The sequence below is a fragment of the Peromyscus maniculatus genome, chromosome 2 (genome assembly GCF_049852395.1).
Source record: "Peromyscus maniculatus bairdii isolate BWxNUB_F1_BW_parent chromosome 2, HU_Pman_BW_mat_3.1, whole genome shotgun sequence".
NCBI lineage: Eukaryota > Metazoa > Chordata > Mammalia > Rodentia > Cricetidae > Peromyscus > Peromyscus maniculatus.
In genome coordinates, this window is record NC_134853.1 from 31,733,848 (window position 1) to 31,805,936 (window position 72,089).

A 72,089-nucleotide genomic window follows, 5' to 3' on the forward strand; every position below is an offset into this window, starting at 1 on the left:
CTGTCATTTCTGGGAGCTTGAAACTGGCCTGGGCCTATCTATATTAAGATATCTTTGTCTAAGCCTCCCTCCTTCTTTGTCTTAGAGAATAGAGTGAGGGTCTCACAATACAAGCAATAAATATATCAACAATGTCTAGTCCATTATGGTGATGTATTGAGTCCCCAAATATACTGTGTCTCCCAATAAAATTTACCTGAGGATCAGAGGAAAAAGCCAATCACTATAGTAAACAAAAGTCATGCAGTGTTAGCACAGACCTTTAATCCTATTACTTGGGAGGCAGGGATTTGTCTGGATCTATGTGAGTTCAAGGCCACACTGGGAACAGAGCCAAGCATGGTGGCACATGCCTTAAATTCCAACACTAGTTAACCATGAAGGTCTGGAGATCTGTGCAGAAAGATAGGAAGTGGCAGAGCTGGGCAGTAAGAGGAAGTGATGTAGCTGGACAGAGAGCAAATCAGATGACAGAACAGAAAGGCATATAGGTGTGGGTAGACAGGAAGTATCTTGCTTTTGGAAGCTGTGGAATTCGTGAGGTGAAGTTAGCGTGTGGTTGTTCCTATTCCTCTGTTCTCTCTCAGGTTTTCACCCCTATATCTGGCTCTGAGTTCTTTATTTAATAAGACAGTTTAGAAATTCATATACATACAAGGGAAACATCTGAGAAACATTTTAAACACTGAAATGTGCTGTGGAACAATTCCTTTATACACTGTGAAGATTTGTCACTGTGATTGGTTTAATAAAGAAATTGACTAGTCAGTAGCTTAACAGGATAAGGTTAGGCAGAAGAGCCAAACTGAGGATGCTAGAAAGAAAGAGTCTGAGGAGATGTCAGCAGATGTAGAGGAAGCAGGATGTGAAGAAAATGAGGTAACAAGCCATGAGCCACCTCAGAAATAATGCTGCCAGGCAAAGAGATGAAATTTCACTGACAGCAACAATGACAACATCGCAGCAAATGGGGAAGTTTAAACACAGAGAGTACTTAAGGCAGCGTTGAATGTGCAAAGATGGGGAAATCCTTCTTATAAAGGAGAATCCATCAACTCTCTAAACTTGTCCTTGCTTAACAACAAAAATACAGTTTTGAAACACTCAAAGATAATGCTAAGTTGATAGTATTGCAGAATATGAGTAACTAAACAAGATAACAAGATACTACACTGGTACCTTCCATACCGTTCTCTAAATTACACAGAATTCTAAAATTTTCTTATGTTCATAATAAAATGCCAAAGCAGTTTTCCACTTAAATGTGACATTCCTGGGAACCTGCCTTGACTTCTCAACAGGGTTTCCATCTTGTGGCCATGTTTTACCCAGAGTCCCCCAAAGACCACCAAGAGACTGAATCCCATGCAAAAGCAAAGAGTCTTTGTATTGTTACAAGTTAACTCAGGACTCTCCATCCATCTGACGCAGCAGCAGAGCCAGGAGAAACCCCCAAGTAGTGATGGGGCAGGGTTTTTAAAGCAGATGGGTCTTAGGGGTCTACAGACTTCATAGGAACAGACTCAGGATTGGTTTATGCGAGTGACAATCATGTTAATAACTTTTAATTGGCTAGGCTTAGTTGGGGGTTACAGTTATCATTTTGGGGCAGGTCTGGACAAGTCCCAGGCTTTGTCCTTGAGCTGCCATGGGGGCTGGCTGGCCTAGCACGTACTGACAGTGGGGGCTGACTCAGTGGCCCAGGCTCTGTCCTTGACCTGCCATGGAGGCTGGCTGGCCTTGCACATTCACATTGACCCATGCACATAGCTCTAAGTTGGTGAGGGGTCCCAGAGAGTAAACAATTGGCTGAACCTTGAGCAGTCAGAGTACATGCAGAAAGGGAGCTACTACAAGGACTAAGTCTTTTGTTCACTGCCCTCCCAGAAACTGCTTGCTCAAGTCTCAGGAAACTGAAATTGAGGCCTGATCTCTGAGAGAAGGCTGAGCAGCCTGTTATAGCATCTGCTTTGTTCTTTCAGCCATTGAGTCAAAAATTCTGTTTCCACAATCTGGAACAGTATGAGCTACCTTTGGGATGTAGTTTGAGTGTTTGGTCCTAAATTGGCCACTTTGAGCTAAGAACTGCAAGAAGTAACTGGTCTGTAGTATTTGTTCAAACCCCACAGATCTAAGTTCTCTATGAAAACAGATTGTATCCATTATCTTCTTGTTGCTATTATGAAATATTAAAGGCAGGCTGATGCCTAGGGCCTGACATCGTGATAACATTTCTGGATGAGTCCATTGACACATAGCACAGAATCATACGACAGGAGACAGCCCACATATATTTGTCTGTCACTCTGATTTCTCACACTCTTTGAATAAATCCACCAAGATTTAATCGTGGAGGCTCTATGTAATGATTTTATTTAAACCTGATCACTTCACCAGGGCCCTGTATTTCAAAATGACCTTAACATTTACATGAGCCTTGAGGTCTCTCTCTCTCTCTCTCTCTCTCTCTCTCTCTCTCTCTCTCTCTCTCTCTCTCTCTCTCTCTCACACACACACACACACACACACACACACACACACATCCAGAGAGAGGAGGAGGAAGAGAGGAAGAGAAAGGAAGGAAGCGAGGGGGAGGGAGAATCCAACTAATCCAACAATGGTTGGCTATGAAAGGACAGTCCAAGAATCCAATAGTTGCTCAGTGCATAAGGCTGGATGTCTCATCTGGTCTTCTGTATATGCTGGTGTCCCAAAGAAGCAGGCTCTAATCCCAGCAAAGGAACACACTTGCTAGCAAGGTAAGAGCATGCAGGCAAAGAGCAAAAGCTTCCTTCTTCCATGTTCTTATTTAGGCATTCAGCAGAGGGCATGGTTCAGATTAGGTCTGGATTAAAGGTCTGGATTAAAAGTGTGTCTTCCTACCTCAAAAATCTGGATTAGAGGTAGATGTTCCTACTTCACAGTAAGCAGAAATCCCTCACAGGTGTGCCCTCCATTTTGGGGTTTTAGTTAACTCCAGATTCAGTCAAGTTGACTACCAAAAATAGCCATCACATCGCCCAAAAGCAAATTTTTCTTAAGGTAAAATTTTGGATGGTTGAGTCACTACTGATATGAAGAATCTAATAAATTCAAAGACCCCAGAGCATCCAAACCAAAAGAAAATGACGAAGACAGGCCGTTAGTATCCCAGTAAGTGCCAGACAGCCACAGGGTAGCCCTATGTTCTGAACACAGTAATGAGATTCTTAACTGAACAGGACTGTTTTGGAGCAATATAGTTAAGCAACCTAATAAGGCCATGTTTGTTTATACGGGGGCAGTAGGAGACTCGGGCTAGGAAACAGAAGCCTCTCTTCAGCCATCACAATGAAGCATTGTTCTCTTGAATGAAGAGAAAGTGGGAGACTCTTCTACAAGAACTCTGCAGTCAGTGAGTTTGGAATCTTTCCCATACCCCTTCAGGCAATCAGGCTCTCCAGGATAACAGACACCTTCTTATCCTATTATGGCACTGCTGAAGCATTGCCCTTCAGGAACTTAAGTTGACAAGGGAAGAAATAAGGCACTGCTTAATGTCTGCCAAATTTACATTTAGTGTCTCGTTGTTAACCAGACACAGATGGCTTTATAGAACTCTGAAATGCTCACAGTGCATGCTGTAATGTTAAATGTTGGGCCCTCTCTTACCGTTACCTGAACTGGTAAACACTGCATAACATTACAGTGCTTTCTCCCACATCCCAAATGCCCTGAATCCAGAAGCTGAGACATGAAAAGAGAATGTGCAATATCAACCAGTTGATCTAATTGAAAGTTCCTAAAACACTTGCCTTGTGTCCCAGAGGCTCTGAGCTCGGCTTTCAGAGATTATAGCTCTCATTCTGCTGACCTCACTCAGTGTTGGGGGATTTTTGAAAGGTTAAAAACTCTTGCTTTCCCATGAATATGCAGTTTAGATGAGGCTTAGTGGGGATAGCATCAGACTAAGAGGCCCAAAGAACAACTGTGGAAACCGCTTTCAGGCTCCCTCATTCATGTCTGAAATCCTGACTGAAGACTCAAGCCAGGATCCTGACGGGCTCTCTGTTGACTCTGAACAAGCCCGCTGCTACCTGGTAATGTCTTTAGATTCGTCAGCTATGGCCAACGTACATGTGGTAGGCCACATGCATCCCAGCATAGCTATGAATGCAACTGAGATGATGTCATGCTGCAATGTCACATGATTAGACACACCCGCTGAGTGACTTGTTGTAAAAAGGATGTAAAACTAACACTTTCCCCTGCTATGGACAGCATCAGCACCCAAAAGAAAACTAACACTTTCCCCTGCTAGGGACAGCATCAGCACCCAAAAGGAGGGCTCGTTCTTGATAAGTAAAATGAGTTTACTGGGCATAGATGACTACATAGAGCTTCATTTTCCTAAAGTAAGAAGCCCTCTGTGGAGCATACATGCGCTGCAAAGATGGTGTGGAGAGGAGATGACGTCAGTGCATAAACAGCTTGTAAACAAGGAAATGAATATAGGGTGACCTTTGAAATGATTGGTTGGCTCCTTCCACCCCCTCCTAGGGTTCTGAGGATTTTTGCTATACAAGAGGCTTACTGCCTAACAACAAGCGAGTTCTTGCTTGACTTGACTCCACATTGCATCTGATTGTCTCCAGGTTAGGAAATGGGAGCACTCAGTTCCACGCCACCTCTTCAGAGGTGACCTAAGTTCCCAGTGGGGCAAGACCCACAGCCCTCCACACACACTTGCAAGCTCCTGTTTCACATGGCTCTGAGTCTGCCATGGGATCCACGCAAACCTGGGTTTAGAGTGCTACACAGTAGGAAAGCCTTAAATGTGTCCATTGCTCAGGCACTAAGACAGACAAATCAAGCCAAACCTTAGGAAAGGTTTGTATGCACTCCATCCTTGGCCTTTGCTGATTTTGTTGGTCTTGGAAAACATCATCACACCATGGAAAAGATGGCTTTTTGTCCTGCAGTTGGATACATGGGCCAACTAAAGTGTGGCTTGCTGAACATGGAGTTGCCTTAGTGAGTGTTCAGAGAACTAGTCTCACTATGCACACTTAATTGTATAGACCTATCTTACTCCATTAGGTGAGGTATACTCCATAGGATGAATATATAAAGATAGGTCATACATTTTTCATTGGCAAATGTGAGGTCAGTGGGGATCACTGATCGGCTTCTGCCTACTCACAACCCAGCCTCCAGTCCCACCAGCATCTCAAATCATCTGGTGAACCTTCCACTGTGGGATTCTGGGAGAGAATGCAGTCACTTTCCATGTGAAAGCCGAGCTGAAAACCTTTATCTCTGAAGTCTAGCAAATTGTATCCCATGGGTATAACTTAAGTGGCTGAGGGAAGGAGCAGTGGTTGGGAATCTAATCCAGTAAATGTATGCAGTAGACTGGAGAGTGTACCCTTCATCCCTCTGTAGCTCCCTGGTGCTTGGTCCATGACATCACTATCAGCCCAACCCTTTGATACCTAATAATACCTTCAGATTTTAAGCTTATAAAACTCAGAGATCATGTTTCACATTTGCAGCAAAGAGCACTCACTAATGCACAAGCCCCTCTTTTAGAGTAGGAATATATTACATTTAAACTCAAATGATATCAAAATGTTCATATTTGTTTTTATTGTGTATTTTTTCTATTAACTATTTTTTCCAGCCCAATCATGTTTTCTCCTCCCTCCCTGCTTTCTCCCAGTCCCTGCCCCTGACTCCTTCCCATCCACTCCTCCTCTTTCTCTTCAGAAATGGGAAGGCTTCCCATGTATATCAACCAGTCATGGTACATCAAGTTGTAATAAGACTAGGCACCTCCTCTCCTGTTAAGGCTGGGCGAGGCAACCTAGCAGAAAGAAAGGGTCCCAGAAGCAGATGACAGAGTCAGAGACAGACCCTGCTCCCACTGTTAGGAGTCCCACAAGAAGACCAAGCTACACAACTGTCACATATATGTAGCAGGCCTAAGTCAGTCTCATGCAGGCTCCCTGATTGTCAGTTCAGTCTCTGTGAGCCCCTATGAGCCCAGGTCAGTTGGTTCTGTGGGTTTTCTTGTGGTGTCCTTGACCCCTCTGGCTCCCACAATCCTTTTCCCTCATCCACAGGATTCCCTGAGCTCTGCCTGTGTTTGGCTGTGGGTCTCTCTGCATCTGTTTCCGTCGGTTGCTGGGTGAAACCTCTCTGATGACAATTGGGCTAGGCAACAATGTGAGTTTAGCAGAATATCACCAGCAATCGTTTCATTGACTTGTTTTCTAATTATCAGTCATGTTTGGTTTTATTGTGGGTCTCTGAGCTGTCCAGCCTCTGGGTCCTGGCCCTCCAGGCAGTGATTTTTAAAATCACTTTTTAATCTTTATCCATTCTTGAAACTCAGGATTTAATTAGACATCTTTGTCTTGCATTTGCTTGTTTTGAGATAGGAACTCATGTAGCCCAAGTTGGCCTCAAACTTGGTATGTAGCAGAGGATAACCCCGGATTCCTGATGCTCCTGTCTCCTCCTCCCACGTGCGAGTGTTATAAGCACGTGTCTCCACTCCTAGTTTCTGTGGTGCTGGGGCTCAAACCCAGGGCTTGAAGTAAACTAGGTGAGCGCTCGACCAAGTCGGATCCATGTCGGATCCACGCTGCAGTGCAGATCGCACAGATACCTTTAGGAGACCATGTCAGATCCACGCTGCAGTGCAGATCGCACAGATACCTTTAGGAGACCATGTCGGATCCACACTGCACCAGTACAGATCGCACAGATACCTTTAGGAGACCATGTCGGATCCACACTGCAGCAGTGCAGATCGCACAGATACCTTTAGGAGACCATGTCGGATCCACACTGCAGCAGTACAGATCGCACAGATACCTTTAGGAGACCATGTCGGATCCACACTGCAGCAGTGCAGATCGCACAGATACCTTTAGGAGACCATGTCGGATCCACACTGCAGCAGTACAGATCGCACAGATACCTTTAGAAGACCATGTCGGATCCACACTGCAGCAGTGCAGATCGCACAGATACCTTTAGGAGACCATGTCGGATCCACGCTGCAGTGCAGATCGCACAGATACCTTTAGGAGACCATGTCAGATCGCACAGATACCTTTAGGAGACCATGTCAGATCCACGCTGCAGTGCAGATCGCACAGATACCTTTAGGAGACCATGTCAGATCGCACAGATACCTTTAGGAGACCATGTCGGATCCACGCTGCAGTGCAGATCGCACAGATACCTTTAGGAGACCATGTCGGATCCACACTGCACCAGTACAGATCGCACAGATACCTTTAGGAGACCATGTCAGATCGCACAGATACCTTTAGGAGACTATGTCGGATCCACGCTGCAGTACAGATCGCACAGATACCTTTAGGAGACCATGTCGAATCCACACTGCAGCAGTGCAGATCGCACAGATACCTTTAGGAGACCATGTCAGATCGCACAGATACCTTTAGGAGACCATGTCGGATCCACGCTGCAGTACAGATCGCACAGATACCTTTAGGAGACCATGTCGGATCGCACAGATACCTTTAGGAGACCATGTCGGATCCACGCTGCAGTACAGATCGCACAGATACCTTTAGGAGACCATGTCGGATCGCACAGATACCTTTAGGAGACCATGTCGGATCCACGCTGCAGTACAGATCGCACAGATACCTTTAGGAGACCATGTCGGATCCACACTGCAGCAGTACAGATCGCACAGATACCTTTAGGAGACCATGTCAGATCGCACAGATACCTTTAGGAGACCATGTCGGATCCACGCTGCAGTACAGATCGCACAGATACCTTTAGGAGACCATGTCGGATCCACACTGCAGCAGTACAGATCGCACAGATACCTTTAGGAGACCATGTCGGATCCACACTGCAGCAGTACAGATCGCACAGATACCTTTAGGAGACCATGTTGGATCCACGCTGCAGTACAGATCGCACAGATACCTTTAGGAGACCATGTCGGATCCACGCTGCAGTGCAGATCGCACAGATACCTTTAGGAGACCATGTCGGATCCATGTCGGATCCACACTGCAGCAGTACAGATCGCACAGATACCTTTAGGAGACCATGTCAGATCCACGCTGCAGTACAGATCGCACAGATACCTTTGCATTCATCCCAAGACTTCTTTTTTTCTGTCTTTTCTTCTTTTTTTATTAAAAAGTTAATTTTACCTTTGCAAATGAGTGTCAGTGCAGACAGTTTCTTGGTTGGGGTGGGAGCCCATGTCCACTTCCCCTCTCAGCACTGGGATCCCATCTGACTTGAACCTGTGCAGGCTTTGTGCATGCTGCCACAGTTTCTGTGAGTTCATATGTCTATCAGTCTGTTGTGTCTGGAAGAGGCTGTTTCCTTGGTGTCTTCTACCCCGTCTGGCACTTACGCTCTTTCTGCCTGCTCTTCCCCATAATTCCCCGAGCCCTGGGGGGAGGGGTTCTCTGAAGACATCCCATTTAGGACTGACTTTTCCAATCCTTCTCTTTTTCTGCTTATTGTCTACTTGTGGGTAGTATTAGTTCCCATCTACTGCAAGAGGAAACTTCTCTGATGATGGCTGAGCAAGACCCTGGTACATATGTGTAGAAGATTGCCATTAGGAATTGTTTTATTGCTATGATCCTTCAGCAGAACAATTTGAGTGTTTGGTTTTCCCCTAGGCCCTATCCAGTCTTAGGTTATTGGCCACCCTAGCAGTGTCAAGAATACGTTCTATCTTATGGAGGTGACCTTAAATCCAATTAGAGAGTGATTGTTTACTCGTACAATATCTGTACCCTGGTGAAATCAGCATATCTTTCAGGCAGGTCACAGTTGTAAATCACAGGGTTTTCATTTTTAACAGCTGAATAGTACTCCATTGCGTAAATGTATCATATTTTCTTGACCCATTCATTTGTTGATGGACATCTATGTTGTTTCCAGTTTCTGGCTATTATAAATAGAGCAGCAATGAACATGGATAAGCACTTTTCTCTGTGGTAGAATGGAGAGTCCTTTGGGTGTATGCCCAAGAGTAGTATACCTAGATCTTGAGGTAGATCTATTCCCAGTTTCCTGAGAAACCACCACACTGATTTCAATCATGGCCTTACAAGTTTGTACTCCTGCCAACACTGGATGAGTGTTCTCCTTACTCCACATCCTTGTTAGCATGAAGTCTTTTTTTTTTTCCATCTTGGGACATTCTGACTAGTGTAAGATAAAATCTGAACGTAATTTTGATTTGCACTTCCCTGATGACTAAAGATGTTGAGTATTTCTTTAAGTGTTTCTCAGCCATGTTTCTTTAATTCAAAATTATTTCTAGAAAACTGATGTTATTTTGTTAAAATACTGCTTCTGCCCATTCTTATCTCATATTCTAGGGACTGGTATGTAAGAATTCTCACTCTGTTTTCTGGTGCTCTTGCCATAACTAATCCTTAATATGTGTTAAGTTCTTGGTTCCTTGTAAAGCTAGATATCTTTCACTGCCCCGTGTTGTTACCAGAGTCATCAGGGGCAGAATCTGGGTCCTGGCAGATCTAACAATCTGGGGTCATCTATCTATCCTCAGGAGGCCAACTAAACAGAGAATCACAAAGGAAAACAAAGAAGATGCACTCAATATAGCCACAGTGGCAAGAGGAGCAAATAAGAATGTCCGGTGACCCTATTCCCCAGCACCCCAAGTCCGTCTTCTGTCCTTACATGAGGTTCAGTAGATAGAGGTTTAAATAGGTGGCAAGTGGCATGCATAAGTAAATATCCTGGTCAAGGTGTGGTTCCACCCATGATTGATGCTCCACCATCTCAGCTCTTATCTCCCAATAGGTGGTCTGACAAGTTGTCAGAAATGTGTAAAATCTCTTCCTGAGAGACAAAGTTCTTCTCTGGCCACCACCTTGCTTCAACTCTCCTTCCCACACCCCAGCATGAGATTCTGGTTCGTTGGGGACCTAATGGGGAGGACATTGGTATTTCTTTAGCATGTCTTCATTCCTGGCAGGGCAGTTACAGAGTTACTGAAGTTTTTACCTTTTATTTAGAAATAGCCGGGCAGTTGTGGCGCACGCCTTTAATCCCAGCACTCTGGAGGCAGAGGCAGGCAGATCTTTGTGAGTTCGAGGCCAGCCTGGTCTACAGAGTGAGATCCAGGAAAGGCGCAAAGCTACACAGAGAAACCCTGTCTCGAAAAACCTAAATAAATAAATAAATAAATAAACAAAATAAAATAGAAATAATTTGAAGCTATATTAAGCCATCTTTTCCTAGAAGATTCTTTGCCTACCCCTTACTAGCAACCAAATAGTATTACAGTCTGGGGTGCCTTAATCTAAAGTTAAAGATTGGAGGTTCTTTTATACTGCAAATAAAGATTGCAAGTCAGAGTGATGGCTGTTATTTCTCATTCAACTTCGCCATCTGGGTGCCCTCCTTCAGAATCTTAGCCTAACATGTGCATGCTTGCTCTGGAAAAGGAGACAGTACACTATCTGACTTCCCACTATTTGTGCCCTTAAACTTTCTTCTATTCCTCTTGCAGTCAAAACTGTTTCTGTTAATCCTCACTTGGTTTTCGCTTGTCTTTTCCTTTTTGAAGCATTTGCTCCTGAAAGGTCCAAGCAGACACCATAAAAGGCTGCTCAGTCTTCTCTCAGAGATCAGGCCTCAATTTCAGTTTCCTAAGACTTAAGCAAGCAGTTTCTGGGAGGGTCAGGAACAAAAGACTTAGTCCTTGCAGTAGCTCCCTTTCTGTACATACTCTGACTGCTCAAGGTTCAGTCAACTGTTTAAGGTCTGGGACCCCTCACCAACTTAGAGCTATGTGCATGGGTCAGTGTGAATGTGTGAAGCCAGTCAGCCTCCATTGCAGGTCAAGGACAGAGCCTGGGCTACTAAGTCAGCTCCCACAGTCAGTATGTGCTAGGCCAGCCAGCCTCCATGGCAGCTCAAGGACAAAGCCTGGGACTTGTCAAGGCCTGCCCCCAAAAGATAACTGTAACCCCCAACCAGTAAATTCAAAGGTTACACACCCTCACCCAATCATATGACACCAAGGTTTGTACCACCCTGTTTGCAGTTTTTCCCTTTAAAAACCCCTCACCCTGAGAGCTCAGGGCCGTCCTCCTTCACCTGGCTAGCCAGCGTGTTGAACGAGAACCAAGCCCGGGATTGCTTGTTATCAATAAACCCTTGTGTGTTTTACATCGAATATCCGCTCTGTAGTGGTCTTGCTCAGGGGTCTCGAGAAGCGGCTACAACACCCCGTCTGCTTAGGTGTAATAATATTGTAGGTGAAAATCTCTCATACTTTTCTGCTGTTTCAGGGGTTGCTCCAGATGAGTTCTTCCAAAGTACCAACCCTTCCTTCTCTGCTTTTGATTTGACCCGTATGGGGACAGGGTACTGGAGCCTGAATGTGGGCCTCACATATGCCAGAAAAGTGCTCTTCCACCGAGATATCCCCAGCCTGGTTTCTACTTTTTATCTTGAGACAAGATCTTCTGAAGTTGTCCACATCGGTCCTTAGCTTGCTCTGCAGCCCAAACTGGCCTTCTTGTGGTCTCTTGTCAAAGTCTTAAAGCTGAGTTTGCAGGCTTCCCCACCAGACTCCGCCCTCTCTATTTTTGACTCTACAATGACACACTGTAGATACCTGCTCATTCTTTGTTTAATCTTTAACGTCCTTAGGAGAGAAAGGGAGCTTTACTTTTGTTTTACTCTTTAAAACATCAAGTCAAAGGACTGGAGAGATGACTCTGTACTTAAGAGCATTTTCTGCTCTGTTAGAGGACCTACATTCAGTTCCCAGCACCCATATCAGGCAGCTACAATGTGCAGTGACTCCAGCTCTCGGGGATTTGACAGCCTCTCCTGACCTCCACCAACCCTTGCATTTATTCTCTCACGCTCACACACAGACAAATACACATAGCCTAAAAATAATACTAAATATTTTAAGAGAGCAAATCAAATAAAATAGGTAGTAGAATATCTTAAACAATTCATTATCACTAATATAATAATATGTACTTGGAAGAAAGAATGAGAGTTCAAGGCAATCACATCTGAGCCTAAGATGTGTTACAGCTTTGTCTGTCTAGTGCTTACTGGGGAAGGTGAGATGATGCACACCTACATTAGTAATAGCTTGCTGTGTTGCAGATCAAGAGAGAGAGATCAATTTTCTCCACTTTTCCATGTACTAAATATTATCAGAATGAAATATTATTTAAATGTAATTTAAATTACATTAAAATTGCATTGTGGATATTATTTAAATGTAAAAATCAACTATTAAATTACTGCAAAATTCCCCAAATAGAAAAACATTAATTCCCTTGTCCCTAGATAGAAGAAAGGAAGATAGAAACATAAATTGATATATGTATAGACAGGAACAGAAAGAGAATTTGGGTCATATTACATACATGCTCATAAAAGAGCTTTGGAAGAAAAATGACTTTCTGATCTATTATGAGGCTGAGAAGCCATAGTAATCTGTTCAAAGATTTTTTTTTTTACTGCTCATTCATTTCATTTACTTCCAATGCTTTGAGATTGTGGCAGAGAAAAGTTTATTCTTAATCTCTGAGTAATCAATCAATCAATCAATATTATCAACTTGGACATAAATGTATGTTATTGCTAGTAATGAAATTATAAATCACCGTGTAATATAAGGACTACAGAGAAAGTTTATATATTTATTGTGTGATTTTCCTGTGAAGTTAAATGTCAAGTTTCCATATTCTGATGTATGGTTGCTTCTTCACCAAAAACATTTGTAATTTTTACAATTTGCTAAAATACTTTTGACAGTTAAATTTTTAAATTATTCTTTGAGAAAACTTAACTTTATTTCATTGCTTCACTTCAAAACAATAGTAACATAAGTTCAGTGAATCCAAATATTTTAGTGGAAGAACTTGGGACCTCACTGCAAAGAGAGAAATTCTATGAAAATGGAAAGGAACCTCTGGGTCAACCAACAGCAGAGTGGCCCTGTGCCTACAGCCCATTCATCACAGTTAGCAGGTCTGGCCCCACAAGCTCTATCCACCAAGAAGTGCCACTTAATGCCCTCACATATGGGGCAGTGAGAAAGAAGGTGGCCACCATGATTACCATGGAAAAGAGGGGGGAACTAATAATTCCTTCACTCTTCTCAAAGCAAACAATATACTATCTAAAACTCTGTATTAAACTAACTTCATTAAGATTCAATTTACATTCAATAAAATGGACCCATTTTATTCCTGCAATTCAATGAACTTTAAAAAAAAAAAGTTTGCATGGGCTAGTGTCTTAGTTTGCTTTTTATTGCTGTGATAAATATTGTGTCAAAAGGCAACTTGTTTGTTTCATCTTATAACTTACATTAAGAGAAGTCATGGCAGGAACTCAAGGCTGGAACCTGGAGGCAGGAACTGAAGCAGGGACCATGGAGGAACACAGCTAACTGGCTAGTCTCCACGACATGCTCAACCTGGTTTTGGTTTTTGTTTTTTATAAAACTCTGGACTACGTGCCCAGGTGTGGCTCTGCTCACAGTGAGCTGTGCCTGCCTGCACAGTTATTAATAATAATAAAAAAAGTCCCACAAACTTGCCTACAGGCAATCTGATGTAAGTGTCTTCTCAGAGTTCTCTCCTTCCAGATGACCATAGCTCGGTCAGTTCGACAAAACAAACAAACAGCCAGCCAGCCAGTGGGATAGCTCAGTGGGTCAAGGCCCTGCCAACGAGCCAGACTGCCTGATCCCAGTCTAAGGACCCACGTGGTAGAAGGAGGGAACCAAGTCTCACCAGTTGACCTCAGCCCTACACTTGAGCCCTGGGGTGTGTGCCCAGGATATACACACTAAATAAATAATAATAATTTTTTAATGATTCTGTCAATGAAGTTAGCAGTGTAAACAGGATGCAGATTCTTCCAGCAGTTGAAAAGTTTTTTAGGACCTTTTGCCATCCATGCCCTACCACTTGGGATGCAGCAAATAGTGAATTGTTTTCTGTTAGACTTTAAACATGAATGAGGAATGGGTATGTTTGTAAAGAAATTAGTGAAGGCTAGTAGAAATCTATTACCATCTATATAGGAAACCAGGTGTGCATTCCTAGATGTGTTCTAGTCTGTGCTACTCAACATGCCAGACCACAAGTCATTTGTTCTCTGCTTAGTTTAAGATACACACGTGATGACAGTTAGGGTATTCACTGATCTGATTATCGGGATAAGCCAGTTCAGGCACCCTCTCTACTATTGCTAGTAGTCCAAGCTGGGGTCATCCTTGGGGATTCCTGGGAACTTCCCTAGCACCTGGTTTCCTCCTGTCCCCATAATGTCTCCTTCTATCATGGTCCTTTCATTGTTCTCCCACTCCATCCCTATTTTAGCTCGACCATCCTGTTCCCTTATGTTCTCATCCCCCATCCTCTACCCTCCATTGCTCCCTCATCCCCATCAAAGAGATCTCATCTATTTCCCCTTCCTAGGGTGATCCATGCATCCCTCCTTGGGTCCTCCTTGTTAGCTAGCTTCTCTAGAGCTGTGAGTTGTTATCCTTTGTTTTACATCTATTATCCACTTATGAGTGAGTACTTACTGTGTTTGTCCTTCTGAGTCTGGGTTACCTCACTCAGGATGATATTTTTAGAGCCCTTCTCCAGTAATTGATGGAAGCAGATGCAGAGATCCACAGCCAAACACCAGGCTAAGCTCCAGGAGTCCAGTGGGAGAGAGAAGAGGGATTCTATGAGCAAGGGGCATCATGATCAAGAGACAACCAAACCAAACTAGTGGGAACTCATGAAATTTAGATCAACAGCTGTGGAGCCTGCATGGGACTGGACTAGGCCCTCTGCATAATCAAGACAGTTGTGTAGCTTGATCTGCTTAAGGGGCCCCCTGGCAGTAGGATCAGAATCCATCCCTGGTGCATGAACAGGCCTTTTGGAGCCCACTTCTATGATGAGACACCTCGCACAGCCTTGAGGCAGGGGGAGGGGCTTGGACCTGCCTCTACTAAATGTACCTCCCTGTGAGAGGCCTTACCTTCTTGTAGGACGGAATGGGGGCTGGGTTGGGAGGGGGAGGCTGGAGGGGCAGGAGAAGGGAAGAGGGGGAATCTTTGGTTAGTAAAATGAATAAAAAAAATTAGATACACTCATAAGAAAGTAAAAGATACATGATTTACAGGGAGGGTCTCAGAGACTTTTCTAGCCAATGTTACTCCTCCTACATCCAACCTCACAATTTGCCTCTCTACAAATATTGGTATATTTAACAACAGTGCAGGTCAAGAATACGATGCAAAGAAAAAAGACCAAGGAAACCCTGAAGCTTCGCTGCAGACAGAAAAGTCTTTACCTTAACCCCCAACGGTGTGATTCACTCCCTTTGTTTTGTAATGACTGAAAAAAATCTGTGCTGGACCTAGAGCAGGAAACATATCAGGAGTTGTCTGTATCGTTTAGAATTTCAGCTATGTATACAATTCCCACTTCAACTCCCACACATCCCTCTCACTACAGTCCCCGTCCAAAATCCTTGTCTTTCTTTTTTCATAACCCACTAAGTTAGAAATGAGTCTTCCATGACTCATCTAGCTCTTAACCAAAACAAGAATGCAAATGGGGAAAATGTCAAGCATGAGAAAAAAAAAAGGCCAAGATTCTATTTCTGCTTGTTGATTGACTTAAGTTACTTACACACGATCGGAAGAAACACTGTGATAACTGAGGCATTGAAATTGTCCTGGATGCTTTCATCATAGAAAAGACCCTGGAGGGCTAAAGATGGTAGTTGGCTTTTAATAAAAATTTTGAAATTTTTGAAATGTACTATCATGAAATCAGAAAATTACCCATATGATCAGTCAGTGTTTTCATCTCATTTAAAATTAATAAGCTTGGTTTGGTCTCCATTATGCCACCCACATTTACATTTTCCATGATTATCTGTACTACATAATACATGAGAACTGAGAAATGATGAGATCCTTCTTGTATCAAGCACTGGTTGTTCATAGTCAAGCAAGTAGCACCCTGATAACCATTTCCATTAACAAAGGAGCGGAAAGAATGGGATTTTGTCATCTGTATTTTGCCCTAAACTGGCATACTTGAACCTTTGGGCAGACAATTGACAGATGGCATGTTGGCACCAATCCGATCTGTCAGTGCAGATTTCTTACCATACCCAGAACGTATGATACAGTTCCACTCACGCACATGGACTGCTCCAAACATAAGGCACAAGTGTTGGGATCAGCTGGTCTGATCGTAACTCTGTCTTTGGAACCTACAATTGGCTTAGCATAGTTCTGTACCATCACTAGACATGTCCTTCCTCTGAAACAGAGTCAAGAACATCTAAACTACTTCTCAGAGCTGAAGCTGTAGCTCAGTGGTAGAGTGCTTGTCTGACATGTGTAAGCCCCTGGATCTGGCTATGATCCTGAAAATTCACATGACAAAGACAAATAGTTTGTAAATAAATATTTCACATCAACAAAGACAGGAATGCATGAGTGTAGAGACAACCTTCAGAACGGGGAAATACTAGTCAGTCACTGATCTGATAAGGCCTTAGCATCAGGAATACACAGAGAGTTCCTTAAAGTCAGCAACCACAGACTCTTGCGGCAGCTAAGCCACTCTACAAAGGCTTCAGTGGACTATCCCAACGTGCCTCTGAGCCCCACAGCTAATCACAGCCTCACCTCCTGCTTTACTGCACTGGAGCATTATGTCTCCAACACAGTCCAACCATAGTGAATATGTAATAGCCTGTTACTAGATTATGTTCCTTAATTTTTAAGCAACATCTAGGAAATGTCAGGACAGGAAAGGTCAGTTCTCTTCTGCTTACCTCTAGTCAACTTCTGCTCTGGAAACAGGCCACACTTCTGGGGAGGAACACAATCACCTACCAGGACTCTAATATAATCAGGAAACAAAATGAAAAGGAAAATATATCAAGCCTAAAAAATTAATAGGACCTTCAAGATATTATTTTATTATGGAAAAATGAAAAAACTAAGGGAAGAGGATGCTTTAGCAAAAGAAAAATCTATTAGAAGGGAAATTTAATGGAACACTAATTCCTAAAGTAATCATGAGGAGGAAATTACTCCCATCTCAAACTTTCTGGACACCTCACATGGAATTTTAATTGTGGGTCAAATATAGAACGGAAGGTAAAATGAAATTTGTATCTCAAAAGAACAAACCTAATCTGGCAAAGCCAATCAGTGGTTTCCTGAGCTGGCACACGGTGGAGGAAGATAAGTGAGAAGGGCCAACATTACTAATGTCATCTCAGGATGCTCACATTTGCCAAAACTTGCTGCTTTCATTATTTAAAAGAAGTGCATTTTATTAAATGTAACTTATGCCTCCCTGAAAATTATTAACAAAATGAAGAGATGCACAAAGCATATTTATTATTTAAAACAAGTTATGTTTCTCAATTACTTTGGAAAGTCATGCGTGAAAGCCCCAGTGTGTGGTGGAGTTCATACTCATTTTTCAAAGCTTACTCTTTCTCTACTTCCTACCATTTTTGACCTCTACTGAGTAGTAAGTAGACTTTATAAGAAAATGGACAAGCCTTAACTAGTCCTTCTCATGACATCTGAGTAGTCTCTTTCTATAGGAATGAGCATAAGCAGCATGTGTAGGATGTGGGTGGGCAGGCATCTCTGCAAGGTGCTCAGTGATCCCAAACATCTTTGCTTAGGAGGAGAGTCTGTGGAAACAGCGCTGCCACATCTTGCCAGAGTCTTGAAATTCTTATTAGACTTTAAACACATTTCCTGTCTTCAGATGTATTGTATATTCTCTTGCTATTACAGCAACTTCTCACATACTTCATAGTTTCAAACAATATAAACTTCCAATCACCAATCACGCATTTCTGGTCCTCCGTGGCTTGAATGAGTTAAAACCCACATATTGATAGACCTGCATTTGTCCGTGAAAGCTTCTAGAGGCCTCACCTGTGGCTCCCTCCTACATTATCAAAGCGTAACCTTCCAGATAGGTTTCCATTTCTGTGTCCTTCTCTGACACTCTTGCCTCCACTCATGAAGATCTACAACATTGCTGTGGGCTCACAGACATAATCCATGATAATCTTCCAATCTTCAGATCCTTCCCAGACTTAATCACTGCTGTAAAATTCCTTCTCATAGGTCAGTGATTGCAGGCACCAGGTCTGGAGGATAAGGACATGAACAGCATTGGAAGACCAGTCCAATTACCAAAGCATAAAAAAAAACAATGGCAAGAAATCTCTCCCTTAAAAAGCAAATGAAATCAGGGGGCTGGAGAGATGGCTCAGAGGTTAAGAGCACTGACTGCTGCTCTTCCAGAGGTCCTGAGCTCAATCCCAGCAACCACATAGTGGCTCACAACCATCTGAAATGGGATCTGGTGCCCTCTTCTGGCCTGCAGTCATACATGCTGTATACATAATAAAAAAATAAATCTTTTAAAAAAAAACTGAAAAAAAAAAGCAAATGAAATCAACAACAAAAGACAAGCAACACAAATGAACAATAAGTAATGGATCTGAATAGACATTACTCTGATGAAGATATGTCAGTGGTCAACACCACATAGAAAGAGGCTGTGCACCATTGGTCAACAGAGGAATAAAGCCAAAACCACAATGCATGCTATTCCACACCTACCGCACTAGGATGGTTGTTACAAAAACAGAAAATAACCTGCATTGGCAAGGCTGTGAAGAATGTATAAGGTTTACATCTAGTGATGGGAATGTAGGCTGGAGCTTCTATGCAGGAGTTCCTTCACAAGTTGCATACCAACCAGCAATGATCAGCAAAACACTTCTATTTCTGGATATATCACTGAGAGAAGAGAAAACAGTTCTTTTTTTAAACTTCCTTTTTATTTATTTTTTTGTCTTTTACATCATATATCTTGAAACAATTTCCCGTCCCTGAGTATCTCACCCTTGTCCTTGCAGTGACCCCACCCACCCCTGGATAAAATTTAAGAAAAAGAAAAAAAGTGTGTGTGTGGGGGGGGACTCATTATGGAAGCTGTAGTGTGGCATAGTGAATCATGCAGTTAATTCTTTTGTCCATACATCTTTACTTGTAAGTGTTCATTGCAGAGTCATTGGTCAGGATCAAGGCCTCTAGTTTCTGCTACATTATTGATGCTGGGCCCTCACTGGGACTCCTCTTTGTTATCCTGCTGTTGCCTGTGTTGTGGAGATCCTGCAGCTTTGGGTCTGCAGGACTGGTCCCTTCATGTGCTCCAGCAAATCACAGATGGGGTGGATATTGAGGTGGGCCAACACATAACCCTGGATCTGGGCCTGGATAGTTGCAGGGTTGGTCAGCCTGCCAGCTCTCCCTTATCCTCATCACCAGGGTGAGCTCTCCTACATTGCCTTGGCTAGTTTACCCTTTGCAGCAACGAGCAAGGGGCAGGACCAGTTCTGCTTTGATGTCCTCAGGGTCAGATCTCCCACATCTACACCTTTAGAGCCAGCTCTACTGTGTTGCCCAGGTGTGGCATAGGAGCTACTTTCCTGAGTGCTGTAGAGGTAAGGGGCAGACTAACTCTCCCACTCCTAGGAAGTCAGGATCAGTTCTTCCACCTGCCTCAGGTGTTGATGGGCAGGGGTTGGGAGGCTCATCTCTCCTCTGCTCATGGTGCCATATGACAGCCAGTAGTGGGGACAGCTCTCCAATGCTCACTCACAACAGGATTGGCTCTGCTGTGCTGCCCAGGCGAGGTGCAGGGCCTGCTCTCCTGAGGGTTGCAGGTGGTGGTGGGTAGGGGCAGCCCTCCCACCCTTCTTACCCCGGGGCCAGCCCTCCCACCCTTCTTACCCTGGGGCCAGCCCTCCCACCCTTCTTACCCTGGGGCCAGCCCTCCCACCCTTCTTACCCCGGGGCCAGCCCTCCCACCCTTCTTACCCCAGGGCCAGCTCTCCCACCGGCCTCAGGCACTGATGGGTAGGGGGCACAGGAAACAGTTCTTAACACCACTACTCACAGAACAGCAAGGTGGAAACCACAGGAAGCCACATCCATGAGTGGATGAGTGGAGCAACAAAGCATGGTGTACGTACACGCAACAGAAGTCTACTCAGACATGAAAAGCAACAGTCTTGACTCATGGCACAATTTATTCCTTGAAAATATGCTAAATGAAAGAAGCACTATTCACAAGGTCAGGAGTTGTCTGTTTCTATTTATTTCAAATATCCAGAACAAGCATATTTGAAGAACCAGAAAGTAATTACTTAGGGGTTGGTGACTACAAGATTAAGGAAGGAAGGGGAATTATTACCGGATAAGGATATTTCATTAATAGCGATTTTAATATTCTGGAACTGGATAGTGGTGGAGCCACAGCATTGTGACATATGGAGCAGGAGGTGGTAAGGGTACAACACTGTGACACTCAATGCCACCAAACAGTAAATTTTAAGATGAATAAAATGATAAATTTGTGTTATGTGTATTTTACCATGGTTTTGCAAACTAATAGAGCCACACCTAGAGGCACAGGACTGTCATCCCAGCTACTTAGGAAGCTAAAGAAGGAGAATCTCAAGTTCAAGGCCAGCCTGGGCAATTTAGTGAGAACAGATTAAAATAAAAACTAAGTTAACGGATGAGCATATAGTTAATGACAGAGTACTTGTGTAGTATATATGAGACCCTAAGTACCCTAAATTCAATCCCCAATACTGGGAAAAATACCTAAACAGAAATGTAGCTTAATTCATGTCTTTCAAAGTTCCTTCTCTCAAAACTTATGCACCAGTATCCTGTTGCTCTTACTGACTTGAGTGTTTCAAATTCAAATCATGCATTTTCTCTACACCTAAGCAATGTATGAGTTGGAGAGTCAGTGAGGCAATGGGCTGTTTCCAGTTCCTGGACCCAGGCAGGGAGAACAAGGTTAGTTTCTGGAGTACTAGTTGGGGTATTTTCTCTTCTGAATCATTAGCTATTTCAATGACATCCCATAGAAACATCCCAGATCATCAAGAATGTAAATGTCTGCCTAGAAGTCATTTTTAAAATCAAGTAGCTGTCAACCTGAAGACTCTTACAGTATATGCCTTTTGTGGATCCTAGGTAGTGGGGATGAGTGGGTATTGCCAATCTAGGAAGCAACACGTGTGACTGTCTCTTTCTCTGGCAAGTCTGTTAGAATGAAAGGGAAACCGTGCTCTTGAAAACCTGACCTATTAACTGTAGGCAAAAATTAGAGATTAAACCATGATTATACTTCTATCAAGAGTAGATGAAACAGATTCTGTATAACACAAACAGCTCACAGCACTGAGAAACATGTAAGAGCTACTGATTAGAATACTGCTTGGCAGCTTGGGCCCCAATGTCACCATGGCCCTGGAGGCAGGGCAGGTCACTCAGATCAACCTCGCCCCCGCAGCAGCATGGCTCCCTGTTGTTGGCCATGAGTTTTTTGTTTTGTTTTGTTTACTTTTTTACTCTTTACTCTTTGGGGGCTCACCCCCACCCCAGCTGCCAAATAAACACATGGAGTCTTATTCTTTTCATAAATGTCCGGCCTTAGCTTGGTTTATATCTAGCCAGCTTTTCTTAAATCATCCCTTCTATCTTTTGCCTCTGGGCTTTTTCCTTTTTTTTTTTTTCAAAACTTCTATGTATATTATTTTTACTCTTACTTTGTGCCTAGCTGGGTGGCTGTGTGACTGAGTGGCTGGGTGGCTGGCCCCTAGTGGCCTCCTCTCCTCCTTTTCTTCCTCCTTGATCCTCCATCCTTTTTGCTCTTTTTCTCCTATTTATTCTCTGCCTACCAGTCCCACCTATCCTTTCTCCTGCTCTGATATTGGCCATTCAGTTTTTTATTAGACCAATCAGGCATTTTAGACAGGCAAAGTAACACAGCTTTGCAGAGTTAAACAAATGCAACATGAAGGGATGCAACACATCTTTGCATCGTTAAACAAATGTTCCACAGCATAAACAAATGTAACATATCTTCAACTAATATTCCACAACAGCTCCCAGACACCAACATGGACTCAGGTGGCTGTCCAGATCCCAAGCATCTGCTCAGCCTTCAGGGTTAACTGAAGCCATGGACATCAACACAGACCCTGGCTGCTCTAGGGTCATACATAGACCTAGACATGGCCCTTGGCAGCAGCTTAGGCCCAGATGTCATCCTGGCCCCAGGTGGCAGTGTAGGCCACTCAGGTTGACATGGCCTCTGTGGCAGCACAGCCCTTGGATACCAATGTGGTCACAGGTGGTGGCTCAGACTCTAGTCACCCATGTGGCCTTTGGTGGTAACATGGGCCACGGATGTCAACAGAGACCCTGGCTGTGGTAGGACCATGGACCCAGACATGGCCCTTGGCAGCAGCCCAGGGCCAAAGGTCACCATGGCCTTGGGTTGCAAGCATGCCACTCATACCAGCCTGTTCCTCACCAACTTCGCTTCTTCAGTTCCTCCTCTCTCCACAGCACACGAATTGTTCTGCTCCTCTTTCTCTCCCATTTCTCCACCATTTATTTGCTCATCATAATGGCACCTACCCACCAGGCAACTTGTGGTGCTGGCCAGGCCTGTGGCTGTCTTCAGCCAGCCTGGGCTATGAGGACCCAGACAGGCCTGTGAATGTGACATCCAGTCCTGAGCCGCAGCTGAGAGCCATGTCCGGGTCCATGGCCCTACAGTAGCCAGGCTCTGTGTTGATGTCCATGGCTCCTTTTACCATCAAAAGCCATGTGGACGCCCAGGGTCTGGGCTGCCACCTGGGGCCATGTTGGTGTCCCAGGGTCTTGTTGTCACCAGGGCCATGTCAATCTGAGTGGTCTGCTCTGCCACTCAGGGCCATGGTGATAACTGGGCCCCAGCTGCTCCTGAGGGCCATGCCAGGCTCTGTCGTCCTGCTGCGGCTGGAGTCTGTGTTGATCTCTGTGGCCCATGTTACCACAGAGGACCACAGGAACAGTGCACGTTGAAATCCAAGGGCCGTGCTGAGCTGACACCACCCTTCACCGGGCTTGGGAGAGCTGGCCCTGTCCATTGTTGGCCACTGAAGCAGAAGACCTGGTTCTGCCTCCCATGGGAGAGCTGGCCCCACACTCAGAAGAGCTGGCCCCAATGGCATGGGTGCTAAAGAGCTGGCTCCACTCCCCACCTGAGGGGGGGCGGTCCCTCAGTGGCCCAGACTGACCAGATCAGCTACCACCCAGGCCCATATCCAGGGCCTTGAGTAGGCCCGCTTCAAGATCTACCAGATCTATGACCTGCCAGAGTGTGTGAAGGGACTGGTTCTGAGGAACCATAGCCGCAGGATCTCCATGACTCAAGGCAATGGCAGGACATCCGAGAGGTATACCAGGGGGCACAGACCTTGAACCTAACTAACGATACATTATACAATGAATGTTCGAAAGTAAAGTGGAGCGGACAAAACGATGTACTGTGTGACACACTGCACCTCCCAATGCCACTAAAATGAATGAAGAGGGAAAAGACAGAGGAGCGAAGCAGGGTTTTTTCTTTGTTTGTTTTGTTTTTAATTAACATTTTAAAAATTTTCTTTGGGGGGACACTATGGGGGTAAGGAGTGGACATGAATGGACTGGGAAATAAGTGGGATTGGGGTGCATGTGACATTCCCAAATAATCAATACAAAATTATGTTTTTTAAAAAAGAATACTGCTTTGCACCTTCATGGCTGTGCTGACTTCCTTGGTCTTTGATGGATGGAAGCAATCATCTGCATTTCACGATCAGGAATGCAGAGCATCAAATCTGTATAAGCAGTTTCAAACACTAAGTTCAGCTTCGCAAGAATACTGCTACCAACATATATCCTATGCTCAATAGTCAGCTTTATCTTTGTAACTAGACATCTTTAGATTAAACGAAGATTAGAAGATATTGAACACTGTGGCCACCTTAAGAAGCTTGGACATTCACAGGAGCATATTGAAAGTTTGGGGGATTCTTGTGGCAGAGAAACTTGATAGGTCTGCTTTAGATAAGCAGGAACCAAGAGAGCCAGCCCATCCTTTTAGAATTCATTGTTAAAAGCAATACTGCTCAAGCTAGACACAAAGCTCTTAGGAAATGATATCCACAGTATTTATTCTTACTAGAATGTCATGTATAGCTCATCATTTGTATGTGTGCTGTAACATGTGTTCCTGTTCATGTGTGTGTGAGCACCTCTGTGGAAGCCAGAAGTCAGTGGGCGTGTTTCCCTCTGTCACTCTTTGTGGTGGGTAGCCATTCCAGCTTTGATCTGGAAGTTCCAACCCCCATTGAGGCTTCAGTAACTGTCATGCCTACAAGGTGGGACTGAGAGAGGACCCTGAAGACCCGAGATCTGGATGGGCTGGTGCTCTTGGTTCCTGGCCCCTGGATGCTGGAGGTAGACCCAGCTCCTTTAAGAGTTTCTGCCTGCTGGTGAGCCCTTGAGCAGCCAATACATTAAGTAGGAAAAAAAAATAAAAAATAAAATAAAATAAAATAAAACAAGTAAAAACGCCTGCCGCATCAGCATTCTAGAAATCTAGGAAGGTTGAATGCAGTTCCTGGTCAGACAAACCTCCTACTGGCCACGAGTTTCACGCTTGGCTTTCACAACCCAAGAAATAGGCAGAGCCAGGTGAGAGCTGCATGTGAAGGATCCAGGTGTGCCTTAGCAGTCTAAATTTTGCTCATGTTGTCAAAAAAGGCTGAAGATACACAATAAAAGAGGCCTAGATAGAAAACCTCTAAACAGGTTATAGAGTGTTTAACAATGTGCGTAGGCTTAAAAGAAAAAGGGTGTAGTCATAGAAAGAAATGAATAGTTTGAAAATAAAGTCTTTAAAGAGAGAGTAAAAGTAATATAAAAGAAAAAAGACGTGTAAAATGGGAAATACACAGGGAGTCTGAATCCTGTATGTTACTGTGTTGATTTTGAATTTTTTTGACCCATGAAAAGCAAAGGGCAGCTTCAAAGAAACCTGGTATTGAAAGTGGGACTGTTGAAATAAATCAGCCTATATACTTTAGAAATGACTTAACTTTTAAAAAGTCAAAAAATATATTTGTTAAATGGAAAACAAAAATGCTCTGGAGAAGAGTTTTTGCTTTTGTTTCCACAAGAGACAAGAATCTGTGGATTCCTTCAGCAATAATATGGATCAGGTTTGATCAGGCAAGACCTTCTAAAACTTCCCAGGACTTGGTCATTATATCAAAATTTCCCTCTGGGACCCTAAAGATAGTTTGTCCACAGACAGCAGGAAACAGTTTGGAGAATACAATGTCTACATTCCCAAGAGGGGTGTGGGAGGCTTTTGGTTATTTGGTGGGTTATGGATGTTTATTATCATTTAGAGGAATATATATATTGATACAAATTTAAGATTATTTTTGTTATGTTGTATATATATTTCTACTCTTGTTTAAAGGATTTTTGTATATTGATAAAAATTTAAGGTTATTTTTATTACAACATATTGTATATATGTTTCTATTTTTGTTTGAGATATTGTGCCTATTCAGTTCATTTGGAAATGTAGGGTGAAGTTCTAGTTTTTGAAAGCTATTATTATAAACAATATAGGATAATCAGGAAACATAGGTAAGTGGTTAGTCATTTATAAAAATCAAATTTGTAGATATGTTAGGTATGCTCTTAAGATTATATAGAGATATGTTTTAGAAGACAAATGATTTTCAGACACTTCAAATACCTATAGAATTTAAAATGTTGTTACTTAAGGTTTTTCATTACAATGAGACACATCTGCTCCTGACAGCACCAATTTACTTCAGAGATAATGGACATTGAAGAAACTCCTTATGTAGTTGCTTTCAATGTAGCAAGGCTAGCCATCTGGGCGAGAAGCTGCTCATGCCTGGCCTGTTTGACAGTATGTTGTATCAACTGGACATGCAGGACCCACAGGAAAGTGACCACTGACCTTTGCTAAAACAAGGCAGGACAGTCCAAAATTCCTGCTTTATTGAAAATTCTGCCAGATACTATGAGCCTATAGGCTGAAGATGGATGCCCTAATATTGCAGAGAAACTTTGGGTGACTGTCCAGGCAGCCAAATGTCTCTGTTGTTAGTTAATACTACATCCTTATGGGTCTTTGATGGAGTTGAAGATGAGATAGTTATAGGTGCAGGTTTTCTTAGTTATGATAGAAAGTAAGTTAGGTGTAAAACATTGGATTCACTAAGATAGGATAGATAATGCATTTTTTCTTTGAATATGCTAACTACAAATGAACAGAATATTGTAAATGTAATTCTTACTTGATAACTGTTTTTGTTATATGTAGTCATACTATTTTAAATTTAAAACATTTCTTTTTATTTAGACAAAAGGGAAATGTTGGGGAATATTGTAGATGTAACCAACCGTCTTATTAAATAAGAAACACAGAACCAATGTAAAAGAGAAAGCCAAGAGGTCAGAGCTCAGAGCTAAAATCTCACCCTTCCGCCTGCGGTTGTCCTAGCTCTCCGAAAGAGACCTATTTCCTGTGTGTATGTCTTTAAATAGTCTTTTTGTTCTGCCTTCTCATTGGTTGTAAACCCAAACACGTGACTGCCTCATCACTGTCTGTATGTATAGCCCCCCAGGTCTTAAAGGCGTGTGTCTCCAATGCTGGCTGTATCCCTGAACACACAGAGATCTACCTAGCTTTTCTACCGAGTGCTGGGATTAAAGGCATGTGCCACCACCGCCACACTCTTGCTATGGCTCTAATAGTTCTGACCCCCAGGCAACTTTATTTATTAACATACAATCAAAATCACATTTCAGTATAATTAAAATACCACAACAGAATATTATTTTTGATTTTATTGATTTTTGTTTATATTGATTACATTTGTTTAACACTATGAAGCTGTGTTGCTGTGCCTGTCTAAAATACCTGATGGTCTAATAAAGATCTGAATAGCCAATATCAAGGCAGGAAAAAAGTAGGTGGAGTTGGCAGGCAGAGAGAATATATAGAAGGAGAAATCTGGGGGAAAAGGAGATAAAAGAAGTAGCCAGAGAAGGAAGAGGACATCAAGGGCCAGACACCCAGCTACACAGCAAGCAACAGAGTAAGAGTAAGAGAATGATAAAAGTACAGAGGCAAAAGGTAGATGGGATAATTTAAGGAAAACTGGCAAGAAATAAGCCAAGCAAAGACTGGGCATTCATAATTAAGAATAAGCCTCTAGGAATGATTTATTTGGGAGCTAGGTGGCAGACCCCCCAAAAGAGCAAAAACATCCAACAACACACATACACACAAACACACATGCATGCACGTACACACGCATGCGCACACACACACACACACACACACACACACACACACAGGAGCAGGGAATAGTTAGGTTGAAGAGAGTCAGCAAAGATGGAAGAGGGGTAAGGAAGAGTAATAGGGGGTGAATATGATCACAGTATATTTTGTACATGTATGTAATTGTCAACAAGTTGTAATGTTGTTTGAGTTGATGACTTGAGATTCATAAAAATAAATGCTCAATGAATATTGAATTGAAATTAGGACAGAATTTCTAAAAATGTCTAAAATGTCATAATTTTTCATTTTGCTCTCCATATTTATGTACAGGAATGACAATTATAAAATAAAATATTAACCAACTCTAAAAGACATTGACAATAGTCTATGTCCTAAAGTGTCAAATATTTAGCCAAAATTTAATTCTGTATGTTGAAATAAATAAGCACGTCTATCTCCATAGTATGAAAATTTTCTTTAATCATGTTTTAAAAGGGAAGATGACTAGAGAGATTGCTCAATGGTTAGCATTTGCTGTTCTTATAGAGGACCTGGGTCCAGTGCCCAGCACACACATGGCAGCTTAAAACCACACTTAACCCCAGTTCTAGAGGATGTGACACACTCTTCTGGCCTCCATGGGCAACAGGCACACACATGGTGCATATATATCCATGTAAACAAAATACATATGTGCATAAAAGAAAATAAATAAGTCTTGTCTTTAAAAAGAATTGTTTTTCATGTGTATGTATGTATTAGTGTGGGTGTGCATGTGTGTATAGGTGTGCATATATATGTACACATGTTTGTGAGGTTGGCAGAAGTCACTATTAGGTGTCATCTTCTGCCACCCTTCATCTTGTTTCTTGAGGCAGATTCTCTCTAACTGGAACTTGCTGATTTGAGTAGAAGGGTCGATGAACCAGACCCAAGGACCCACCTGTCATTCACCACCCCCCCAATACTGAGATCCCTTGTATGTGCCAACATGCCTTGTTTTTTTATGTGGGTTCTTGGGATTGAGCCTTGGTCCTCATGCTTGTGTGCCCAGTTCTTTACTGCCTGAGTCTCCACATCCCCAGTAATTATTTTAAACAAATATCTTTATGATTCATCATCAGTAAATGTTTACATTACGTAACTATTTTACATACCTACATACCTGTATATACCTGTGTCATACAAAAGCTTCTCAGTAAAAAGGCATCACTAGTGGACAAAAGTATAAGAAGTCCTGGTCTCCTGCAGTTGAGAATCTCTTCTTCATCCAGCTCTAAATAATGGGCTATCGAGCTATAAATGACGATGGAAGACAGGGATTTCATTGATGCAGAGTGTAAGAATCTATCACCTTCACTTTCATCTCATTCCACTCAGTCCTTTTGTGTAGTAAGTTTGCCTGTGTCCCTGAGGTTGGGGCCTCATTCTAGATGGAGCAGTGTTTCCATCACCCTCACGGAGGCCGGGGACAAAGGGAGAGGACTGATGTGTGTATGTGTTTGTCACAGATGAGGAAACAAATATACCAGTGAGTCCATTGGATGTGCCCCTCCTACTCGTCACTTCAAAAAAAGTATTAATGAAGCATTATACATACTCATGAGGTGCAGTGTCATGTTGCAGCACATGTATGCAGTGCACACTGATCAAGTCAAGACAGTTAGCATCTTCATCCAGAATTTATGTCTGAAGCTCTCATGTTCTTTCTTCATATAATATATAAAGCTCATTGTGAACTCTAACCACTCACTATGTTACAGAACTTCTCTCTTCTGTGTTTTGGTACCTAATATCCAACTTTCCTCCATTACCTGCCTCTCCTATCACTCTCAGCCTCAGTATTCCACATACAGCTAGAAAAAATTTAACTTTCACGTGTGAGAGAGGATATATAGACTGTGTCTGTATATAGCTTATTTCACTCAAAACACTCTTCTCTAGTTCCATTCAGTTAGCTTAAAAATTAAAAATAAATGCAAGATTATATATTTCTTAATAAGTGTCAATGCTCAGCCACGAATGGGACTTCTGTGTCACACCCATACCCCAGGGCTCAGAAACCATCACAAAAGATGGGGTGAAAAGATTGTAAGGGCTGTGGTTGAGGGGGACCACAGCCTCACAGTGTCTTCTTGACACGAGAGGACCACTGTACTCACGAACTCACAGCAGCTGTGCTTGCTTAATTCCTGCAGAAGAACAAGCAGCCAGCATTCTCTCACGGAGGGCAGAAGGGCTTGGGAACCCCTGATCCTAACTGAGGAACAGTTGACAATTGCTGACTTCAGTTGGAGAGTACATTTTCTCTAAGGGTGTGACCATAGTAGGTTGACCATGTACCCATGAATGACCCCATACCCATGAGTATATGAGATTCATAAATTGGACTCAGTGGGTTATTTAAAAAACAAAAAGGACTCAAAGTTAGGAAAAGGTAGTGGTGGATCTGAGTGCAAGTGTAATTCATCAAAAACAAATAAATCACGACACTATCCCTAACTCCAATTCAAAACGTGAGAATTTAAAGCAGTGGTTCCCTCAATGTTCACACACTAATTTTAAGGGTCCATTCTGAGTGAATTAATTGTAAGGGTTCACTCACTAAGTGATTTTGTGGATAAATGAAAACCAGAAACTCTGACAGGTTCTACCACGGCCAGTGAAGCATCAGAAAACCAGTCTGAAAGCTTGGTTCTAAAACTAGGTGATAAATGACAGATGGTATAGATAACAAGGCAATTTGGAATCAGCTCAGAACACACCCCAACACCAAATTCTTTATTTATTTATGTTTATTTTATGAAAAGAAATTTATTACCCCAGAGGGGCAAGCAGGGCGTGGCGTGTGTGAAGGTGTGTGGGGGTTTGGGTAGGGGTGGGGCGCTCGGGATTGGGCAAAGGCAACAGCCATAGCAGCAGGTGTTTCTTGCAGGAGTGGGTTTTTAAGGAGAAAAGGGGAAGTCTGTGCTATTGTGAGTTGGTAAGACCTGATTGGACATATTAGCGAGTGTAGCCAAATAATGAATTTTGATTGCTGGACCTTGGTGTTTAGACTCAAGAATGAGTCAGTGGCCACATGAGTGAATAGAACTTGGGAGCTAGAGTTAGGAATGTAATCTAATGGTTTAGCAAGGGAAAGGGAAGGAAAAAGGGCAAAATCTGTAAGCAAAGCTTGGGCCTGCTAGAGAGCCCTATGGTATGAGCTGAGCAGAGACCACTGTCTCAGGACAGTCAGGTGACTCCATGGAAGAAGCGGCCTTCCATTTTAACCCGGAGAGTAAATATGAATGGAACAGAGAAATGGCAAAAGAAACTTTATACAGAAGACTCCAAATAAACAAAGCAACCAAATTTAAGAAGCCTGAGACAGACAGCATTTCAGGATCGATGAAATCAGTTTGGAAATGCTGGGTAATCCTAGATGCCAAACATTGGTGCAGACTCCACACTCCCAGAAGGATGTATTTGACCTTCCTCAAGACCTACAAGGGGATACTAACTTTAACTCTGTTAAACTGAGGAGACTAGAGCACAGCAAGTCTGAGGGGTTGTCCTGGACTTCTCCAGCCTCGCCCTGCAACTCTGACCTCTTCATTGCTGATCCCAAGTCTATCTCCATTTTCCTCTGTGTTCCATCACTGTCAGATGTTCATTGATCAGATATTCCCACTTAAAAGACACTCAGCAGTCCTGGGCACGATGCATTTCTGAGCTTATCCTTTAGTCAGAGAGTACTTTGACTGCTATATTTATCACTTTTTGCTAAGAGTGCTGCCAACCTTATCTAGATTTGAAGCATAGGCATTCTGGGTTGCCTTACCTCTGAATTACTCTGGTCAGTTCACCAGAGGCCAAGCGACATTCATTAGCTCCGTTGCATTGCCTGTGAAAACTATTCCACACTTCAGTTTCTGAAAGCAGTTACTTTCTGCTTGTGAACTTCTTAGCCCGCTCTCACATTGCTAACTCCACTTTATCAGCCACAGCCCAGTGATTCAAAATGATGCTGTAATTGCTGAATTAAAAAATGGTCTCAACCTGTGGCAATCTCTGAAGAAATCTCTCAGATTGCTATGATTTCTGCAAATGGAAGCAGAGACATTGGAAACATTATTTCTGATACAATGAAAAAGGTTGGGAGAAAGGGCATCATCACAGTAAAGTTTGGAAAAACCCCGAATAATGAATTAGAAATTATTAAAGGAATGAAGTTTAATAGAGGACATATTTTCCTATATTTTACTAACATATCAAAAGGTCAAAAATGTGAATTTAAAGTTGCCTATGCTCTGTTGAGTGAAAAGAAAACTCTGGTGTGCAGTCCATTGCACCTGCTCTCTAAATTCCCAGTGCCCATCAGAAGCCATTGCTGAAGATGGTGATGCAGAAGCTCTAAACACAGTGGCTTTGAGGAGGCTAAAAGTTGGTCTTCAGGTTGTAGCAGCCGAAGCTCCAGGGCTTGGGGACAATAGGAAGAACCAGCTTGAGGATACGGCTGTTGCCACTGGTGGTGCAGTATTTGAAGAAGAGGGGTGAATCTAAGTCTTCAAGATGTCCAAGCTCATGACTTAGGAAAATTTGAAGAGGTTATTATCACCAAAGATAACATCATGCTCTTGAAAGGAAAGGTGACAGCTCAAATTGAAAAACATATTCGAGAAATCACTGAGCAGTTAGACACTACAGCTAGTGAGTGTGAAAAGAAGTGGAACGAGTGACTGGCTAAACCTTCAGATGGAGTAACTGTGCTGAAGGTTGAAGGGATGATTAAAGTGACTGAGAAGAAAGACAGGGATAAGGATGCTCTCAAAGCTACGAGAGCAGCTGCAGAAAAAGGGGTTGTACTAGGAGGGGATTGCTCTTGCTTTGGTGCAACCCAGCCTTGGATTCATTAGAGCCTGCTAATGAAGATAGAAAATAGGTATGGAAGTTATTCAAGGAAGACTCAAAACTCCTGCAGTGACCATTGCTAAGAATGCAGGTGTTGAACGATCATTGATAATTGAGAAAATGCTGCAAAGCTCCTTGGAAGTTGGTTAGGATGCTATGCTTGGAGATTTTGTGAACATGGTGGAAGAGGGGATCATTGATCCAACAAAGATGGTAAGAGCTGCTTTACTGGCTGCTGCTGGGATGGACTCCATGTTAACTACAGCAGAAGGTGTAGTGACAGAAATTCCTACAGAAGAGAAGAGCCCTAGACTAGGAGCAATGGTGGGAATGGAAGGGGGCATGTTCTAACTCACTTTCTCAGTGAACTGTGACTATAAACTCAAGGCAGGTTCCTCACAAATAACTTGAGAAGTCACCTGAAGAAAATGGCTGAAAAAAGCTGATCACTGTAACCATCAGCTTCTGGTTTCCATTGATAATATATAATGGTTTACTGGGGTCATTGCCCATGCCTACAGATAATTTATTTTGTATTTTCGAATAAAGACATGTGTATATTCCTGATATGAGGTGGAAGAGCCAGTGTTCTGCTTTCAGTTTAAACCAAGGCATTTCTACTATTCCTGCATCACCAGACAAGAAGTTCAGAATCAGCCTTTCTGTGGAGAGTGAGAATAACTGTGTACAAAGTAGAGAAGTCTCCAATTATTTGACAACTGTTGTGTAATTGATTTTTGTTTAAAATTACAAAAACAAGAGGGAGAAATTCTTAAAGTGCATCTCAAATGCAAAATGTCAGTGTTTCATGGAAGAAAATAAATATCATGTTAATTAGCATTTAAGCACTTCGGGTAGCTGATTAGATATTAGATTTTGGTTGTTTTCCTTTTTATAAATATTTAGGACAAAATTTTCTGAACAATCTATAAAGGTTTTATGAATTTAGGTTTTTCTATTAAGTGTAAATGCCAATATATAATCAGTGTACTCAGATCTTTGAAGATGGCCCTGCTCCAATCCAGAAAGTGACTAATAGATAAGACTCAGGCACTATTCCCAAGAAGCAGTAAAGAACTTTTCCCCATCGAGACAAAGAGGCCTCAAGTCTTACTAGTCACAATATCATATCTATGAGAATGGTAACTATCAGGAGAAAGGAACTTACCTGTTTTACCTGTGTGGTAAATGGCTAATGGCTGTCTTTCTGTTAGCGTGAGTCATGGCGATGATCATAGGATCTTTTTTCTATTGTATTGCCAGAATTTAATAGCAATGCATAGAGTCAATGATCACAGCAAATAGAATGTAATGTAATGAATGAATGAATGATAGATATAGCCTCTTTTGTTGAGTGTACTATTAAAACCAGACCACCTCTGACTACCTTGTGATACATCAGGGGTATTCTTGCTTGTGGCAATTCTTAGTCTTCATACTTCATTTTCATTGGGAAGAAAAGAGTTGTAGCTTTCCAGAAGATTCTTCTTCTGACCAAACTGAGATCCCTTGATACCTTTGTGGCATTATTTACAAAATGATGAAGGCAACCACATTACCCTTTTTCTTTTTCTTTTTTCTTTTTTTTTTGGGGGGGGGGTTAATAATTGTACTTGACTTTATCTTTCTATTCTAGAATCAAACATTTTCTTATATGTAATAAGACAAGTGTTCTTACAGAATGCGTAGAAGTTGTCCTTATAAAGTAAGACAGGCTGGAAAATGTAACAGCAAAAAAGGCATTGGCAAGTTCCAAGTTAATTTCCTTGCATGGCAGAAACAGAACAATAGAAAAGGTTGATTGGTTACAACAGGGCATTTTGGATGACTGCTTTCCATATAAGGGTGAAAGCAAAGCCTTTCTGGGAAAGCGTCCTGTCATCTTTTTAATCCTGATCTCTTAGAGGAACAGTAATCTTCTGGAGATTGGGAGTCTGGTCCCAGTGGTCATGAGAAAGCTGTCCATAGCAACACCATCACCTTCCTCTGGTCTGTCATCCATGGCAACACCATCACCTCCCCCTGGTCTGTCATCCATGGCAACACCATCACCTCCCCCTGGTCTGTCATCCATGGCAACACCATCACCTTTCTCTGGTCTGTCATCCATGGCAACACCATCACCTCCCCCTGGTCTGTCATCCATGGCAACACCATCACCTTCCTCTGGTCTGTCATCCATGGCAACACCATCACCTTCCTCTGGTCTGTCATCCATGGCAACACCATCACCTCCCCATGGTCTGTCATCAGAAAGCCTCTGCTTATGGTCAGATAAACAGCTCAATTTTGTTTAAATTTTTAATCTTACAGACATTATCATAATATTTTCAAATAAATAGAAGTATGCCACACTAAAATTAGCCAGAACCAAAGTCTATACAGCTCAATAAACTTCTATATGGTTAGAATAGGTATTCTGGATGAAAGTTGTGCAAGCATCACATGAAACTTTACAATTTCAGTATTGCATATATTTTAATGTACTTATCAACCATCAAAACACAAAAGCACATGACAGAATTAGACCCATAGAAACAATTACCTTTGTATCTTCTCTCATAATTCATGTCCATTACTTAAATTCAGTTGTGTCTCCTCCCCTTACAGTCAGCCTATCTTGTTCTTTTTTCCTTCCTGTTATAGCCACATGTACATTTGTTACTATATATACATGTATTATATGTATATAGATTCCACAAATGAGAGAGAATATAAATATTTTCCCTTCTGAAATTATATGATCTCACTTAATATTCTACAGTCTAAGTATAATACATTTTCTTGTAATTTTGAAATTATTTCTTTTATTATGTGAGATTATAATATAATTACATAATTTCCCCCCTTCACTTTCCTTCCTCCAAACCCCCATATATACACATACCTCTTCCTTGCTCTCTTTCAAATTTATGGCCTCTTTTTTCACTAATTGTTGTTATATACATATATACATACATATATGTATATTTATATACATGTATATTCTGAGGTACATAAATGCAAATTGTCCAGCCTGTAAAATGTTACTTGTATGAATATTTTCAGGGCTGACCATTTGGTATGGATAAATAACTGGTGTGTTCTTCCCTGAGGAAGATTTTTTTCTTCTTCTCTCACTCAGCCTTCCTTGGTTGCCTGTAGTTCTTAGCCATACCATATTTACTAAACCATTATTTTTCTTCTCTACTATCAATAGGTGACCACTGACAGAAGTACACAAAGTTCTACAAACCCCCTTAGCAGAGCAAAAGATGGATGAAAACCAATTTTTATAATATGTATTTTGACAATCACAAATTATCTTCATTATATTAAATGCTTTAGTGAAAACTTTCCTCAAAAATCTGAACAGCTTATATAATCTTAAAAAAAACTACATGGACAGTAACTGTATACAACATTCTTTTAAATGCATTTTATTTCACTTTTGAACACTCATGAGGAAACAGAAATTTCCATTTTATAGATGAGAAAACTGAAGCTCACAAATATTTAATGATGCTTGTAAAACTATTGAACCAGAAAGAGACATATGCACCTGATCCATCCATACACCTGCTTTCCTACCAGTCACCACTCAGAAAAATAGTGGTTTTTATTTTCAACTATGAGTGCATCATTCTTAAATCAGGGAAAGTATTCTGAATCTTTTCCTAATGTATCTAAAGAATATGATTGCTATATAGGAATTAATTCAGTTCAATTTTCCAAGTGTGCTCAAGAAACTCCAGCCACTATAACTTATACTTCATATCACCATGGACTGTAGAGGCTATTTCTATGTGCTTCAGAATGCACAGGCTTGAATTGCTCTGTCCATTGTATTTATCTTGAAATTAGTATTTGTGAATCCTCCCATTGCTAATGTCTTCTGACGATCTTCCAAGCTGAGCCTGCAAGATCTAGAAAAACAACCTGCTTGCTGCATGAGTCATGTTTCCAGACTGTTGCTTTTGGACAGAACCAACTTAAGTTAGCAAGTCTGTGGCAATGGTTGACAGAGGATCTTTTCTTATTTTTTTTCTTTTATTGAAAAAATCAATATTTTTTCCTCCGTACATTCTGATTATGGTTTCCCCTCCCTCTACTCCTCTCAGGTCCTCCTCACCTCCCTCCCATTCATGTCCACCCCATTTCTGTGTCTCATTAGAAAACAAATGGGCTTCTTAGGGATAATAAAAATAAGATAAAACAAAAACTAACACACCTGAATTGGACAAAACAAACAAACAAGCAAAGAGAAAGAAAAGAGCCCAAGGAAAGGCATGAAACAGACACTGAGACCCACTCATTCTCACACTTGAATCTCATGAAAACACCGAACTGGAACCCATACTACATACACAATGGACTTATGGTTAAAAAGAGAAGAAATATTTTTTTAATGGTGCATGCCTTTAATTCCAGCACTCAGGAGGCAGAGGCAGGCAGATCTCTGTGAGTTCGAGACCATCCTGGCCTACAGAGCAAGTTCCAGGACAGGCCCCAAAGCTACATAGAGAAACCCTGTCTTGAAAAACAAAACAAAAACAAAAAAATATGAGATAAAATAAAAAGTTTAAAAATTTTTTTTAAAAAGTCCCTGAGAAGACAATATGAGACAAGGACCCTCCAAAGGTGATGCTGAATTCCTTTTTTCTGCTGGCCATCTTCTTCTGAGCATGCAGCAGTTTGATTTCCCTTAAGAGCAGTTTGTTTCTCCAGTGAGACGCCCTGGGAGAAAACTAAGTTTTCATTTGTAAATGGTTGTCAGATGGAGTAACTGCCTGGATTAGGGGTGGGGCATGTGTCCACTTCTTTCAGTGCTAGGATCCCATGTGTTGCAGACCTGTGCAGGCCCTGTGCACGCTGCTTCAGTTTCTGTGAGTTCACACATGCATTGATCTTGTTGATTTAGGGTACCTTGGTGTCCCATTCCCTCTGGCTCTTACACTTTCTGCCTTCTGTTCCCCAGGGTACCCTAAGACCTGAGAGGAGGGATCAGACAGAGACATGCCATTTAGGAATGAGTGCTCAAAGGTCTTTCCCTGTCTGCATATTGTCTGGCTGTGGGTCTCTGCATGTGCTCCCTTCTGCTGCCGGAGGAAGCTTCTCTGTGATGGCTGAGCAAGAGACACTGTTACATGTCTACAGAAGGTTGTCATTAGGAACTATTTTATTGCTATGTTCTTTTATTAGAACAGTAGTATTTGGTTTTCCCATAGGTCCCTGGGCTAACTAGGCTCAGGTTTATGGTCACACTAATAGTGTCAGGTATGAGCTCCATCTCTGGAGTGAGCTTTAAGTCAAATCAGACATTGGTTGGTCACTCCCACAAGCTTTGTGCCACCACTGCACTAGCAAGTCTTTCAGTCAAGGACGCCATTAGAGATCAAAGGGTTGATGTTTACATTTCTCCTTTGGTAGCATGCAGAGTACCTGCCTATACAGAGACACTAGCTCTTGGGGTGAAGGCCCTCGGTAGGCACCAATTCAACTTCTTCATGTTCCGTGGATTGTGGGTGTTGTTGTCAGTTTATGGAGAACAACCTACAGCCTGGCAATAGCCTGGGTTGTTTGGGGGTGTCCATGGGAACTCTTTTGCCAATGACTCAACTAGATGTTACCCAAATCCAGTATTCGAAGCTTCATTTGGTGACAAGAAATAGCCAGTTGGGGCTCTGTCTCTCCCATTATTTGGCAATTTCATACTGATAGCCTTTATATAAGAATATATATATGAATATATATATATATATATATATATGAAGCTTCTTCTGTATTAGGTTTCCATACTACCCCTCCAGTAGCCCTTAATTTTAGCTGTCTCTCCCCATATTCCCTCCCTCAACTCTCTGTATCCTCCGCCTCCCTACTTGATCCTCCCATTCCCGCCCCCTCCATCCATCCATAACAATCCATTGTATTTCTCTATCCTAGGGAGATCAGGCCCTCTTCCCTAGTCCCTTACTCTATACCTAACCTCTCTGGGTCCAAGATTGCAGCTTGGTTATCATTGGCTTAACAGCTAATATCTACACATAAGTGAATACATTTCATATTTGTCTTTCTGGGTCTGAGTTATCTCACTTAGGATGACTTTTACTAGTTACAGCCATTTACCTGTAAATTTCATCATGTCATTTTCTTAATAGCTGGGTAATATTCCATCATATAAATGTACCACATTTTCTTCATCCATTTATCTGTTGAGGGATGTCTAGGTTATTTCTAATTTCTGGATATTATAAATAGAGCAGCAACGAACGTGGGTGAGCAAGTGTCTCTGTGGCAGGATGAAGCACACTTCAGACATATGCCCAGGGGTGGTATAGCTAGCTTGAGGTAGATCTATTCCCAGCTTCCTGAGGAACCGCCACACATACATACTCGCTATGCAAATTTGTACTCCCACCAGCAATGGAGGAGTGTTCCTCTTACTCCACATCCTTGCCAGCATGGACTGCCATTTGTTTTATTGATCTTAGACATTCTGATAGGTATAAGATGAATAGTTTTGATTTTCATTTCACTGATGACTAAGGATGTTGAACATTTCTTTAAGTATTTCTCAACCATTTGAGTTTTCTATTGAGAATTCTCTATTTAGATGTGTACTCCATTTATAAATAGGGTTATTTGTTTTCTTGATATCTAGTTTTTTGAGTTCTTTATATATTTTAGATATTAGCCCTCTATTGGATGTATATTTGGTAAAAAATCATTTTCCATTCTGTAGGATGGTGAGATCTTCTGAAATGCAGACACATACCTGCTTTCCTGGCCAGAGTGCTGTTTGCTTGTTTTTGAACATGCATTAAAGGGGTGGAGGTGGCTGTGTAGGGAGGTGGAGTAAATCTGAAAGGATAGGGGAAAGAGAAAACATGATCAAAATAATTGATATGAAAAAACCTTTATATGGAACTCTCAGTAAACATATCCTATAAAACATTATCTGGAATAGGTCAATAAATGTATGCCGCAATTAAATGAAATTTAAAAAACAGACTAGACACAGCAAGTTGGTTCAGTCATACAGATGGTGAATCAAGAGTCTGGAATCTGAGAATAGGTAGTGTCCAGCTCTCTGCTGTCACGACACACACCTGATCGAATCAACTTAAAAAGAAGAAGAGCATTCTGACCCACAGTTAGAGGTACCAGCCAATGACCACTGTTCCTGTTGCTGTGGACTGGGGGTGGCATAGAACATCATGGTGAGAGCAGATAGCAGAATGCAGCTATTGGCTTCATAGTGCCTTGGAAATGAAAGAGAGGAAGGGGAGACATAGGATTCCTTTGAGGGCTCATATCCAATGACCTACAGACTTCCTACTAGGCCTAAGGTCCGGAGTGTCTGGGATTACAGGCACGGCTGTCTCAGTAGTCTATTTAGGCCCTCTTCTCAATACAGCCACTCATTCAAAATTGACACAAACTTTGCTCATTCCCAGCTGGATTCTTGCTCTGTAGACAACCAAACACTGGCTCCCCAAGTGCTTTAAGGTCTTTCCTGTCATGCCTCGAGTCATTCCCAGTTCTTCCTCAAGGCAGTCTTGTCACGACTGAAGGAAGATGATGAAATCAGTTTGGTATAAGTAACAGTTTCCCGGAGGTCCCTAGGGGAATCAGTTGTCAACGACACATGACGTTCCACCACCACGCACTGAAGATCCATCCCTTCGTTGTGCAGGACCTGGTCCTGTGGTGTCGTGAGTCTTCCACACAGGAGCTTCCACTCTGAGGTGAATGCATCTGGGCTTACAGCCTGCTTGCTTTGCTGAGTTTACTTCAAAGCCTTTATTTTGTCTCCTATGACTAAGGAGTCTTCTCCTATCTGACCAATCTTGAAAATTATTCCCAGATTTAGCACCTCCACTGTGTCTTCCACAGGAGGAAAGCTGGATCGAGGCAGGCCCAGGGATTCCATTCTCTAAATCGCTATAGCAGTTGGTAATTCACATCACACCCAAGGAGGTTCTTTATTCAAACCTTCATTTAGGGAGCTGTTTAAAAACTCACAAGAACTTTCTGCCGTCTTGTCCTTGAATTTCTGGGAAATGTTTGATTTTGCTTCCTCTGTGTGTATACATCAGTTTGTGTGAGAGAGGGTATGCAAATGTAAGTACACACATGGGTAAATTACAGAGGGATCTTGCCTGCCTGTGGCTATTCTAACTCTGGCAGGCAGAAAGGCACTTAGATTTTTACATATTTTTTCTCTGATCTTATTATCATGTAAAAAATGTTGGCCCAGTATTTTAGCTAAGCCAGGCTTTGTCTATAGCTTCCTATGATGTAAGTTTGAGGGTTGGCTGGGTGACTCAGAGAGTCTGGCAACCAGAGTTTGATCCCAGCAGCCACACAGAGGTGGGTGGAAAGACTGACTTCATGGGCCTGTTTTGTGCTCTGGCTGCTGCACATGTGCCGTGGCATGCACATCCACACGGTCGCCATAAACACATCCACACAAGAATACAAAAATAAATAAATAAACAAATTTTAAAGTTTGAAAATCATTCTATACAGATTCTATTCTAAATTCTATTCAGATTTGTTTTACATATCTGAACTGTTATTCTATATACAAATAATATAAGGTTAAAAACACATGCTTTAGATTAATTATTGTGAGTGTTTGTTATATGACAAAATCACATGACCTCAGTGTGCTAACAAACTTATCAGTTCTAAATATTTAATTAGCTCTAAGTCCTTAGACTAACAGTTTGCTAAGCTTACTAATAAATGTTACACATAAATGTGAACCTGTGTGTTTTGTCACTGAGCCTCAGCACACTACTCTTTTAGTTGTTTTATTGAGAATTTCATGCATACGTATGACTTTGTATAAAACATAGCACCATTCCCTCTCCTTCAGTTCTTCCCTTAACCCCACCCCCACATTTCCTTCTCAACTTCCTGTGTCCCTGCCGCTGAGTCCCCTTTCTGTTGCCTGTGTTTGTGCAGGCGAGGGCCCACCTACTGCATTATGGGTACACTCACTACTTTGTCTTCACTTGCTCCAATGGTAATTCTCAGAGGTTAGGTAGAAGAGATTACCCTGGCGGATTGGTGGGGGCAGCAATTCTGGGCAAACATTTCAAAACACACCCCTTTAGGAAAAGTCATTGTTTCCATGAGACATTGCTAGCATACTTTTTTAAACTATGAGAAATTTGGAAATTACATCTGAATACTTGTTGCAGTGTGTGTGTGTGTGTGTGTGTGTGTGTGTGTGTGTGTGTGTCTGTCTGTCTGTCTGTGTGTCTGTCTGTCTGTCTGTCTGTCTGAATTCTTTTATTTAGTTGGGTATAAAAGTACCTTGGACTAGGTGGCTTAAACAACAGAAATTAATTTTCTTATGGTTTTGAAGGCTGGGAAACCTAAGCAGGGCAAAGTGCTGAAGAGTGCAGAGCTTTGCTAGGCCTACAACTACTTCCTGGTCTATAGATGGCCCCTCATGCTTATCATCATACATGGAAGGGACAAGGGAGCTCTCTGCGATCTCTTTTTATAAGAACTGGAAGTCTATGATCTACATCCTTGTGATCTAATCATTTTTCTACAGCTACATTCTAATGCTATCACATGAGGGGCAGTGATTTCAGCCCATGAATTTTTGGAGAGACACAAACTCTCAATCAGCTAGTAACAACACCTGCAGCATCTCTCCGACAGTCCAGAGAAGGTTTAGCCGGCACATCGTGGGACCCAGTAAGGCCTTTAAAGTTGCCTAATCCTGCAGGTATTTCTATGTCAGCAGATTAAGACATGGAGGTGGGACCTCAAATCATGTGCCTGAGATTGCCAAGCTCTTTAATTACACATTTAGCCCTAAAACTCACACTCAGGACTGTACACTTTCCCTGAATTCTCCTAGTTTGAGGGAAGAGGTTTTACCATGCTATGAGGACAATGACATCTGAAGTCTGGGTGAACATTGATTGGTTGAAAAGGATGCTTTTGAGGGAAAGGAACTAAACCAGACTGAGTGCACTGTCAGTGATGATGTCACATAGAAGTAAGATTTGTTTAGGTGACTGTCACTTTGCTTTTATGTTTTAACATCTATAAACCAAAAGAAATAAAACAAGAATGAAGGCTACTAATTATTAAGTCTTAATTGGATTTTTTTTACTCCATTTTAAGTTCCTAGAAGAAATATCATCTGGATAACTTCATCAATATTGCTTACATTAAAAATAAAAAAATTCTAGCAAACTGCATAAACGTGTTATTTCTGAGAATATATTATTTATTTTTAAGATGGCCATACATGAACATACACATTTTTTGGCAGTTTGTCACATATTTATGCATATTATTTAATTTCAGAATAACTTATAATAACAAATTTATGAGATATTAGCTTTGAAATCCTAGCAATCACTTCTTGTACTAAATTCTTCTTTTTTGATGAAGAAACAGAATCAGAAGTTAGAAGGGAATCAAGAATTACCAACAGATTAATGCTGGATTAATACAGATTAACTCTGCTGTATCTAGGCTATAACTACCGCCTTTGTCTATTACATCTGAGCTCCCCAAACAACTTGTGTTCAACTCCATATGTGTGTGATCTAGTTTTAAACTAAACTATAATACAATACAATAAAACTGCATGCCATGCCTATGAAGTGGCATTGGATCCAAAAGAGGCTGACTCTCTCTGAAGTGTGTGTCAAACACTTGCTGGTGACATTGCCATGGAGAAGAGTCCCCTGGCTGGAGAAGACACAGGACTAGGAAAGTCAGACCATGGGGACTCCCCAAAGGCATGAAGCTTCCTACTGAAGATCCTCTGTTGCCCTCCTGCCGTGGAAGCAGGTAGACTAACTGCAGATCTTCACTTCTCTCTCCTCTCCTAACTTCCAATCCCCCATTCTCATTCCAAGTGCCGTGTCAAACCACCTGCTTCAGCCTCCCCTTTTCTCTGCCCCAATCTCCAGCAGATCATGTAGGACTTCTCCTTTAACCTTTTTTCTCCCCACTCATTGCTTTATCCTGGCCCCCAACTCCAGCAGGCATTCTCTGGGAACTCTCTGGCCATTCCAACCAGGGAAGCAGGTAGGTTAACAGTAGATCTTCATCTCCTCCTCTTCTCCTCCAAATCCAATGCCCCAGTCCCTCCCTCAGCTCTGTAGCAGATCACATGCTGTGCCTACCCTCCCTCCCTGCTCCAATTTCCAGTGGATTGCACAGATCTTACCCTCCAACATTTCTTCCCTGAACTCATTGATTTATCCAGCCCCCAAATCCATGAGGTATTTACTAGGAACCCACAGACCACTCCAGTAAGGTAAGAAGGTAGCCTGACTAGGGATCTGTACCTCTCCATCCATTCCTCTAAGTCCACTACCGCTGTCTCATCCCCAGCTCTATATCAGACTTTCTGTTGTGCCTTTCCTCACTTTCTGCCTCCATTCCCAGGGGACTATGCAGATCCTGGTGGAACATCTTGTTTCAAACTCCCTCCTGTGGACCCCCATTCCCCATTCCTAGCCCATTCTCATTTCTACACTACCTGTCATATCCCAATACCTAGAAACACATTTTACCTGAAACCCCCAGTGGCCACACCTATCAAGATCCCAGAAGAATTTCCTACCAGACAACACACAGTCCCCATCTCCTTCTAAGAACCAGAGAAGGCAACGTAAACCAAGGAGCAAAATACATACCCAATAAAGACAAGTCATATATCAGCACATAGAATTACCATCTTTATAAAACTAGATGCCAATGTAAGAATATAATCAATAACATCCAGGACAATTCGTCTCTACTATAGCCCAGAAACCCTACCACAGTGAGCCTGGAATATTCCAACATAACTGAATCACAAGAAAAAGACCTTAAAATGGACTTTATGGATATGTTAGAGGGAGATATGGATATTAAAGAGGAAATTAATATATTCCATTAAAACCTATGAAAACACAAACAAATAGTACAAGGAAATGAATAAAAGCATTCAAGATCTGATGTGGAACTAGAATTAATAAAGAAATCCCAAACTGAGGGAAATCTGAAAACGAAAATTTTAAGTTCTGGAATAGGAACGACAGAGGCAAGCCACAGAATACAAGAGATGGAAGAGAGAATTTCAGCATTGAAGACACAATAGAAGAAATGGATTTCCTCATCAAAGAAAATGTGAAATATAAAAACTCCTGGCATAAAACATCTAAGAAGTCTGAGACACTATGAAAAGACCAAATCTAAGAATAATAGAAATAGAGGAAGAAGAAACTCGGGTCAAAGGGACAGAAAATATTTTCAACAAAATCATAGAAGAAAATATCTCTAATCTAAAGAGGAGATGCTTATAAGGCTATAAGAAACATACAAAATACCAGATAAGCTGGACTAGAAAAGAAAGCCCCCTCTTCACATAATAATTAAAAGACTAAACATACAGAACAAAGAAAGAATATTAAAAACTGCAAGGGAAAAAGATCAAGTAACGGCCGGGCGGTGGTGGCGCACGCCTTTAATCCCAGCACTTGGGAGGCAGAGCCAGGCGGATCTCTGTGAGTTCGAGGCCAGCCTGGGCTACCAAGTGAGTTCCAGGAAAGGTGCAAAGCTACACAGAGAAACCCTGTCTCGAAAAACCAAAAAAAAAAAAAAAAAAGATCAAGTAACATATAAAGGCAGACTGGTTAGAATTACACCTGACTTCTCAATGGAGACTGTAAAACACAGAAGGCTCTGGGCAGATGTTCTACAGACTCTAAGAGACCACAGGTGCCAGCCCACACTACAATACCCAGCAAAATTTCCAATCGCAATAGATGGAGCAAATAATACTTTCCATGATTAAACCAAATTTAAGCAGTATCTATTTACTAATCCAGCCTTACAAAATGCAGTGGAAGGAAAACTCCAACCTAAAGAGGTCAATCTCACTGAAGAAAATGCAAGAAATAAATAATCCCAGACCAGGAAGTCAAAAGAGGAGAAACACACACACACACACACACACACCACCACCACCACCACCACCACAACAACAACAAGATAACAGAAATCAACAAACATTGCTCATTAATATTTATCAACATCAGTGGTCTCAATTCCCAATAAAGACATACTAACAGAATGGTTGTGTAAACAGGATCAATCATTCTGCTAAGTCAAAGAAACACATCTTAACATCAAAGATAAACATCACCTCAGGGTAAAAGGATGGAAAAAATATTCCATGCAAATGGATCCAAGTACAAGCTGTTGGAGCTATTTTAATATCTGACAAAATAAACTCCAAATCAAACTAATGAGAATAGATAGGGAAGGACATTACATATATCAAAGGAAAAATCAACAAGAGGACACTGTAATTCTTAACATCTATGCACCAAACACAAGGGCACCTAAGTTTATAAAAGAAACACTACTACAGTTTAAATCACATATTTACCCTCACACACTGATAGTGGGAGACATCAATACTCTACTTTCATCAACACAGAGATGATCTAGACAAAAAATAAAAGAGAAATGCTGAAGCTAAATGAAGTTATAAACCAAATGGACCTAACATGTATTTACAGAACATTTCACCCAAACACAAAAGAATATACCTTCTTCTCAACATCTTATGAAACTTTCTCCAAAATTGATCACATACTGGCACACCAAGCAAGTCTCAACAGATACAAGAAAATTGAAATAACATCCTGCATCCTATCAGACCACCATGGATTAAAGCTGGATTTCAACAACAGGAGAAACAACCAAACAACTCACTATTGAGTGAAAAATGGGTAAGATAGGAATGAAGGACTTTCTAGAATTTAATTAAAAACACAACATATTCAGACTTATGGGATATGATGAAGGTGGTTCTAAGAGGCAAGTTCATAGCACTAAAAATAAATAGGAGAGAGCTTATACTAGTAGCTTAAAATCACACCTGAAATCTCTAGAACAAAAGGGAGAAATCATACCCAAAATGAGCAGACAACAAGAAATAAACTCAAGACTGAAATAAATAAGATAGAAACAAAATATTTACAAAGAATCAATGAAACAAAGAGTTGGGTCTTTTAAGACAACCAATAAGCTTGGCAAGCCTGTATCCAAGTTAACTAAAAGACTCTCTAAATTAACAAAATTAGAAAGGAAAGGTGAGACATAATAACAGACACCAAGGAAATCCAGAGAATCAGAAGGACATACTTTAAAAACCTGTACTCCACCAAATTGTAAAAGCCAAAAGAAATGGATAATTTTCTTAATAGGTACCACTTACCAAAGTTAAATCAGGATTGGATAAGCAATTTAAACAGACCTATAACCCCTAGTGAAATAGAAGCAGTCATTAAAAGTCTTCCAACCAAAAAAAAAAAAATTCCCAGGGCCAGATGATTTTAGTTTACAATTCTATCAGACTTTCCAAGAAGAGTTAATGCCAATACCCCTTAAATTATTTCACAAAAGGAAACACAAGGGACATTGCTCAATTAATCTTATGAGGAAATAAACCACATAAAGACCCAATAAAGAAAGAGAATTACAGTCCAATCTCCCTTATAAAGATAGATGCAAAAATACTCAATAAAATACTTGCAAACCAAATCCAAAAACACATCAAAAAGACCATCCACCATGATCTAGTAGGCTTCATTCCAAAGATAAATAGATGGTTCAATATATAAAATAATCAGTTAATGTAATTCAACACACACACACACACACACACACACACACACACACACACACACACATACACACACACACTGGAAGACAAAATCTACAAGATGGTCTCCTTAGATGCAGAAAAGGCCTTTAAAAAATCCAACACCCCATTCATAATAAAAGTCTGAAGAGATTAGGGATACAAAGGACATATTTCAAAATAATAAAGGCAGTTTACAGCAAACCCAAAGCCAACATCAACTCAAACAGAGAGAAAAATTGTCTACTCCCTCCATACCTCTTCAATACAGTTCTTGAACTCTTCATCCTACCACAGGGTCATTTACTCAACAACATTCATTGCTGCTTTATTCCATAACACCCAGAAATTGGAAACCTAGATGTCCCTCAACAGAAGAATAGATAAAGAAAATGTGGTACATGTACACAATGGAGCATTATTCAGCTATTAAAAAGAATGAAATCATGCCCCCTAGAGGTTCATTTCAAGGACAAATGAGAAACTACATATGTTACAAAATAGATGAAGTTAGCTGTTCGGGTCAAATATTAATATGAAAACCCAGTGAGAGTGCAGACTTGAGAAAAGTTAGAATTGCTTCTCTTTTGATTCTGAGATTTCTGAATATGCATACTGTGAAAATCATGATTGTTCAGTTTAAAAAATGCTTCTCCTATAGAATAAAAGCAGATGTCAACTGATACACCACTGTCATCATTGCAGCAAATAGCAATTAATTAAAAGATCTGCAGAGGCTCAGCAGCAGGCACCACCTTGCTCTTCCACCCAAGAAACAGGCCCATTTTCCAATCTGAAATAACACACAGCACAGCCAAGCCACTCCCCTCAAGCAGTCTGAACGCTCATTGGCTAGAAGAGTGAGTAAACATCTTCTCCACCAACTGACATGGAAGTCCCTACAACCAAAGGGGGACACATACACAGCTATGACGCTTATGATAGAAAAGCTATCTGAGCAGACATAGAGTGCCTACTGTGCAGAGCGTGCTTGGAAAGCTCTGTGCTTTCTAACTGCTGGTGCTCACTCAGCCCTAGAAGATGGCTTTTATGACTGCACCATTATAGATAATAAATGAAGGTACTGTGGAGTCACTTGTCACAGCTAAGTAGATCACAGAGTTTGTGCTTGGGATAACTTCAGGAAGCTGATTCAGTGCTGGAGACAGCTCAGCCACCCTCCAGCCAGTGTGTCTCTGTGTTCTGCTGAGGAGGCTGATTTCCTGCCAGACTGTCCCATCCACCAAAAGACCAGGAAGAGGATGGCAGCCAGGTGGTTCTGTTTGTTCTGAATATAAGGCACCATGTTGAAGCAGAGACTTAAATACACAGTAAGGAGCCACAAAGATTTCAAATCAATGCCAGCAGAAAGAAGAAGGGACGGGCACTGCCATAATTATACCTGACCATGCTTACTAAGCGCCATATGCTCTGTTAAATATAGAGGGGCTGGCGTCAGGCTGGGAGGACAAGGCAAAAGCAAGTATTGGAAAGTTTCTTATCAGCAGGGTGGAGAAGCAAGGACCAATACCCAAGACTGTCCTCGGGCCTGCATGTGTGCACCATGAGGGGTATGTACCCACACCCACATATGAACACACTCACATGAAAATTAAAGAAATAAATAAAAATAGAAAAAAGAAGTTTCCTATCAAGGGAGGTTTCAAAAGATGGAGAGAAACAAGAAGTATAATTTTGACCAAGTGGAGGTAAAAGTGTGAGCTGGGGTGAACAGAGGGGCTGTGCTGGCATGTGGAAAGGTCAGCAGGCTCTTAGCCAAACTTGAGGATTTGGTGGTTTCCTTGAAAAGCACAAGGGCTCATGTCCACAGAAAGATGAAAGGTATGTCTCAATAGTTCCTAGAGTTGGTAAAATTACTGCTGGAAAGAAGAAAAGCTCAGTGGTCAGAAGATTCTGTCCAAGAGCTGGTCAGCATAGGCTTCAGGGATTGATGTGGTGACAAGAAATGTCATGTGATTTTGCCTTGTTTGAGATGACTGGATAAAACTGTGAGCTACAAGCTGAGCTCCAGGCTGTTGACAGCTAGACACCAGACTTCAGAGCAGGAAGAAATCACTCTGTACAAAGTGGGGAAGAGGAATTTGTTACAGGAGTAGAATCAGAGGTAGGGGGAACACAGAAGAAGCCCTCTGGGCAAGCTAGGTGGAGATATGTGAAAGCTGCTGTCTCTCATGGGTAGGTGAACTGCTCCTGTACATAATGCAGTGTCCCCTCCCCATTCCCCAGCTTCAGGAAGCATGTCAGGCTGACACCACCAAGCCTTTTTGGTGTTCCAGTCACAGGGATGTTGCCTTGGAACCCAGCCGGTGTTGTGGAGAACATACTGCAAGAACTCAGAAGTTCTTTCAGTCTTGGTCTTGCTGGAGGCTGCAGCAGCCCTTTCAGCCTGCGTATCACCTGTAAGGGCAGGGAATTAATTCATGCCACCAGAGCTAGGAGGTGAATCTCCTGCCATGAGCAATTTTTAGAGGCACTCTGTAGTTTCATGCAAATCCTGCCAGGACAGGGCTTGCTGCTTTTGGGGGCAGCCTGGATATAATTTATAAAGGTTATATGGCATACATGTAATTTACATATGGTTTTACTGAGACTCAGTGATATAATGACTGTGGGGAGCCTATGCATTAAGGAAACTAATATTTGCTCATATTAAAGGCATTAGGAATATTACCATGAAACCTAATTAGAAGTAGGAACCAACACTAAGGAGATTTGGCAATGGCGCTCTGTCCAACGTACCAGTTTCTATGTGGCATGGACAAATTCTAGCTGAAGCTAATTTTGGACTAGCAAATAGGGACACCTGCCCCAAGCAGCTGTGAAGCCTTATGTTACAGCTTGACTGTGAAAAATCCCCCACAGGCTCATGGATTAGGAGTTTAATTGCTAGTTCGAGGTCTATTGGGACATGGCTGCCTCCTGAGAGCTCTGATCTAACCAATAGATCCATCCCCCCCCGCCCCCCCGCCCCCCCGCCCAGATGAAAAGGTAATATTGTGACACTGCTTGGATAAGATGAAAGGTAGGTGATGAATCAGGTCGGAAGAAGTAGGTCACATGGATGGGGTACCACTAGGGACTAAGTCATTAGTGCTGCATTTGCCCATTCTTTATTCCCTTCTCTCAACTTCCTGTCTACCACCATGGAGAGAAGATCCTCTGGCACACAGCATCACCACCATGATTTTCTGCCCAAACACATAAAGCCAATCCATCATGGACTGAATCCTCAGCAGGGGTGAGTTAAAACAAATCTCCCTTTGGTTTGAATTGTTGTTCTGTGCGATGTTTGACCATAGCAGCAAAAACCTAGTGCCCTTGGAAATAGCGTAATCACTCTTGGAAGAGGAATGGTGGTGGTTTCTGGCACTTGTAACCATGTTAATGAGTTACCACATTGAAGCATCCTGGCATAAAGCCAGGGGTCATGAGCTGTCGGGACCTATTAGTACTGGTGCTGCTCTTATTGTGGCTGCAACTCTGGTTTGGCAGCAAGAGAGTCTGCCTGTGCAATAAGGACTCAAGCTTCTGGATGGCTAATACCTCTCAGAAGCCAAACATCCAAAGGAACTTAAGCTTCTGTTAGCCTTTGTGGTCCCTTTCCTGTTAATGCACCTGTCTCCACTCACTAGCCACAATATGGAGCTGTGCTTTCTTTATTGCACAGATAGTTACTTATCACACAAATAGTATCTTCTTGCTTTTTATTCCCTCAATAAGTTTCAAGTCTTCTAGGTTTCTATGTCCATTCACATCCATTTTCCTCTTCCCTACTCTTCTCCCAGCACTGCCAAAGTCAGATAACTGAACTTCGCCTACAGAGCTTTTGATTGTGAATTGTCTGTGCTGGACCAACAACCTTCCAAACACTCTATTTTTGTCCCACTGAAACTTCTGCTTGTTTCCTCTGAGGTCTCTGCTATTGCTAAGAGAACAATCTAATTGCGGATTTAAATTAACCTGCAGAAAAATTCAAAACAAGAAAATCTGACTGTTTCTCAAAACCAATGTCAACCTGGCATTTTCAGACTTGAAGAAGAAACAATATTACCAGTTATATACCTGCTACGTCTCTAATTACAGAAAACACAGATATCATAGAGAACATGGAGAGATTAAAACCATTGGTTTCAAGTCAGTATCTGCAACTCTCTACTCTGCAAAAATGGACACTCATGTTCCTTATCATCAGTTGACTTCTGTGTAAAGTGGAGATAACAGTGTAACTGACTATGTGCTTTTGAGAATGTCAAATGCACACTACATAAGCTGGTCTTTTGAAACAGGAACAACTCATTTTAAGTTTGAATTGCAACTGTTATAAATATTTGAACTTCAGATAGTAACCATACCTTCCTACAAACTTTTGCTTCAGTAGCTATGTGTATAATACAAGGAATTTTGTTCTAAACTATCTTCTGTAATCTGTAGCCCTGGCTTGCCTTATGTGATCTATTTGATCATCATACATAATCAGGAAGATACTAAAGAAGTCCTCATCTTCCTTCTGCAACTCAATACAAACTGACAGACAGAAAACAGTAATTCCTGCATTCTGTGTCCAGTCAAGAATACTCCAGTTACATCTCCTGACCTGTTCCCTACTATTTCATTGAATCTCTAAAGGAAGAAATTTATCCAATAGTTTACCCTTTCTCCCCTCTTTTTTTTTTCACTCTCCAAATGAAATCAAAATTGTCAACTTTCATGTTTTCTTAAAAATACTGTATAAATCACATTTGGAAAGGGAGAGAAGAAAGGAAATAAGGGAGGAAGTGTAAACAGAAGTTTCTGTCCCACCAGCAACTCCTAAATACCCAGCAGCCACTTCCCAAATTACCACACAGAGGCTTATATTAATTGTAAATGTTCCGCCAGAAGCTCAGGCTTATTACTAACTAGCTCTTACACTTAAATTAACCCATAATTCTTATTTATGTTTAGCCACACGGATTGGTATCTTTTCTCAGTATGGCATTCTCATCTTGCTTCCTCTGTGCCTGTCTAGTGACTCCTGACTCTGCCCTTCCTCTTCTCAGAATTCTTAGTTTGGTCACCCCACCTATATTTCCTATCTGGCTACTGGCCAATCAGTGTTTTATTAAACCAATTCAAGTGACAAATCTTTACAGTGTACAAGAGGATTATTTCACAGCAAGGGAGGAATGGAAGGGAAGGGGAGGGAAGGAAGATACCTGTCTCCAAGAAGTAGCTTGTAAGCAGGATACCCAGAGAGTCTGATGCAAGCACACACCTTCAGGAATGGTCATTACTTGCAGTTGATTCAAACTTTAGTGCAGTTAATCATGCTCTCAAAATTCATCCAATTACTGAAATATCAAGTGGTTTCTGAACTGGTCTGATGGAGAAGAAACTTGTAGAGTATTTCTCATGAAACACTTGGAAGTAGTGAGACAGGAGATATTTTCACTTAGGCAGTAAAGAAGGAGTCCACAGTGGATGTGAGCTAGTCACTAGCACATACGAGTCCCTCCCAAGAATGGAGGATTAACTATCTGGTTGGGCTAAAGGAGTCTGCATAGTAAGTGTTACTCATTACTGTCTCAGACATGGAAACATTAAAAGATGACCAATTTCAATGAAGATTACCTTAGTATCTATCCAGTGCCCACCAGAAGTTCCACAAGAGCCAATTGGGCTGAACAATCAGGTGGTATTCTTTCCTTGGAGCTCCTCCCACTCTTGGTGTTCTTTCTCTTCCTTAATAATTCAGTTCACATCTGCTCCCTTCTTGTTCAAATGCCATTATAATTCTTGGAGGTGAAATAGAGAACTCAGAATCCACTGGCTCAGTAGTTTTAGTGGCAATTAATTGTCCAAGCCCCTAGTACTCCAAGTTAAGGTCACCAGAAGCCAGAAAAGCTCTGACACACTCCATTATATACTTACTTACATAACTGGTGGAGTATAAACTAATATAATCATGATGGAAATAATTTTGGAGGTTCCTCAAAAAAATAAAGAATAGAATGAGTAGGACACAGCTATTTCACTCCTGGATCTATCCCCAGAGAACCACCTACCCTACCATAGGGACAGGTGCACATTCATGTTTACTGCTGCTCTACGCACTATAGCAAGGAGCTAGAATTAACAAGAAGTCCACCAACAAATGTCTAAGAAAAATCTGGTGCACATATACATCTTATTCAGTGTTACAGAAAAATGAAATCATGAAATTTGTTAGAAAATGGAAGGACTTAGAATTTATATTAAGTGGGGTCACTTAATCTCAAAAAGAATAAAAAACCTTCTCCCTTATATGCGTATCTTATCTATAATGCTTACATGTAAATATGTAAAGAGCTGTAAGTTTGGGTACAGTATGATGTTGAGAAAGGAGGCCAAGAAATGGTCACATTGGGTGAGGAGGAAGGAAGGTGACCAGGCAAAGGCACAGGAGTCACAAGAGAGGATATAAAGCTAATAGTTTTTCTAGTTTCAACTCTGTTGTGAGTGTGTGTGTGTGTGTGTGTGTGTGTGTGTGTGTGTGTGTGTGTGTGTGTTTGGTGAGTAAGTTCATGAAACGTACGTTTTATAAAACAGGGGCCCCAAATCTGCCATGATCAGTGAGAGAGACCACCTTAAGGAGGAAACTAACCTGCCAACTGAGTGTTGGACAAGCAGGAAAGGGGGCAGTGGCTTCTCACCATAAGAGAGCTAAAACAGATGGAAGAACTATAGTCTGATGATTGGATGGAGCAAGGCAAAGGAGAGGCCAGGTTTTGAAGAATTGCAAAACCATAGTAAGTAGTCCAGATATTTCTGGAAGTTGATTCATGTGACTAGGCTTTTTCATTTCTTAACATCTAGAGACTACTGTTTAGAGGGAGCTAGTTCCTTTTCATTCCTTCCTTCCTTTCCTCCTTCCTTCCTTCCTTCATTCATTCATTCCTTCATTTATTCATTCCTTTCTTCTTTCCATATTTTTAAGGTGGTCTTAGTTGCTGCTCTATTGTTATAAACAAACATCATGACCAAGGCAACTCTTACAAAATAAAGCAGTTGGGAGTGGCTTGCTTACAGTTTCAGCAGGTTAGTCAACAATCATCTTGGCAGGAAGCAGGCAGGCATGGGACTGAAGCAGTAGCTGAGAGCTTTACATCCTGGTCCTCAGGCAAAAAGCAGAGAAAGAGATAATAGGCCTGGCATTGGCTTTTGAAACCTCCAAGTCCACCCTCAAGGACACACTTCTTCCAACAAGGCAAAACCTACTTCAATAAGGTCACACTTACTAATTCTTCCCAAACAAACTAACTGGGAACCAACATTTAAACCTATAAACCTATGGGGCCCATTCTCACTCAACCCACCACATTTTTCCCTGCCACCCATAGGCCTCTATAGCCATATCATAATGGAGATGGAAAATGCATTTAGTCCAATTTCAAAAGTTCCCATAGTCTTTCAGTCTCAAGACAGTTTAAAAACCCCAAATTCCAAAGTCTCTTCTGAGACTCAAAAGCAACCCCTAAACTAAACCCCCTGTAAATCAAAACAAAAAAAGCAAAGCACATATTTCCAACATACAATGGCACAGAATATACATTATTATTTTAATAGGTAGGAAAGGGGGAATAGTGAAGAAATACTAAACCAAAGCAAGATAAAAAAAAAAAAAAAAAGTTGGGCAAACTTCAGATCCTGTATCTTCACATCCAATGGCAAAGGACTCAGATGGCTCTTCCCCTTCAATTTTGCTAATTGCAACATACTTCTTTCTTTGGGGATGGTTCCACACCCTTTACTCACTTCTGCTTGGCTGATATCTCACAACTCCAACACTTATACCATCTTGGGGTCTCCAAAACAATCCAGGCTTCATTGTCACAGCTCCATGTAATGGCCTCTATGGACTCCCTGTAACACACCTCACTGCAGCAACTTTCCTTAACGTCAGAGGAAGTTCCACAACCCCTTTCCAGTATCTTGCTTGACTCTAAATCCAGAACCATGTGGCCGAAGCTGCCAGGTTCTCTTGCTTCCTGGGGCTGGAACCTGATCCTTCCTTGAGTCACATTGGCACCAGCTTTCCATTGTTGATGGTTTCCTCTGTGGCTTAGGTTTTTCTTTAATTCTTTTCACAAGTTGGAGGCTTAGCTAGGTTGGGTCTCGCCTGAGGGCACCACTCCTTTTATTCCATTTTGAATCAGGCCTTCTTCAAACTTTTTATCTCCTTGAGCACAAGATGTGGTTCCGACACAACACTTAGTAGTTCTCTTTTTCTCTTCAAACATTTTGAATTTCTCTTTGCCCTGCTTACTGCTTTTCTTTGTAGATCTACACAAGAGTGATCACTAATAACCACATAACCCAGTCAGTACTAGGCTTGTCTCTGGCAAATATTTATGACAAGGGCAAAAAGCAGCCACACCTTTTGTCAAAATATCACAAGAATGGTCTGTAGACCACTTACTCCACTGCTAATATTCTTCCCTTCTGAAATCCCCTGAGCCAGTCCTCCATACTCCCAAATGCCCTCAACCCTACTGTCTTCCATGATCCTGCTAGAATAACCCATTAAGTTCTTAAAGCTTTCAACCACTTTTCTAGTTCTAATTCCCAAAGTCTTCCATATTCCTCCAGACAAAAGCATGGTCAGGCATGTCACATCAATTCCCTAAACTTAGCACCAACTTCTGTCTTACTTACTGTCTTATTGATGCGAGAAGACACTATCACCATGGCAACTCTTATGAAAGAAACCATTTAATTGGGGGCTTGCTTACAGTTTCAGAGGATTAGTCCATGATTATCATGGTGGGAAAGCTAACAGGTATGGTGCTGGAGAAGTATCTGAGAGCTTTACATCCTGATATGAAGGCAGCAGCAGAGGGTGGGGTGGAAAGTGGGGGGAGATTTGGGGCCTGGCATTGGCCTAGGTAGCACATTTCCTTCAACAAGGTCACACATCCTAATCCTTCCCAAACATTTCCACTAACTGTGGAACAAATATTCAAACACATGAGCCTATGGAGGCCATTCTTACTCAAACTTACCACAAGAGTGTTAGGCATCGAAGGTAGGGCCTTATACATGGTGAGAAAATATTCTACCACTGAGCCACATTCCCAGCCCTCTCTTTTCATTAAGAAATAAAGTTTCATTAAATTGCCTAGGCTGCCCTTGAACTCACTCTGTAGCTCCCACAGTCCTTAAACATGTGATCCTCCTGCTTCAGACACCAGACTAGCTGAGATTACAGTCCTGTACCCACCAAGCATATGTGAAATAGCTCTTTCTAGTAACATTCTATGGCAAGATACAGAATTGTGCAAGATTGTGATGGACCTGCTGTTGAATATGTGTATACACACACACACACACACACACACACACACACACACTCAGTACATTCAGTGTAACAGAATATAGTCAAGCTACATTTCAGAAGTCAGTGTTCAGTGGAAGAAATGAGAGTATTTGAGAAGCTGAATCAAAAGATACTTTCAAAATCATTGAACATTCTAGAACTGATAGCCAAGGAGATTATATAAATTTGGACTTGAACAAAGAAAGTAAGAGCAGAAGACAAAAGAGAAACATTGTTTTTAAGCTATAGCAGTAGCCACCTTGTTTCAGAATCTGGTATTTATTTTCTCAGTTGTCTATAAAACTTACCCCAGAAAAATCACACAATCACCTCCATAGATGCAGAAAAGGATTTCTGACAGAATCCAATATCATATAAAAGTGCAGAAGAAATGTACCAAAGGTGTACTTGACTGGCAGGGAGAGACCATGATCATGAAGGTGGTTTTCCCAGGGTAAGGCTTATCAATTGCACTCCAGATGTGCTGACCCCTGCAATTTCCCCAAATTTGAGAAACTCGACTGCATAATTTGTGATGGGGACTGCATTCATATTCTCCCCTTTTAAAAAAAGGAAATCTGGAAAAAGAAGGGGCATATTTAAAGCTGGGGAGGTGGCTTAGTGGTAAGAATGCTCAGAGAGCCCCAGCACCCACGTAAATACCCAAGTATGACCACGTGTGCACCTGGAACTCCAGCATTGGAGAGGCAGAGAAAAGTGGGTCACTGGGGCTTGCTGGTCACTGGCACGGCCCCCAAATGATAAACTCTGGGCTCAGTGAGAGATCTTTTTTCAGGAAATAAGGCAGAAAGTGATAGAGGAATACATATGACACCCTCCTTTGGCCTCCACACATGAACACACAAGCACATGCTTCTACACACACACACACACACACACACACACACACACACACACACACATACACGCAGGCAGAGACAGAAAGACAGATAGAGAAACAGAGACAGACAGACACACACATGTATACACACAGAGGCAGAGAGAAAGAGAGGTAGAGACAGACAAACACACACATATACAAGCATGTGCATGTGCATGACAGAGAGACAGAGACAGAGAGGCAGAGGTGGAGGCAAAGACAGAGAGTAAAGAGGAGGGAACACATCTAAACTTATTAAGCTTGCATTCAAAAAACCTTATGCCATCTTTATAATAAATGGGAGAAAATGCTGACCATTTCCATTACAATCAGGAAGAAGATAAGGTGTCCACCTTCTTCCCCACTCTTCTTCAGTGTATGATACAAGAAGTCTTGGCTAAAGCGATAGGACAAGACAAGAAAATAAAGAGAAACAAACAGGAAAAGGAGAAGTCAAACTTCCTCATCTGTAGATGCTGTGGTTCTCTACATTAAGCCTTAAAGCCTCCAGTACAAAAACTTAGAGCTGATAAACACTGTCAGCAAAGTGGCAAGGTATAAAATTAACATACAATTATGCAGCTCATTCCTAAATGCTAGTTACAAGGCAGTTGAGGAAGAAACCAAAGAAAAATCTCATTTACAGTTGCCTCAATAAAACAAAATAAAAGATAAATCTAGCCAAGTCAGTGAAAAACTTTTAGCATGAAAACATTAAAATAACTGAAGAAAGAAATGGAAGAAGACAACTACAGATGTAAAAACAACCAGTACCTAGGGATCAGAACAATCAATATTGTGAAAATGTCTGTTTGCCAAAAGCAATCTACAAATTTAATGTAATCCCCATCAAAATTCTAATCATATTCTTCACAGAAATAGAAAAAACAATCTTCAAAATTCATTTGGAAACACTAATGATCTCAGACAGCCAAAGCAATCCTGAGCAAAATGAGTAAAGGCAGAGGTGTCAGCACACCTCATTTCGTGTGAGTCTACAGAGTCATGTGTTTCATAGCTTGGTTCCTAGGGAGACATATGCAAACGTCTCTCAGCCCAGATAGGGAACTAGTGAAAGACAGAGTAACAATACCACCAAATTCAAGTTGCTGAAGTGCGGGGGGGGGGGGGGGGGGGGGGGGGGGAGGGACCACCCACCACATATCCCCAGAGTGCTCTTGAGTGGGAGCAGCAGGAAATATTAGATAGAAGGATTCAGAGTGTGGAGATAAACAGATAGAAAATATAGGATAGCCTGAGAGGGCCTCGAACCCATTCCAATGGGCCTCGATGGTCTCTGCCCCAGGGTATTTATAGAAATGCCAAGGGGTGGAGTAAAAGACCTCCCCCGCAGCACAGTTAAGTGCAGACCATCTCAGATACCTGCACTCAGGCCCATGGTTTAATCATCTCTCTATGCAGACCTGCTGGGTAAAGCCACTAGGAAACCTGAAAATGGGCTTCCACAATGAACTAGTGAGTTTACTGAAGCTACAGGCAACGCAAATGCACATACATTACATCATGCTCTAGCATGAGGAACAGTTCATAAAAGCTGGAACCCTAGAGCTCACTGCTGAGCTTGAAGACAGCTCTCAGAGCAGATGGTCTCCTCTCTTCAGCAGCTTTTACTGTTTCTATAACCTTGCAGAGGGAGCCCTGTGAATCTGGCATGTTTCGGGAATTTCCTGAGGTTTGTGAGTTATTGACTTCCAGAGTCTTAAGGAGCATCCTGAAGGATGGAATACTTCAACTCTGTAAGAACTTGCTATACAATACCATAGTAACAAACAGCAAGATACAAAAACAAACAGTGGGTCATTGGAACAGACTAAAAGATAAAAATATAAACTCACACAGCTACAGCTGCCTGATGAGTGTTTTTACAAAGATGCCAAGAATGCACATCAGAAAAAAAATACAACCTCTTTTAGCAAATGGTGCTGGAGAAACTATATATCCACCTGTAGAAGAAAGTAGGTCCTTATTTCTAACCCTGTATAAAAACCCATTCCCAATATACCAAAGGCATTACCATATGACTTGAAACTAAAGCTGTAAGAGGAAAAGTGGGGGAAACACTATGTCAAGATATAAGCACAGGCAAGGACTTTCTGAATGGAACTCCAGTCATTCAAGAAATAGGGTAATAACCAATAAATACAATCTTATGAAATCAATAATCTTTTGTGCAATAAAGAAAACAGTGAAGAGGTAGCTAGCCTATGAAAAAAGACAATCTTTGCTACTTACACATCTAACAAAAGATTAGCATCTAGAATATAACAGGAACTCAAAATCTAAACAGAAAGAAACTTATAAACTGGCTAGTAAAATAAACAGACAATTCATACACACAAAAAATAAGATACATAAGACCAATAAATATATTTGAAAATGTTCAACCTCGTCAGTCATGGGAGAAATTCAAGTCAAATCTCCACTGAGATTTGCACTTACTTCAGTGAAAATGTCAGTCATTAAGAAACAGTAACAACCAATGCTGGGAAGGTTGGAACCCAAAGAGAATCCTCATACACTGCTGGTGGGAATGTAAGTTGGCACAGGCTCTGTGGAAAAACTATGGAGCTTCCTCAAAAAACTAGAAATAGACCTCTTACATCAAACAGCTACACTACCGCTGGACTTTTACCTGGGGGACTCCAAGTCAACATCTTAGGGATACTTGCTCGTCAGTGTTTACTGCGACACCATTCACAGTAGCAAAGTAATGGAACCAACACGTGTCCAGCAAATGAAGAAGGGAGAAAAATGTGGTTTACATATACATGCAAGGGGAAAGTTCAGCCATAAAGAAGAACGAAGTTATGTCATTTACAGGAAAATGGATGAAAAAAATCACATGAAGTAAATTAAGTCAATCTCATAAAGATGAATATCATATGTCTACCCTTGTTTGTGGTTGTCTGCCTTTTTGTTTGTGGTTGTCAATAGATTGTATAAAGTCAAATAAAAACATGTATGTCCACAGTGAATGAAAGTGAAAGTTGAAATGTCTAGAAGAAAGTAGGGGCTGACAGGAGGTGGGAAGAGAGGTGGGGGAAGCGGGGCAGGGGGAACGAGGCAGAGTGGATACACTCAACATTAATAAACACATGTGTATGTAAATACTTCACAATTCAGATCCAGTTTTTTTTTCCATTAAAGCACAGTATTAAGTTTACCACATGGTTGGCGCAGCTAATTCAGGCTGAGGAACTGCACATTTAAAGGTTCCTTTTCTTACATCTGTTTTGCTGCAGCCATCATCATAATAGTAACATTTTAGAAGACCAGTATGTGGGACTGAATCATTTCTTGACACTACAAAAATAGAACCCAGTACAGAGGCAAGAACAGCAGGCCTCCACACTTCATATAAAATGAAACCCTCCTTCTAAAATCTGAGTGGCTGATTTGCATTTCTTTGCTTCTTGAATAGTTGTTGAATTTTCAGATTTAGAACAGATTTTCAGAGCTGTCGCTGTGCCTTTAGCCTGCATATAGATGTTTAAACTATCCACATTCATTCCTTTCCATTTTAAATAGTACTGTTCCATTTTCCCTTTAATTCAAGAGTTAGAAATAATTATACTCCTAAACAAATTCTTCCTTAAAAACATTGTGTCTGTCCCTGAACCATTTGGGGCTCTTAGCTGCAAATGAAGAAAGCCAGCTCGTATAGTTTAAGTGAAGAAGGGGGTTGCATTGGTCTCCATATGCATGCACACGCATGGACAAGCATGGGTGAAACTTCCTTTAATAAACCATGGCCTCTGATATCAACTTGTAGTGTTTGCATCTTCTGCTGAAAAGCAAAATAACTAAAGCTAATCACATTGTGTCTGGGCCTGTAGAACTAGTGCTCAGCATTTGTACCCAGGACGCAGCCAGTGACTAGGGGTGTTAGTTGAACTGAGAAGATGTCTTAGTTATGGTTTCTATTGCTGCAAAGTCAGCAATTGGCTGACTTACAGTTTCAGAGTTTTAGTCCATTATCACCATGGTGGGACATGGAGACATCCAAGCAGACATGATGCTGGAAGTTAGCTGAAAGTTCTACATCTTGTTCAGGCAACAGGAAGTGGTCTGTCTCACTGGGCGTGGCTTGAGCATATATGAGACCTCAAAGCCCCCTCCACAGAACACGCTTCCTCCAACAAGAACACACCTACTCAAACAAGGCCACACCTACTAATAGTGCCACTCCCTCTGGGGGCCATTTTCTTTCAAACCACCTCAACAGATATACAGACTTAAAAAGGATTTGCACACAGCAAGAGAAGCATAGGTACCACTGTCCTGTCCACAGCCACACCAGACACCTCCCAAACACTCACTTTGGCTCTTTCACTAAGACTGAGCATTTGTTTTGACTAAAGAATAAGGGGTAGCGTAGAAAAAGTTCTGATGATCCAACAAAGCTATGTATTTCTCATCCCTCTTCCTGGATATAAGACAAGGCCTCTAGTCTCCAACCTCTTTGGGTTTGAAGTGTAGCCATGTGGCTACGCTCGTACAGATTAAATGCTTGTTGTTTATACATAGGCTTTGGCCCATGCTCTTGATATTTCCCCTTTCTGTCTACTGGGACCCAGACTAAGCAACCCGCCACTGTGCCGGGAGTGGCAACAGGTTAGGAAAGTGTGAGTCGTGACATGAGGAAGCCTGTGTCACCAGGCAAGCGTATGGAGCCAAACTGACTCTCTGTGGCAGAGACTCACCTTGGAGGTGATAGCAGAAGGACAACAGAAAACTTAGCTCTAAAGCTACCGGAAGGTTAGTTAGGTCTCTTTGTTACAGAAGCCGGCCTTGTGAACTGAAATCCCCTGGGAGACCACACCTGTGGCACAGATGTTGCAGACTGACCGACCAGAGCTGTGACTGTGGGGAGTAGGAATATTTAGACCAAGAGTTAAATTATCTAGCAACCTGCGTAGCTTTTTGCTGCTGTGATAAACACCAAAAGCAACTTGGAAAGGAAGGGATTATTTGGCTTATATATCCGGTTTACAGTCTATCACTGAGGGAAGCAGAGGCAGGAACTGAAGCAGGGCAGGAACCTGGAGGCAGAACCTGAGGCAGAGAGCATGGAGGGACACTGCTTACTTGAATTGCTCCTCAAGGCTTGCTTGATCTGCTTTCTCGTACAACTTGGGACCACCTGCCTACGGGTGACACCACCCACAGTGGGCTGTGTCCTGTAGTTGGAATTTCTTTGTGCCACCAGTTCCCAAATAATGACATGGAGACTTCTAATTAATTATGAAATTAGGCCTTAGCTTAGGCTCTTTCAGAACTAGCTCCTAAAACTTAAATTAACTTGTTTGTATTAATCCATGTTCTGCCTCATGGCTCATTACCTCTCCTGCATAGTATGTCCAACTCTCCTCACCCCTCATGTCTGGCTGCCATATCCTACCTCTCTTCTTCCCAGAGTTCCTGTCTCTTCCTGAAGTTCCACCTGTCCTCTCTTGCCTAGCTATTGACAATTCAGCTCTTTATTGAACCAATCAGAAAGTGCTAAGACAGGCAAAATACAACAGTGACACATTTTCACCCAGTGTGATCAAATATCCAACAACAGTATCCTCACAGTATTAGTCATTAATCAAGAAAATGCCCCATAAACCTGCCTTGAGGCCAAGATGATGGAGACATTTTTTCCCTGAGGTTCCCTCTTGTTGAATGACTCCAGTGTGTGCTAAGGTAACAAAAAAGCTAAGCAGCACATCTGATCTTTCTCCTTTTTGCGTTCTGTTTTATATATTTGTTTTTTGTATGTGCATATGTGTAGGTCAGAACCTGCATCTGGTCCATTTAATAGCCACATCTCTATCGTAGCATCCCTTTGACTATCTGGTAAAACTTTTGGTATGTATTAACTTAGCAGACCACTAGCTTCCATCAAATGAAAAACTAAGAGTGTCATCAGATAATATCTGAGACCCTCAGCAGAGACAGTGCTCCCCTCCCCATTTTGGCAATATCCTGCCTATCTGATGTCTTCAGCACTGTTTTGGCATATGCCTTGATTTATGACTGTCTTTTGTTCTGGAACTATGAAAGTTCACAGAGAGCAGAGCAACGAGTACCCATGTTTCTTGGTCATGCTCACTCGTATTTGGCTTAGAATAAACAATCCTTAATTCACTTTGAAGCCAGAGTTGGGTTTTGTGTCAATGTCATCTTATCTAAACTTTAAAATACAAAAAGGTTGCACAACAAGGGTGACTCAGGAGAACTCAGAAAGCATTGGAAAACAGTAGAGGAGGGCGAAGCTGGATTGGGGTATAAGAAGCTGCTTGGTAAAAAGGAAGCTTGCCGGGGGCTGAGTGGCGAGAAGATTTGGGGCTAGAGAAGGGACCACAGGAGGTGTAACTGAAGAAATGGCCATAAGGTAAAGATTTAAAACACTTTCAAATGATTTTTGGTGACCACACTTCCATCACCTTAAATGGAATAAGGAGTAAATGGTCTGCCCTCAGCTGGCCCATTATGTAACCTCACATGCATTTCCATAGGAACTGAGCCAGCACTGTTTCTTATGGAGTTTATATTATTTAATTGCTCCTGAAGTTTACTTTTTCTTCTCTGAGAAAAGATTTGTAGGTTAGATATGGCAAAATGAAATCATTTTGAAGAATTAGAACCTTACTCCATCCTGTTGATCACTGTCCTTTTATTGACTTCAGAATGGTTTGGAAATGTTCACACCTACAAAAAGCTGAAAAACAATAAACTATAACCAGATAAATCATTTGCCCATATATCTCACCTGCTGTGTGTGTGCATAACTATGTGTGACTGTGTGTCTTTATGTTTCTCTCCCTCTCATATAATAATTGTTATATATATAAAGTACTAAGGAATCAAGTTTTTAGGCTGAAGATGAAAGCTATAAATCCATTTTTTCATATTCTGCTTTTTAACATTGATTTAGAAAACAACAACAAAAACAAACCATGCCATGTCCCCTTTGCCAAGTGTTCCCAGTTTTGTCCACAATAGAACACATAAAGGGAGGCTAGAGTCTGAGCATGACTGGGGGCCTGCTCTGTCCTCTGACTCTGTTGGCACCCTTCTGCCAACAGCTCTTCACGATGGTCCTGTTTGCTGTAGCAGTTGTGGCTGTTTCCGCCCCACCTCAACTCCCACATCCCAGAGCCAGCCTTACTGTCCCCTCCAGAGAAACCAGCACTGGCTAGCTGCGGCCTTATCACCTCATGTCTGGGCCCACATTCTGATGGACCTTCCCTCCAAACTTGCAGGTTCTAATGCAGCCAACCACTGTATCCACAGGTTCCACAGCCACAGATTCAAACAACCACAAATGAGAACATGTTTTTCTAAAAACCCACATCTATACTGAACACTTTCCTTGCTATGTGGAATAAACACTATTTATAACATTTACATCATATTAGCTACTGTAGTTGAGATGGTTTAAAGCACCGGGGAGGATAAGCACAGGATGTTTGCAAGTGCTCTAATGCTCTAGGTCATTTTGTAGAGAGATGTGAGCAGCCACGGATGCGAGTGTCCACAGGGGTTTTGTAAGCTGTTCCCTATGGATATTAAGGGATGACTGTCATCACAGACTTCTTGGGGCATCTGCATCCTGGCAATGGTGGCTACTTCTGACTTACTATGTCTACTATACACCTGTGCCACTTTTGCCATTGAGGTTCCCTAGACGATTTATTTACTAAACGATTATTAATTCTTACAATGCCATACAAAGCTGTTTTACACAAATCAAGTGACCAGGGATAGTTCTGAACTCCTGAACTGACTATGTGTTCACTCTAATAACTTGTAAGCTTTGTTCCCACAGCTCCACAGTAAATGTTGGCATCTGAAGCTGCTAGTCTTCTCATCTTGTTCGTCTTCTTCAAGTATGAGAGTGGAGTTGCTATGCTCTTTTGGGATGTCCTTCAGCTTCAGGAGGCTACATTTCCGAAGGTTAGAGTTGTCTGGAAGACTACATATTGTGCCTAGAGATGTTGATAAATAAAAAAAGGCACAGCTGGCCATCAAGATGGCTTAGTAGGTAAAGGCACCCGCTTCAGAGGCTTAACGACCTGTGGTAGATCCCAGAAACCCACGGTAATGGAAACCCAGCTCCTGGAAGTTGTCCTTGGACCTCCACACACTGGTCATGACATGCACATACCTGTACTCACACACATCATACGTACAAATATACTACTAATAAATGATACTAAAGATCGTAAAGAAGGCATAGCTGCTTCCATCAGTGCAGCACATCCAGATGGGCCATCGGCTCTTGGGCTCCTACCAGGTAGCTCGGCTGGGTCAGCCCTGAGCCCTCTCTCTACCCAGCCTGCCTTCAACTCCTCTCTCACAGATAGGCTCTCTGCTATATACATCTTGCTCCCCAGTTGCTATCCTGACATCTTCAATACACCAAACTACAACGCAACATGACCTCAGAAAGCTGCCATTGTCTTGGTTTGGGACATTGTGGATCACAGGCTTTATCTACCTTGGTAAAAGGAAGTGGAGCACCATGGCACTGTGTTCAAGAGTCCACAAACAGAGCCCAGAGTGTGGCTTTACTGCCAACAGCAATGGGGAGGCAGAAAAGACGACGCTCCTAAAGATGCAGGCTGTCCTCCAGGCCTTCCTCTTGGTCACTCCGTGCAGAAATCCACCGACTTTTCTGTGTTCTTCAAAGAAGCCCCTTTTAGGTTTTGATGCTTGCTCTTGAACCACTGAAGATAACTTACTCTCCGTCTTTTTAATTCACGCTGTCGTTTTTTTTCTGTCCTTTCTCTTGCCTTTGAGTTTATTCTGTTGTTTATGAACTCTTCAAATGTATTACGTTTATTTGTTGGTCTCTCTGCGCCACCACAGTGTGTGTGGCATCTGCACATCATTCATTTGGGGTCAGAGGGCAACTTGGAGTAGCTGGTTCTTTCGGGGTTTCACCATGTAGGTTCTAGAGGCGGAACTCAGCTCGTCAGCCTTGGGGGCAGAAGCTCTTGCTCACTGGGCTGTCTCACCAGCCCTATTCAACATGGCTACCGGACCTGTTAATTTTGAGGGAACTTCTCTAAAAAAGTATTTAAAACTATGGTTTCCTTCCAAGTGTGAAAGTACAGCATTGTAATTTGCACTTCTCTAAGTGTGAGCTGTGCCAAGTGACTGCCTTTGTCAGAGTACACCGTGGAAAAACTGGGGGTGGGCAGTGACTTTACAGGGTAAATGTGCTATTCCGGCCAGATGATTAGATCAACAGTCACAGAGATTTAGACATCACTTTGCCTCTGTGGTCTTCATCCCCCAAAGCCACAAGTCAAATTTAGTCAAGAGAAAATATCAGATAAATTCCAATAATTTGGGCATTCTAAAAACATATGACTAGTAGCCTTCAATATTATCAAATGTCATTATAATCAAAGGAAGTCTGAGAAACTGTCAGAAAGACATGATGATGATATAATACAGTGTTCTGAATGGGATCCTGTAAAAAAAAGATATTAGAGTAATACATAAGATATTCTGAATAAAGCATGAAAATTAGTTAACAATGTGATTTTAATCCATGCTATATGTGGAATTAAGCATTGGCTGTGACAATGATGTAGCATGCTTGTGTAAGATGTGAGAAGGGAAACTAATGTGGACTGCATTAGGACTCTTTGGACTGCCTTCCCCTGTCTGTCAGGGTAAGCTGATTTAAATGCATAGATGCTTATAAATTTGACTCTTGAGTATCTTTAGCTCCTTTTGAGACAGGGTTTTGCTTTGTAGTCCTAGCTGGCCTTGGCTCATAGCCCTCGTCCATGCAACTGTTAGCGCTACCTCTCCAGGTGTTCACACCAGTGCAGCTGTCAAAGTGCTACCTCTCCCAGGTGTGCACCACCAGTGCAGCTGTCAAAGTGCTACCTCTCCAGGTGTGCACCACCAGTGCAGCTGTCAAAGTCCTACCTCTCCAGGTGTGCACCACCAGTACAGCTGTCAAAGTGCTACCTCTCCAGGTGTTCACACCAGTACAGCTGTCAAAGTGCTACCTCTCCAGGTGTTCACACCAGTGCAGCTGTCAAAGTGCTACCTCTCCAGGTGTGCACCACCAGTGCAGCCTCCAAAGTGCTACCTCTCCAGGTGTGCACCACCAGTGCAGCCTCCAAAGTGCTACCTCTCCATGTGTGCACCACCAGTGCAGCCTCCAAAGTGCTACCTCTCCTGGTGTGCACCACCAGTGCAGCCTCCAAAGTGCTACCTCTCCTGGTGTGCACCACCAGTGCAGCCTCCAAAGTGTGCACATCAACAGGCCATCATGGTTTCAGATATTTTCAGGTTCATTGTGATTGCCTCTTTAACTTATGGCTTATTCAGCAGTATAATTTTTTTCAAGGCAGGGTTTCTCTGTGTAGCCCTGGCTGTCCTGGAACTCACTTTGTAGACTGAGCTGGCCTTGAACTCACAGAGATCTGCCTGTCTTTGACTCCTGAGTATTGGAATTAAAGGTGTGTGCCACCACCACCTGGCCTGCAGTAAAATTTTTTAAAGTTTCAAATATTTGAGAACTTTTATTTATGGTTTTTGCCAATTTTCTCCTGATTTGCACTTTGAACAAGGATCATAGTCATCAGAATATGTTTATACTAGCATTTTTAGGATTTTTTTGGTGGCCACATTATTAGTTTTCCACATGGTTCATGTTTACTGGAGAAATGTGCACATCTTACAGCTGTTAGATGATTAAAAACTCACCAGGTCACATTATTGTTTTTGCAGTTAGGTCTACATTCACTGTTCTGGCTAACTTTACGTCAACTTGACACAAGCTAGAGTCATCTTAAAGGAGGGAAAATGCCCCTCTAAGATCTAGCTGCAGGGCATTTTCATAGTTAGTGGTCGATGGGGGAGGGCCAAACCCACTGTGGGTGGTGCCATCCCTGGGCTGGTTGTCCTGGGTTCTATAAGAAAGCAGGCTGAGCAAGCATGAGGAGCAAGCCAGAAAGCAGCACCCCTCCATGGCCTCTGCATCAGCTCCCGCCTCCAGGTTCCTGCCCTATTTGGTTCCTGTCCTGGCTTCCTTTAGTGGTGGATTACAGTGTGTAATCCAAGTAAACTCTTTCCTCCTCAGTTTGCTTTATGGTCATGATGTTTTGTTGCAGCAATAGAAACCTTAACTAGGTCATTTATGCATTTTTTGGCTGCTTCAATAGTGAGGAGAATTGGAACCTCCCATTATGATGGCAAATTTCTCAGTGCTACTTTGTCTCTTTTTCTCTCACATATTTTAAAGGTTTTATTTCGTGCTTACTGATTTGAAATTTTATTATTATACAGCTAAGGTAACCATCACTTTGTCTGTTAGAAGCACACCAGCTGTCTGTAGGTTGGTAACTTTTGCCATGTTATTAAGATCCTTTTATTTCTGACCTTCGTATCCCATATGTTTAGGTGTGTCTTTTGTAAATAGCACACTTCTGTCAATATTTGCTTTTCAACAGGCATATTTAGTTCTTTCATTTTACTCTGACTGATCAATGCTTCTACTTCCACTGTCTATAATGTGCCATTCCAGTTTGTTTTCCCATTTCCTATGCACTATTTTCAGCACCAAACAGCAAGATTTTACTGTGCACACTCATGCCTGGTCTATTTCTTTCCCCCAATACCCATCACATTGAGCACTGTAGTCTCTGCCTATGCATCAGCATACAGCATCACCACTGTCCCCCATCACTGGCCAAAGCCAGCACTGAGCATCCACACTTACGCTGTTCTCCTCAATGAGAGGGCTTCTTGGGGTTTCATGCTCTGCACTTTCTGTCTAGTGTCACAGGGGGGACTGGAACTGGAGCCCTCTCTTTACTTAGCACACTTGAGCACCATCTAACATTTCCTTGGTGGTTGGCAGCTGCTAGTTGAAGAAGACAGGATGCATAGGGAAAGCCCTTAGCAGGGGCTCTGAGGGAGAAGAAGGTTCTCTGTAGTTGTAAGAGCAAACTTCATGTTGCTGTTTAAGCAATGTGCTGAGAACAAACCTTTGAAAGGATCCGTGTTTGCTCAGTAGAACATTCAAGCTTATCATTGTGCTACACATTTAACTTGTGAGGTGTGCCCCGGTATTTCATAAGCAAACTTCACAATCCTTTTAAATACAGATGTTCAGAAAGGCATTTGGCACTACAGCATTGCAGCTTTAGGTGCACTTGGTGGTCACCAGGCTAGGTGCAGTAATGGAAGCCATGGAAGACAATGACATAGAGAGAAACCCCAGAGGTTGAGAAGCATCTGTAGGGACAGAAAGAGAAGTGGAAGCAGATTGCTCCAGATCACTGGAGAAGCCAGGCCATCTTTCATGAGCAAAGACTTTCCACAAATGTCTAATACCCTAGTCAGGTCAAGTCCAAACAGGGATGAAACACTCTTAATTTTAGGAACACAATTCAGAACATGGACTAGACGGCAAAACTGAGGTAGTCATGACAGTTCTGAGGGGAAGTAGCAATGAAGGAGGCAATGAGTGTAGACAGCTGTTCCTGAGAGAATTGCTTAGAGAGTGGAGGAGGTAGGGAGCGGAAAGGGTCCTTGCACACTGAAGAGCAGGGTACATTCAGATGGTGAGTCCACACTGCTTAGCCCTGGCCACAAAGCAGTGCTCTTGGCTTAAATAAGAAATACACATTGCTGAACTCTGATTTAATTGATGCTCTTCTGGGAGCTCCCTGGAGGACTCTAAGACAAACCCTGATTTAGAACTGCTGGTCAGGAGGAAGGACTAGGAGAAAGGGAGCCAAAGGACACGGGGGGGGGGGGGATGATATTTGTTGGAGTAAAGGTGCTTGTGAGGGAGCACAGGACAGGGTCTTGACAGGAGAGGCATTTCTTCTCTAGGGCAAGAGGGCAGGGTGGAGCCCAGGGGTTCAGAAGAGAGTGGGTTTATTGCTGGGATATGGAAGGAAATGAAGGGGTTGGACAACACTGTCCCACTGTGAAGAAGTGACATCTGTCAGGGCATGCGGAGAAGCCAGAGGGGTTAAGGAGGGCAGACTTTGCAATGGCATGCACATCGAGAAGAGATTCTGCCTTTGCTGGGGACCCTGTGAGGCTGGTCAGGACCTGTTTTGTAACATGAGAGCCAGGTCTGAGCAGAATGTCCTTGTTGACTGAGGCAGACATGCTGGCTCAGGATGGGGAGACGTGATGTGGAAAATGACAGTCTAAGAAATTATAGTTGTGGACTTTGCAATTGGCAGAGCAGCCCAAACCATTTCCCTAATCATTATCACTGTCTTAACCACCTGTATCTTTTAGGATGACTCAGAAAGTTCAATTAAATCATTGATCCAATTAAGCATCATCGCTCTATAAAAATCATCTTCGTTATCATCTGCACGTAAATTGCCCAGTGAGGAGTGAGAATTTCCCAGGTAACAATCACACTACTAGCTACAGTGGGATTCTTTCACACAGTAATCACACCATGCCAAATACATCAGGAACACAATAGCACAAAGCAGGAGAAGGCAGAGCAGAAGCAAGGGGTGTTCTGGAGACAGTTCCCCCAGGGCTTCGCCTCTCCAGGGGCACCCGTCATAGCTTTGCTATCTAACGGCTGTATTCCATGGTTCCACTGCTGACTGCAGCTCCTCAGACATGGCTGTTTTTGTTCGTGGTGTTTATCACAGCAACAGAAAGCGAACTAGAACAGGCTGGAGTTTAACTCTTTACACAGCATTGGGTGCTCAGAGGTGAGTAATGGATGATCAGGTCCAGAGAGAGCCAAGGTTATTCATGGATGATGAGTCAAGGAACAAGAAAAACAGGAAATAAACACCAGAATGTCTGTTTCCTCAAATATTTTAAGTAAGTTTTACTTATATATAGAATTACTAAATCATATATAATGTACATGGTATGTATACGAAGAATGCATACAAGTAATGTACAGTTGTATTTGCCTAGTCTTTCCAGCATGGTTTTGTAAACATAAAAGGAAGGAAAAGAAGAAAAACTCCATATTTTGTATATATGAATAAATAGGTTCAGATGAGAATAAACCAAAATGTTAACAGTGAGGTCATGGCCAATTTTCCCTTTCCTAACTGGATAAAGATCACACGGTGTGTCTTGAATCATAAGAGGCACTGACTGCAACTGACACATGAAAAGGAAATGGCTTAGCAAAGTGAGCTTTGCTCTTTTAGGATACCTGAGCTTCGAGGAAGTAATATTCTGGACTACAGAACATATTGCGATGTACTAGTACAGAGTGCTTAATGCAAACATTCATTTTCTTTCCGACTTATGAGACATCAATCAGGCCTCATTATTTAGAACTTATAAATATTTATTCTCAAGACAGGTTCCTGATGTTGGTGGTCTTGACTTCCTGTATCGAGTTGACACTGATGTACTGCCAGACTTCCTCTCCTTAGGACTGTGTATTGCAATGAGTTGACTTCACAGACCAAGAGCAAACAGGCAAGGGAAGCCTGACCACGCAATTGCAGCCGGCTACTTGTCAAATGAACACATTTACATAATCATTTCAATTCCTCCTTTCAATCTTCTTTGCTTCATAATGTTTTTGAGTGTATTACCTATATATACCACCAGTAGACACAGATTTTTTAAAAATAAATGTGTATGTAACTATTCATGTATTTTTGGTGTATGAATCAGAAATTCTGATTTTCTGGTCTTTAGCATGATGTTGTTACTTTTCAAAGCACCGATGTGATTCTTGTGGAAGTTAATTTTCAATAAAATATGATCAGTTAATTTGAATACAATCATTGCAGCCCTAGGACCAGCCTGGCATCCTCTGGGCTGCTAATAACCCTGTGCTTTGATGTCCAGCCACCTTGAGCTGATGGTCCCTCAGTCTGCAGTTTATCATCAAGTAATAAAACCTTCAGTGCCAGTCCTCAGGGTGTGTCTCTCTCTTCTTTGAGACATGTAACTGACAAACCAGCTAAAACTGAGGAGCAC

The 72,089-nt window shown here is 41.9% G+C and overlaps 1 non-coding gene and 1 pseudogene across 1 annotated transcript; both read left to right on the forward strand.

Moving 5' to 3' along the window:
• Window positions 1–7,815: 7,815 nt before the first annotated feature.
• On the forward strand, window positions 7,816–32,561 carry LOC102923899 (60 kDa heat shock protein, mitochondrial pseudogene; annotated as a pseudogene).
• A 24,073-nt stretch (window positions 32,562–56,634) lies between these two features.
• LOC121827785 (U1 spliceosomal RNA) lies at window positions 56,635–56,793 on the forward strand. Its single transcript, XR_006070081.1, has one exon. It is a non-coding gene; the product is annotated as a U1 spliceosomal RNA (small nuclear RNA).
• Window positions 56,794–72,089: the final 15,296 nt, after the last annotated feature.